The sequence below is a fragment of the Topomyia yanbarensis genome, chromosome 2 (genome assembly GCF_030247195.1).
Source record: "Topomyia yanbarensis strain Yona2022 chromosome 2, ASM3024719v1, whole genome shotgun sequence".
Taxonomy (NCBI): Eukaryota; Metazoa; Arthropoda; class Insecta; order Diptera; family Culicidae; genus Topomyia; species Topomyia yanbarensis.
In genome coordinates, this window is record NC_080671.1 from 32,582,773 (window position 1) to 32,654,861 (window position 72,089).

Below are 72,089 nucleotides of genomic sequence, written 5' to 3' on the forward strand. Positions count from 1 at the left end.
GAGGCCCTGTACGTCTGTGCGATGATTTACGGTGTTGGGTGTATTGGCAATATGACACATCTCTAGCGGTGGTAGAGCCGAAGATCGAAATGTGCGATCAATGATTTTCGTTCTCTCCAGAGCAAAGCTGTGTCCTCGTTTCCGACATTCAATAAGCGAAAAAGCGTGTCAGTTGGCCACTTGATGTGCGAATGATGAAGATGGAACTGCTTAAAGCAGCGTAGATTCTTTGCTCGCGAACATTTATCACATTTTTTATGTATTTTCACGACATTCAATTAGCTAGAGACTACTGGGTAGGGAAAGTTATGAAAATTAGAGCCACAGTACTCAAGTAAGAGCAAGGATGTGAAGTATACAGATCGGAAAACTAGAAGTGGCAGGGTCATTAGAACAGGCTTAATATCTTACGGGCTTAACTTTTGTCTTCTGATAATAAGGGTCGAGCTTAGGCAGCATAACTACGAATCACTCGAGTTCACAGCATGTCTCCTGGCATAGCCAGACTTGTCCATCTTTACCGTGAGAACCGGTCGGGTGGTGTGTAATGTGGGAGGGAGGGGTGTGGAGAAGGGTGGTGTGCAATGGGAGGGGGAGGGCAACATCTCACCGCATATCCCTAGCTACGCCCCTATTAAAATACAGAAAGCCCATACAAGTTAAAAAAAATTGGCCCTCCGCGATGCGGTTGACGATTTTCAGAGTGATTGCATAACCTTTTTGTATGTGAAAGGCAAAAATGTGCCAAAGTCCAAAAAAGTCAATTTTCCATTCCATTTTGCATCGTTTTTTTGACATCAAAAATTCAAATTCAATTTGGAATTTTCCTTTACTCTACTCTTTGAGCAGTTCCGGCTTAAATGGAATCCAGATCCGTCGTAGGTCGCCAATGTGGTCAAATCGACATTGGTTAGTCATTATTGCTCTAGACTGGCAAATTCAAGTGATTTTGAACCCATTTTAAAAAGTTTTGCATCAGTGGTAGCAGTCTATATGAAAATTTGCTACGTGTCAATAGCAGCCGATGGGAAGGTTGTACCACTGGGATATGGCCTTTGGAAGTAAACATTCCAACTTTTATTCAAATATGTTAATTTACACGTTGTAGTTAACGTTAGGTAACAAACCCTATTTTCATTTTTTTTTTTCAGTGCGGCATATAAATGACACCTTTTGTACAATATGTTTATGTAATCAAATGGTAAGGATTTTCTTTAAAACCGCGACACGTACAAACGATCTAAAAAAGTCAATGGACAAACATGGCTTGAAGTCTGGTAGAAAACCCATCTATAACCGCATACCGCATTCAAATCTCTAGAACTTCCGATTCCGCCAATGAAATATTTTCAAACTTGCAGGGGATATACTTGAATACTATATCTTTCGAATACCAAGCACCAAATAAGTTTCGTGTATAAAGAAAAGACTAAACCTGTGGGTGTATGCTGGTAGCCTTATGAAACGTGCCATAAAACTTCAAATCGCAATATCTCTCGAATCTCTGGATGGATCATTTTGAAATTCACTCAGAATATGCTTGGATACTGTATTTTACGAATGCCGTATGCCGAATTGATGGTAATTTTTTCTGCTAATAACGGTTTTAGGTACACCGTGTGATCATATTCATAATAGTCTTGCTTCATTCAAAGGCCAATAAAGTGATAAAATACTTTGGAAGAACGTTTCGGATAAACTATCACATTTTTTTTTTTTTTTCTAAAATTTTATTTTTAAGCTCAATATAATAAACATAGCGGAGCTGACATTACATTTGTTTGAATTCACTGTTAATTTATGTATATATATATATATAGGTTCAGTGATGCTGGGCGTCCATTTACGGCCAATGTAGACATAGTTTCGATACGCCGTGTATTGAGTTGTCAGTCGGTGCCTGTCAAAGAGATCAAATTTTGAGATCAATTTCTTTAAGGAATCTGCATATTTCGGTGATGTATTCAAAGTCTCTAATGGCCAGAATATCTCTGACTGGTATATGAGCAGGTTTTCTGATTTGGTTTAAACGGCCAATTAACTCCTCCCGTTTTTGACTATTTTCATCGCAATCCCATAACACATGGTCGATATCTTCGTACCCTTTCTTGCAACGACATACATTTGTGTTAACAACATTTATCCGAAACAGGTGTGCATTTAATGCGTAATGGTTAGCCATCAATCGAGATACTGTGACGATGAATGATCTATCTAATTCATGGCCTTTAAACCACGACAGTCTAGACACGTTAGGGATTATTGAATAGCACCATCGGCCCAAAGCGCTGCATGACCATTTTATTTGCCAGTCCCGTAACACTAATTGTTTTGGAAGATAAAAATATTCACTATGTTGAATATTCCTGTTATATACTGCCTCACTCTCACGCCCAATATTAGCTAGAATATCCGCTTCATCATTACCTAAAATTCGGCAATGTGAAGGAATCCAAACAAAAGAGATTCTATAGTTTTGATGTGTTAGCTGGCTTACCATCTCTTTAATTTTTAAAATAAATATGGAAGACTGCCTCGAAAAACCTTGTTTCTTTAACGCCTCCAACGAGCTAAGGCTATCGGAAAAAATATAATAATGATCAGGTTCAAAATCTCTAATTATTTCAATTGCATGATAAATTGCAACGAGCTCGGCGACGAATATTGAGCATGGGGTTTTCAATCTAAAACTGGCAGTTCGACTGCAATGAGCAACACCAAACCCTGTTGAATTATGCATTACTGACCCATCGGTATACAGTCTTCTACTGTGATCTATATGCCCGTATTTTCTCTGGAAGATCGTGGGAGCGAAATTCGGTAACATATTTTTTGGTATTCCTCTAATTGCAATCGTCATCGAAGTATCTATATCAGGAGTATAGCCAATGGTTTCTAATGAAAATTCTCTCTCGCTAGTTGGAGGATTTGGAGAAATTTCCTCCGAAATGTATTCTTTGTAAATTGATAAAAACTTCGAGCATGGATTTATTTCGAAAATCTGTTCTAACTTCTCCAGCACCTCTGGATTGTAAGACTCACATCTTATCAAAAATTTATAGGAAAGTTCGGCAAATCTTAATCCTAATGGAGTTACTCCACACATCACCTCTAAAGATACAGTGGGTGTTGACATCATGCAACCTAGAGAAATGCGTAGACATCGATATTGTACACGATCCAGTTTAACGCAGTGGGTTCGAGCGGCGGTTTGAAAATTAAAACAACCGTATTCTAACTGTGGCCGTACCGTAGAAGTGTACAACTGCAGTAAGTCAGTAGGATGAGCCCCCCACCACGACCCAGTGATGCATCGCAAAAAGTTCACTAGCTTCGAACATTTCTTAATTAGGTATTCAATATGTTTTTTCCAAATGCATTTTCTGTCAAACCAAACACCAAGATATAAAAAATTCAACGACTCTTTTATCATCGTCCCATTTAAATAGAATTTAATCGTTGCAGGATTATGTTTTCTCGAAAACATCACAGTTTCGGTTTTTTGCGACGAAAAAGTCAACCCTTTATTGTTACCCCAGGATACTAAGTTGTTCAGAGATAATTGCATATCCTTCTGCATAATATCAGGTTTTTTGCCAACAGCGTATAGTACTGCATCATCGGCATATTGTCTCAAAATGCATTTTCCAACCAGACAACCATCGATATCAGAAGTATATATATTATAAAGCAATGGACTAAGGCAGGAGCCCTGCGCGAGACCCACGTGACATTCTCGAGATGTTTTTGCAATGTTATCGTTAAAAAATATCATATTTCTTAATGAAAGAAGATTATACAAGAATTCACACATTTTTTTTGAAATTCCAAGTTCAAATAAACGGTCGCATAATAGATGTATTACCACAGAGTCATATGCTCCTTTAACATCGAGGAAAATCGCTGATGTTTCCTCTTTTCTAGAGAACCCTAATTGTATATCGGACGATAAAAGAGCCAAGCAATCTTGTGTACCCCGACCTTTCCTGAATCCGTATTGTGAAACGGAGAGAATTTTATTCTCTTCAGTCCACCGTTCCAAACGTACCAGGATCATTTTTTCTAACAGTTTTCTAAGGCGTGATAAGATGCATATAGGGCGATATGACTCGTGGTTTGCGGCGGGTTTTCCAGATTTTAGAAGTGCAACTACCTTTACTTCCCTCCATGATTCAGGACACATATTGTTTTGTACAAACATATTGAAAAGCGATAGCAACATTTGTTTAGCAATCGACGGGAGATTTTTCAAAAGAGCAAATTTTATTCTATCTAGACCGGGAGAGGAGTTGTTACAAGTGAGAAGGGCCATAGACAGTTCGATCATGGAAAATGGGTCTGATAAGGTACATGTTGATTCCGAGTTCTCATAACATGGACTTTGTTTAGAAACATAATCAGGGCATATTCTGCTCGCGAAATCGAAAATCCATTCATCGTTGTACTCTCTATCTTCGTTTACTGTTTTGGTGTTTCTCATCCCTCTAGCCATTTTCCATAAAGTGGTCATTGATGTGTCTTTATTTAGCGCCTGCACTTGTTTTCGCCAGTACCCTAATTTCTTAGAACGAAAAAGATTTTTGGAACGAGATTCAGCAGCCAAGTACTCTTGAAGACAGATGACGGATCCAGTATTCCTGAATTCTTTATATGCATCTGATTTTTGTTGGTAGGCTTCGGAACAATCGGTATCCCACCAAGCTGTAGGCGTTCTACTTTTCACTATATTGTCTTTAGGAGGCTTTTTGGTTTGTGCTTCCAGCGCTGCTTGTATAATTGATTGCGCCAACGCATCGTATTTTTTCAGTGGATCAGGGTCGTTTGAATTTAAAATGTTCTCTACATATTTTTCCACGAGATAAGCATATAACTGCCAATCAATATGTTTGGACAGGTCATATTGTACAAGAATCTCCGGTGGAGGTGGAGATGAATAAGAAACGGTAATCAGAATCGGTAAGTGATCACTTCCATGGGGGTCATTTATAATTGACCATTTACAATTTAGAGCTAGCGACGATGAACAAAGAGACAAATCTATTCTGCTTTCTCTTACCGGTGCGCAAGAGATGCGTGTGACTTCACCCGTGTTTAAAACAGTCAGATCGCAATCGTCGCACAGGTCATATATTACTTTAGCTCGAGCATCATCATACGATTCGCCCCAAACGGTGCCATGTGCATTGAAATCGCCTAATACTAATCTAGGTTGAGGAAGGGTAGAAATAATGGTTTTACAGTTGTCAAAGCTAATGTTTTGATTTGGAGGGATGTAAACTGACAAGAAAGAAACATTAAACTCGTTAATTTTACAAGTACACGCAACCACCTCCGGTCCAGCCGGGGTTACAATATCAATTTTTCGAAAATTGTGTCCTTTTTTGATAGCTATCAAAATTCCTCCATAACCGTCTCGGCGGTCTTTTCGAATCACGTTAAAGCCTGGTAAATAGAAATCCATTTCTTCTGACAACCAAGTTTCGGAAAGCACTAGGACATCAGCATTTTTGTTGTGTAATAGGACACGGAGAGAATCAATCTTAGGTAAAATACTCCGGCAGTTCCATTGGACTATCGTGAATTTCTTTATACTTACTGTTTTATTCTCCATCGATGGATATAAAGGAACGAATGAGGGGCCATTTATCAGCACACAGCTGTACGAGGGATTTAATTAGTGGAAGAACACTTCGAATAAACTCTTTTACAGACTCGGGTACATTAAGAATATTTAAAATGGTTTCTGTAATTGTGCTAATAGATAGCATACCAGAATTTTTGAAATTTGCTGTGGGAAACGCTCTGTTTTCAGGTGTCAGTGAAGGCACTTTTTGATCAGGCTTCGGCCATGTTGATTCTGTATGTGCCATTTGGTTACTCATGCCCTTCTCGCACACAGGGGTTTTTGAAGTGGAGGGAATGGGATTGTCAAGTACACTAGTTCTTGGGTCTTTTCTTTTGACAAGAGGGGATAAGGGATTTTTTCGTTTGTTGCCCGGCTTTTGCAATGGTGGAAATGAGACTGAGAGATCGTCATCCACGAGATTGGATTACAGCTGAAATTGATTTTCGTTTCTGTTCTCTCTCGTGAGGTTTTTGACGGTATCGGCATACGACAAACGAGCTTGTTTCGTAATTAGGTTTTTTACGCGAAGAGATTTTTCTTGGTAAACGTCACATTGTCGGAAATTTTCATGAACCTTACCACAATGAATACAAGCACCAATGTCTTTTATAGAACACTCTGAGTCGATATGGCCTTGCCCACAATTACCGCAGCGCGATTTACTCGAACAGAACTTGTTCGTGTGCCCATATTGCTTACATTGTTGGCAGAACATCACCCGGGGAATAAAAAGTCGTACTGGTATTAGGACCTTCTCGATTTCAACGAAATCTGGTAGAACCTTGCCAGAAAATGTTATCCGAATAGACGCTGATTCCACATATTCCTTCCCATTACCAACAATATTCACTGATTTTAGGCGTCGACATTCTAAAATCCGTAACGCAGCTAGTTCCTTATTTTTGAATATTCCGCGTCCAGATTTAAGCAATTCAGCACAATCTAGACCTAGTTCCGAAATAACCCCATCAATTTCCGCTCGTTTACACGGAATGTACACGTGGTATTCCAGACGAAAGAGCTGGTTGCGAACTATATCGTTTGCATGATTTAAATCGTTCACAATCACCCTGAGTTTGCTAGCTTCGACCTTTTTGATTTCGTGGACTGATGTGTATTTCCGCACCAGATCTTTTGATATCTGGATTACGTTGAGAGGTTTTTTTAATGGACGAAAAAAGATTACGAACGGACCGGTGGCATTCTCAGGGTATTGTTTGATACGCACAATGGGCTGGGTGCCATTTTGAGATTCAACATCGGGAGAGTCATCACGCGTTTCTGAGTTCATTTCGATATCGGGGTTTTCGGTCGTCGATGGGATCTCTGTAGGGGGATCTTCCCCACCTACGTGGGACATTCGCCCAGAATCACTCGGTTTAGAATTTACGACAGAGTTCTCGAAATAAAATATAACAATACACTTATACTTAGCTGGATGTGTGGTTATGTGCTGCTGCTAGATTATCACTATCACAATATACAACCGTACGCTACCAAGGCTGAGAGCACACTGAAACTATCACATTGATAGCACAAATTTTTCAACGGAGAAAATATTTTTACTAATTTTACTACTACTGATGTGGCCTGTAATGTTTCTTCAAGAATATATTCTCAAAGTAGCTTGAAAGTTTGCTTAACGATCATTTGAAGAGTTGAAATTAGAAGAGAAGATGTTAATTTTGATTTCGATTTCTATTGATCTCGCAATTTACGAAAAACAATGTTATCGCTACCCATATGTAAAGTGAACGATTATTCGAGATTCTCAAAACGACGGATCAGCGACTGGTTTATTAGTGACGTTGGATCTGGATCAAGTAAATTAACTTCTCCACTCAGTGGCAGGGCCGGCGAAACACTTTTTTCCCGAGTGGGTAGTAAGATTCGGAGTGATTTCTACTCGTAGTGACGAAAGTTCAGACATGCACACCTAGAAAAAATAATGTAAATTTACGTCTTCTGACCCTGACATATACGAGCATCAAAAATGACTCAGTTTTACGTTTGATTTTAATTTTACATGGCGTTTAATTTCGTAAATCATGTAATTTTACTCCACATACAGCGTTTGTTATGAATGGTAGGAAGTGTAATTTTATGTTATTGGGCATGTAAAGTATATGTTTCATGTAAAATTAAACGGAACACGGTAATGTTCCGTCATTTCGTAAATTACGGTTTGTTGAATTGTGTCATGTTTGCAATTACGTCAACGATAAAATTCAGATTTTTTTGGTGTGTGGTTTATGTTAGTAAAAGTGAAAATTAACGGATAATACCTGGTGGCTATTTGGAAATACACTTTGTTATCGGGCTGTGTAACCGACACTATGCGAAAATGTGTTGGTTGATTACTGATACTACAAATGTTCCACAGCTAAGTACCAATTACTCTACTCTTTTAAATTTCGTTGCATTAATTTTCTGTTTTCGTTTTGAATATTTATCCGATGGCAAAATAATGCGAATAATTCTCCTTTTCGATGTAAATTATATTCACTGAATACAACAGGCCCCTGGAAGGTCTACTTCCTGACCGAATATAACCCATTTAACCCGTTTACGAAGAATTATATTGTCTACGTACCCGCCTGGGAAGTAGAGATTGATGGTTTGTCTCCGACAGGGTCCTAATTGCGAAATATGGCGTTGGTACTTTCCAGAACCCTTTGCTTCGGTCAGTGAAAATGCTGGTTTGCAAGTAAATACGTTCAGCATAAATCAAGGAGTATAAGAACTTATTTTCAATAAGTCTCATGTCAGGACTTTCGCCGGATCTACTCTATTAAATTTTCTTCTTTTGAACGGGGCTCGTCTACCTGTTCGCCTTTTTGTGCCTAAGGGTATGCCGTCATTACGAACAATTGGTCCATACAGTTACCCAATGTGGAAACATAAAAACCACAACTAATTCCTACGCTCCCTTCTCCACTAAAGAACGAGAGTCTGACAATCCCATTGAGGGAACATTGTCTAATATGCCTATAAATTTCCAAAAAAAGAAAAATCATTTGCTCTCCTAAGCTGCCTCATACATGATGGGTGCTAGTACCGAAGTAAGTGGTAGAGATGGTCGGGTTCGGGTTTTTGGACCCGAAACCCGGACCCGACCCGAACCCGACGGGTTACGGGTCGGGTTCGGGTTCTGTAAATTTAAGCTTCTCGGGTTCGGGTCGGGTTCCGGGTTTTCAAATTTGAAATTCTCGGGTTCGGGTCGGGTCCGGGTTTATAAAATTTTGGACTTTCGGGCTCGGGTCGGGTTCGGGTTTTTCAAATTAGAAATTATCGGGGTCGGGTCGGGTTCGGGTTTTGAACAAAACAACCCATCCATTTCATGACACTGTTTGCGTCTATACACAAAACGCAGTCTTTTTTGTAGTAGTGAATTATACTTCGTAATACGAATGGATGACACATATAATCGTACCAAATGTTAGCACCTCTGAATCGCTAGAATTTGTCGTATTTTCTGGTGCTCAAATATTGTATTTTTTCATTCTTGCATAAGACTCCGTCTCTTCAGATTCGCAAACTGCCTGAATTATTTAATTTTTTAAACGAACATTCATGAAAGATCATTCAACAATACGTGTTTCACATCTAAAATCTCTTTGCGTATTATTTTTCATGATAATTAGTAATAAACCAAGTCAACAGGAATTTATCGGAAAATATCGGTTCAACTTTCTATAATGGAATATAAATTTCGACAGGTACTTTAAAACCGATACTTAGGCCGCGGCGACTTTTTCTCTACGTAAACGGTTTTGTGGGGGTACATTCGTACCCCAGAACTAAAATCGCTCTAGTATGTCTAATTTTTATTAAATTTATAATTAAATTGGATAGTTTTATTCTAAAATCATTCTTAAAGTAACCTGTTTGTTTTGACTATTTAAGTATGTAATATTTCATTTTGTATAGAACAAGTCTTTAAAATACGTCAAAACTCCCTTGTTTCTTCATATTGCTATAACTCCGATAGTTTCAAATCAATTTTGACCATTTATACGACGTTGTAAAGCTTATTAAATTTTCTTTTGAATAATTTTTTTCAAAAACCAGTCAAAAAGTATATGTATTCCGATGCTTTTTTGAAAACCAAACGCCAATACAATCGTTAAAAATACAGCAATATGCAGTAACAGAGATGAAACAGGAAGGCGTCGAAGGAATAGGTAGAGCCGGTGCATTGTACGTGTATATAAAGTAAGTATGTTCCAGAGCATGGGCTGCAGAAGATAACAAATCGAATGATGCGTCTTGCATAGTATATACAAATCATATTCACGAATGTGTTTTGACTCTTTCATCCGCAAAAGCAAAAATTACGATACCGATCCAAACGCATTTTCTAGTTACTTTGCTATAGTGCTTTGTTATACCAAATAACAGATACTATTATTTGGCAGAGTTGGAACTTTTAACTTTTTTTTTGCTTTTAAAAAAATATATTTTTTTTTGAATTATGTACACATGACAAAACACTAACGCTAACGGTTTTGTGGGGTACATTTGTACCCCAAACAAACTTTAAGCAAGCACTGTTAAATTGGTCAAATGAAACAAATAGGTTGTACCTACCTTCACGTAAGTTTGATAATCAAATTGGTTTATGATAAAGATTTCTTGCAATTAAAATAAACTGTAACGGAAAAATAAGGATTTGGACTCATAAATTTGGTGGTACTTTGGTGTCATTATGGCGGCTCCAATTTATAAAGGGCACATTATTTTTTTAAAAGCAGATAGTTTAGGCCATATTTATTTTCTAGAGACTTTCTTTATTCCATCAGACCTAAACCTAGCTTCACTTCCGCCAGGTTTCGTTGGTCATGACACTCATATGGTGACGGGATAATAGCACCATTATCAAATCAGTGATATATATGATACAAGCATTTTCTGTCAGATTGTTCCCGGGCTGAGCTGTTGCATGATCCGGATTCCTTCATGAAAATAAATGAATTTCCACGAACTTAACGAAATGATCGCAAAAATTTTGTGTGTTCTGTTGAAGCCATTAACGGATTTTTAAAATTTTGGAGTCGTTCCGAGAGCTCCATTGGAGATGTCGAAGCATCTCTATTGGCGCGCATACCGTATAATCTGAACCATAAAATAACTTAGATACCCAATCATAGATCGTCCTAACGCTAATGATGGGACATCAAGAACACGTCAAAAAATGATTGATACCCTTCGATACAGGTTTGACCGTTCCAACCAGTAACGTGGGTGACGTCATGTAAACTGTCGAATACGAATTGCCAATTGTCATAGCTTAATTTAATACATGTAATAAATTATACGATACTGCCTTGCAGGAATGGTTTCTGATAAAAAATCAGAAATTTTGGTTAATTACGACGGGCAAGGTTGTTGGAAACTGTGACCATTAAGCTTTCTGTTTCCCCATGAGTTGACCGCCGATTTAACTTAATTTCCGGTTAAGATATCAACGATTTATCAAGTTTCTCAGCACGTTACAAATTTGACATTCAATAATAGTAAATATAAATGCGGATTCTACTCGGCAGTGATTTGTTTTTCCATATGCAGATATAACTCAATGCGTATGGTGCTACTTCAGATTCGAGTGATTCTACTATTCTTAGATGAGTCAAGGGTCCAGCTCGGGTGCCTAGAATTAAAAATCTTCGAGACCTTTGGTTGATTCTCCGTATTAGCAAGTTGGATTCGGATCGGGCTTCTCAAATTTTAAATTTTCGGGTTCGGGTTGGGTTCGGGTTTTCAAATTTTAAAATTCTCGGGTCGGGTCGGGTTCGGGTTTTACAAAATTTTCATTCTCGGGTACGGGTCGGGTTCGGGTTTTTAAGTTTTAAAATGTTCGGGCTCGGGTCGGGTTCGGGTTTTTCAAATTTTATAATTTCGGGCTCGGGTCGGGTTCGGGTTTTTAAATTTTCATGCGGTCGGGTTCGGGTCGTGTTCGGGTTCGAAAAAATTGAAACCCGACCATCTCTAGTAAGTGGCTCCTCGACATGGAAATCTTAGAAACTAACAGGAATTTCTTCACGGGACATCAAAAACCCAAATTGTCCGTATATTTCATACCCATGGTTTAATCTAGGATTAACACGAAACGTTTGGTTAACTTCCGTCTTCCGACGTAGATCTTCCACAATTGTACCATTATTCGTCAGGGCCGAGTTAATCCTTGGTACCAGATATTGAAGTTGTCGGTTGTCAAGTCCGAATCAATGGCAGACATTGTGCTCCTATACATAGCACCTCATTTGGTTAGAGACGACTTCAACTCCCACGGTATGCCATAGGGTTGTCTTCACGTTGATGACCGATCTATCTTACTGCATAATATTCGCGACAATTTCAATATGATCATGACTAAGCTTGAATTTATCATTGTATTCGACCTCAATTAGTGATTGGAACAGCTACGCGTCCACTATATCCGAACAATTGAATCAAAACAAGAAACTCCTCCGGTGGAAACATACAAGGCTTGATTATCGACACTGCGATTAAAGGTCAGACGAAACGAGATCCGGCGCAAACAGCAGTGGACGGTTTCTCTTCGCGCTCAGAATTGTGCTTGAAAAGGTCCTATAAGAACTTTTTGAATGTCGGATCGCCCTTTTTTCCGAATATACGTAACGTTAGAAACGCAAATGAAAAACTTAATGAATGCTGGAAACGCGGTTATTGGCACCGGTTTGTCGAAGGATTAACAAGAGAAATAGTGTTTCATCTGGCGGCTAGGTCCTACGTTGTGTATTCTATTGAACCGTTGATCGGAATGCACGGAACCAAGAATCCTTTTTCGGTGACAACAGCATTCCATATAGATCTACACTCAAACAATTGATGTTGCGCGATGAAATGATAATACTTTATTTTAACGTAATGATTGCTCTGGTACACACAAACGTATATGGCATCAAAGATGCTCGCGCTAAACATTGTAGTGCGCATATCACTGTAGCATTCTTTAGATGATGACAGCTATGCATCGCTTCTATGCTAATTATTATGGCAGTAGTGGTGAGGGTGATCATAAAAGAGACTGTGCTTCATACATTCTCCCCACAAATCTGATGGTTATATATTTACCCATCAACAACCATGCCCACATTATTAGAGTTCCAAGGATGCTCGCCATTCGATGAAGTATGGAATGCACTCTTTGCATTTTATGGGGAAACATGGAAGTTTCTTAGTTCTTCATGTGATAAATCATATCAGATTACCTTAGTTTGAATTATTTTGCATTGCTCCATTTCTGATAATAAGAAGGCGGAGTCACTACTAAGTGTTAGAATGGCAATGAGAAAAGGCGTACAGTTAGGCATTAGAAGGTGATATTCATGAAAGATCACATAGCTTCAACGAGTTTTGCAGTATTTCTGATCAGAGGACGCTCGAAATTTCGTGGAACAATGGAAGGTTAGGAATCCCAAAGGCACAAACAAGCCTTGGTTCAAGGAGATGGATAAGACTCGTGACTTCTTTCGGATGATTTTTCGGGTCATGTCCAGTCATTATACGTTGGATGAGCATCTCCGGTGTAGTGGAGTCGTGGAGAGCGGTCTCAGCACTTATGATGACAATTATCGCAACATTAAACATGTTGTCTTGTCGTGCGCCTAGTGCCCTAACGCCAGATCTTCGTTAAACGAATCCCTTCGGCCTCGTTCCAGAACCGAGATGTGCTAGCTATCCTCGATCTCCCTATATGTCTCTCATATTCAGATTTTTTAACGCGATAGATAGCCAAATTTAGTTATTTTTTTCTCATTTAATTGGGGGCCGTTCATAAACCACGTAGACTCATAGGGGGGACGGGGGGGGGTCTGGCAAAAGTCTACGTTTTTCTACGAGGGGGGAGGGGGGGTCTTTGAAAAAGTCTACGTAGACTTTTATTTTTTGTTATTCTCGTATTACTAATTATGAATGGGATTTAAAGAGAGTTGTATTCAAAATATCGGTCTGTTCAGTATTTATGCAGAAATTTCAAAGCTAGTACACTATTGAGATAACTACTGGTTAAGCGACCACTCAACCCAGAACCCACGATTTTTTTGGACAACCTCACACGTTGTTGTTTTTGCGTATATTTTGATATAGTTTTGATCTAGGAATAATACAAAATGACAGTTCTAAAGACGATCGCCCAAAATGCCTCTCGACGGAAGATTTTGACTGTGAAATCATCTGAGACACCCCTAGTTAGCAGACATGCATGGACCATTAACCTTCCGGCAGTCGCGCTAGTGCACTGAGTGCACGCTGCTCTGAAAATCTAGCGAAATCGTCTTAGGACACCAGCAGCTGCTCGTTCAGTGGGCCATAAGCGCGACTTCCGGAGGGTTTAATGCATGAACCATAAAAAGTTAAAAAATGGTCAAAGTTAAGCATTGTAACAACAAAACACCCGATTTTTAACAATTAATGGATTAATTTTTTAATTTTTATTTATTGATTTCGGTGGTTAAAGCAGTAGTGTAGTTAAACTTCTACAACAAAGTGTTTACTCGAGTTAATCAGTTTCTCTTGCAATCATTTACACTGATTTCAAAATCTTTAAACACCCGTTAAATTTTACGTCTTGATCCTATGCAACTCCGTGCAAACCGGCTCTACTATATTTATCTTCGAAAATATTCGGAGTTAAACTTTGATACTTTGCGATAATACTCTAAGGTGATACGGCTATTAATTACATAATAAATATAAATAATTTTGGGAAGATTTCAATAGCTTCGTTCCCTAATTCAAATAAGGCAATTTAGATTATCTTATTATCTTAGAAATATTGAAATTTGTACACGAAAAGTGAAATTTGTGTGCATGTTTGGTTTATTATTTTAGTCTAGATGATAGTACACATTGACAGTATTAATTTGTAATTGTTTCTTATAATTTAACAATTTTGAATTCATCAGTAAGGCTCAAAAAGTGTTTAGCAATTCTGCATTGTTGGTGTAGGTCGCACTTCGGCCACAATTTAAGCTAATTATAGCAATATATCTTTTTACATATATTTGAGTGACCAACCTTGAAAAGAAGTATTCCGCTACACAAACGTTGGAAAGCACCTTGAATCGGTATTAATTGATTTGATCAATCATAGACAAAAAACCAATGTGAAAAACCTTTCTTTAATATTCAAATAGCTTGAAATAAATCTGAACGCTAATTTTTAATTGAACATTATAATGTGCTTCTTGCTAAATTCACATTTCCTGCGAATAAAAAAAATTAAAAGTCTACGTAGACTTTTGACGTGGGGGGGGGGGGATTGGTAAAAGTCTACTAAGGTCTACTAGGGGGGAGGGGGGGGTTAAAAATTCTCAAATTTCGGTCTACGTGGTTTATGAACGGTCCCATTGATATGCTGTCTTCTACAGAGTTCCCAGCGGATCCACGGAGGGAACTCGGCGATCCGGTTCATGATGTCCTGTAGTATTCTTCCGTATGCCAAAAATCTGCAAGTTTAATTTCTTCTTTTCCCTAACATTGATGTCCGGCCTCTCTTCACTTTCCCTGATACGGTCTCTTCTACTCTTATGTTGAAATCAATTCCTCTTGTGTATATCCTTTGTCTTTCTTATAATAAGCCTAATAGAGTTTCTCCTTGTTTCAATTGTTAATCAAATAATAGTTTGTGCTAAAAAATAACAAATTGTGTGCTAAAATATATTCCCCCTAGTATTACTAAAAAGTTTAAAATTTAAACAAATCCTAAATATTATACCATATTTTCAAGAAATTTAAATTGTGAGCCAAAAGACATTTGTATCTCAATAAAAAAATGAAATTATTGTGTATCGAGATTTTCAGACGCTTGTATTTTATGCGCAAGACAAATATGCGGTTAATTTCAGGTTTTAGTTTGTTCCAAACTTTCGAGTGAGTATTTCCCGTCTCGGTTATTTTCGAGTGGGTAGTACTACCCATACTACCCACGCTATCCGCCGGCCCTGCTCAGTGGAACTAAATTTTGAAATAGCCCCATTCGAAAAATTTTCTGATTATTTTTACATATGTGTTAGTAGTTCAATACACCCCATTGAAGTTAGTCGGAATATGATTGACTGGTTTCTGTCAGAAATCCTGTTCAAATCATACAACCGATCCCTACTTGGGATCGGTTGTTTTATTTGAGTCGGAAGTTCGGCGAAAGACATTCGGAATTCCGATTCAAATTCCAGTTGGGTTTAACTGTGAGCTTTTTACTCTTTTTTTACCTTTATTAATTGAGCCGAATTTGGGAACTGTAAAACGAAGTCTTAGGAGCATTGAGATGAAATCTGGAGCACGATTGTCACAACTTTAAAACATTTTTTAGTGAAATTGGTGTCAAAGTTTTAGTTTTTAAGCTTTGTAGGTCGTTTGCCTAAAACTTTCATTAATTGTTGTATGTATTTTGGAATAATCAAACTTTTCCGCAAACGTGCTACTAATGAGATGTATAAGTGAGCGTATACCATATGTAAGGTGATAAGTTTCGGACGCTCGGCAACTTTAAGGCGTTGCGAATATACCCCCTTCAAGCCTGCGTCATCCAGAGGGAGGATTCTATCCGTGACTTCGACAACTTCGTTTCGCAGACCACATTTTATAAATCGAAATACAGTCGATTTTGTGGATTTCAATGCACTGAAATCTTTATACTACGCACCTTGGAGTATGCTATACTAGTATGGGTGCCATACAACGCCGTTCAAAGTAACCGGCTGGAGCGCCTTCAGAGAAGCTTTGTACGCTTTGCTATCAGAAAATTGCCTTGTAACGACCTTATCCGAGTTTTCTTGCGTAGCCTTTTCGCGGTATTTATTTTCCACCTAAAAACTTTAGTGATATCAATTTTGATTAATAGTAAAATTTATCAACGTTTTAGGTTCGTCAAACTCCTAGAGCTTTCGGAACACGCAAAGATCTCTCTGCCGCCACACGCAAATATTTTGAAATGTTTCAAGCTTCATTAGTTATCGTAACTTATTCGTTCTAAGGCATCACCGACTTGCAAAACCGTTTCTATGGCCTTCCGACGGTGAACGCAAAGATTGTTTTATTCACAGCTGATTTCTGCGTGTTGATAGCATAACTCTACATTTTTTCACACAATGCAGTTCAAATAAAACCGTTTAGATTCGCTGAATTATTCATGATTCCTCCTCATCACTGTAAATAATTGATTAAGTCGATTACATTGAAATCAGGTAAATCAGCAGGAGGGTGAAAAATCTGCAAACGTCGGTATAGGCACGTGTTCGTATCACTGTAGGTGTCTGTCATCGATGAAAACTATATTTTCACAGGCTTTCAAAATGACAAAAACTTTTTCCGAACTTACTATTGATCTATTTATTAAAATTCTGAAATACCTGCTCAAAACAGCTAATTCCAGTAGCTAATACTAAGCGATCCGATCAATGACAGCTAATTATGCAGGCATGTAATTTGCTGAGAGTTTTAACCCCCGCTTAGAGGATCGATTAAAAGAGTTTTGTTTTTATACTGTTTGTATAAAACTGTTGCGGCGAAGCGATTACAACCGCATTAATTGAACAGATTTGGTGGACGAATAATCAAGTAAAAGTGTTCTCAACCCAACAACCCGACCCGAGTTCGGAGTCACCGATCCCAGTCACACGACGATGCTGTTCCTGCTAAGCCACTTCCTGGTGGTGCTGAGTTTTCAGTACGGGAAAGCTTATGTTGGTATGCTGTACAATCATTTGCACAAGTGAAAATGTGCCTAAAAAGTGACTTATTTTGATGTCTTCCAGCGCCAGTTCTTAGTGTCTGTTCTCGCAGTAATCCAAATATGGAAAAGTGCATAACGAATGCTGTTTATCGGATTCGCCAGAATGTGGCCAATGGGGATTACGGTGATGGAAGATCGGCTACCAGACTGGACCCGATCTATTTCGATAAGCTGGCTATCGTCAATGGACAAGGATTACGATTGATTCTAACCAATGTGACCATTCAGGGAGCCAGTGGTTTTGAAATTAAGAAAATTCGGTTCGTGGGAACAGCGATGGTGGAGGGACTGAGAAGTGAAATAATTGTAGGTTTTCTTCCTTGTGTGCTTCTAGAGATCATCTGGCGGAAAGGAAGTTTGATATCGTGTCAAAGATACCGGTTATGCAAATTAATGGGAAATATGATCTCGATATGAATGTGCTGTTGATGAAAACAACCGGGAAAGGCCATTTCAATCTTGTACTAAGTGAGTATTGATGATGATAAGTGATGCCTGACATAGTGATGATTAATTATTTAAACTGATAAAAGCACAAACTGCTGTAAACTGGTTTACTGAATAACTAGTGTGGTTTTTACTTGAGACTGAAACTGATGCTATTCTGAACCCTAACTAATCTCAAACCATGCGTTTGACTTCAAGCAAAAAACCACATTAATAACAAGCTTAAATCGAGGAACGTTGTCTAAACCGAAAACATTTGCTTTGACAAGTTTTTGAACAACGAAAACGTGCCTTTAAAATAAACGCATTAGATATCCTCGTGTCAACAATAATGTTTTGTGTCATATCAAAGAATGAGTTGCCTCAGTTATTTTGACCTGTTGAACCTGTAGACATGCATTACTGAGGCTCACGATCGTTCGGACTCTTAAGTACAATTAAACTAAGGATCGCCGTGTAATTTAAACAATTCAAACATGCGCGAAGAGAAAATGATGGTCCTACGTCATCCGCCTGCAAAAAATGCTCGTAAAATATCTTGCTTCTATCAACACATTATTTTGATAACGTAAATTAGTTTCAATTTTCTTCGCATAGCACAGTAGTTTTTTTCGTGCGATCTATTAATTACGAATAAATCTTTGAATTTGGGTCAATGACGTTTTCGGAGCAATTTGTGGACATTACAAGCCCTTGAAAATACATGTTTTCAACAAAATTGTAGGGATAGTTTTTGTCAAAAACTTTACTGAAGATACACAGCCTTTATATTTAATGTTTTCAATACTTGTTGTTTGCGAATGACCCCTTAAAAGTCAATTCATTAATATAACTTTCTAAATATTATCCTGACAAGTTTGGTATATTTCGTATAAAGGTTTGAATTACCAATATAGACAACTTTCTGTAAAACAACATTGGCTGATCTCGTATACTTTCGAACTAATTCGGAATTTTTTGAAAAAATATAGCGTTTCAAATTGTAATTGGCTTTTTGCGTTGAAACTTCTGAGTTTTGTTCGCTGTTTTCAGAATACTTATCAAGAATAGCGAGGACTATCATTTGCTGCTATTATTTTAGTGATTAATCCTTTTATAAGTTTTTCCAGTATTTTTTTTGTAAACGAATTGACGTCTTTGGCAAAATTGTTAAAATTGCTTTCGTGAATATCTTTGCTGAACACACTAAGTGTCACATCTCTTTGTGATGCGACGCACCTTCCTTTTAAACATCTCCGATATATGTGTGCCACAGCCCTGTGAACTGGGCGCACCTTTATATTTCGATCTGTGCGTGACTCAACACAACCCTGAACTGTCATCCTACCAGTCGAGTGTAAGTAGAAGAAAAGTTGCAAGTCAGCAGTCAGTGAAATCATACGGTAGTGGAAGATAAAAAGCTATTTCAGTAAAGCAGTCAGTAAAGGCAAAGTGGAGGATTTCTAAAAGTTAAATTGAGTAGCTTAACACTAAATCCTGCAGTATCGGGTCAGTCAGTACAGTTTATTTATTAAAGCTTAAAACTACATACATACAGAAGGTAAAATTAAAAACTGAAATCATGCAATAGCTTAACCTAAAATCTTATGTTATAGAAACTAAATTTAGTACGAAGATAGTACGGGCCGTTGTGTCTAGTACGGATAGAATAGCAGCAGAAGAAACTAAACGTGAGTACTTGCTCTATTTATGTAAAATCAATATTAATTTGCATTTATCCCCGAAGGGATTTTATAACTTCTGTCATCAAATATATTAGTTACAAAACCGGAAACTATTTCTATCTGTCCGATTGCTAGCGCAACATTTTATAAAATCCGTTTATCGATCGGGGGCTCTAGTCGGTATGTCAAAGAAAGGTGACGGTCAGGGAACTTCCCCAGTAAATAATGCTCTACCGCCGGGGGTGAGCTGCGACATATGTAAGAATCCGGATAACAGTCGGATGGTAGCGTGTGATTCGTGCCAGCAGTGGTTTCATTTCGCCTGTGTTAGTGTGGATTCAAATGTTCAGGATGAGGAGTGGAGTTGCAAGAGATGCCTTGAGGCGGCGATTCAACTTCCAGCCGGCGCATCTACACCTAACACAGACACTGGAGTGATACCAATGCCCGGAACCAGGCTAACGGAATCTAATCTGGAGCAGTACGTGCAGAAACAGTTGGCGGTGATGCAGGCGAGCTTTGAACGTATGTTGAAGGAGAAAGATGATCGGCATCTGAAGGAGCTCAAAGATCAACGGAAAAAGTATGAACAAGTGTTGAAAGATACGGAGCGACGTGTGCTAGAGCGTGTGGAAAAGCAAAACTTAATTAGCTCAAGTGGGGGTGGATTGACGGCGAGTTCAACCGGAAATCAGCCGGTACAGATGGTGTTCAGTGGATCTGGTAGTCAAAACCCGCAATTGTTAGGCAGTAGATTAACAGCGAGTTCTACGGGCTATCAGCCACAGCAGGTGGCCAGCGGAGGATCAACGACAGGGGCGACCGGAAATCAGCCGTTATTGCCATGGCCGTTGGGAACCGGACCGACAGCAAGTTCGACGGAAAATCCACTGCCACAAATTAATGTACACGAGGTGAGCCAGGGCGGTGAGACTCTAGCGCATGAGTTGATGTTGCTGGAGGAGCAGCAGGCATTAGAGAAGAAGCATATGGAGGAGCGAAGCCGCCTTCTACAACGGCATGCGATGTTCGGCGGAGGAGCAGCCGGTGGAATCGGACTGAATCCTCAGGCGACAGCATTCCAACCGATTGGTAGCGGTTTTTTTGGTGTTTCTTCGCTAAGTCAAAGTCAGATTTCAGCGCGTCAAGCTGTCAACAAGGAGCTTCCCATATTTTCCGGGAACCCAGAAGAATGGCCGCTTTTCCTAGCATGCTACGAGAACTCGACCAGGATTTGTGGATATAGCGACGAAGAAAACATGCTTCGACTTCAACGAAGCCTCAAGGGAAAGGCAATGGAAACGGTACGTTGTCGTCTGTTGCATCCTGCCAACTTACCGGGGGTTATAGCGACGCTAAGAACCCTGTTTGGTAGACCGGAAGTCATCGTCCATTCGCTGGTGAATAAGATCAGGGAGATGCCATCGCCGAAAGCTGAAAAACTGTGCACGCTGATCGATTTCGGAGTTGCAGTTCAAAACATCTGCGCGACCATCACAGCTTCAGGTCTGGACGAGTATATGTGCAACGTGGCGCTACTCCAAGAACTGACGGAGAGATTGCCGCCATCTATTAGACTGAATTGGGCGTACCATCGGCAGGGACTGAACAGAGTCACTCTTTCGGAATTCGGAGACTGGCTCGGGAAGTTGGTTGAAGCAGCGAGCATAGTCACGATGCCATCTCTTAACATCTCGAGACCAGAGAGACGTGGAAAGAAAGACGACAACTACATCAACGTGCACTCAGAAAGCAACTCTAGTTGCGAAGCTGTCTCGTTAGATCGCCCAATTACTGCATCAAAGGGCTGTCTCGTATGTTTGGACGAATGCAGCGGTCTGGACACGTGTGGCAAGTTTCTCGCCATGGACTTTGGGTCCCGTTGGACAGTTGTAAAAGAGCAAAGGTTGTGCAGAAAGTGTCTACGGAGGCATTACGGTGCCTGCCATGTGAAAACACCGTGTGGAAGGAACGGTTGTTTGTTCATGCACAGTAAATTGTTGCACGACGACAAGCGGTATAGCAAACGTTTGACGCCTGAACCAGCGCAGCAGCCTAACGAGAGTTCAACACAGAGCTGCAACACGCATTCGAAGAGGGCGGGTAAGGTTTTATTTCGGTACGTGCCTGTAACGATCTACGGTAAGGGAAAGCAAGTGACAACCTATGCTTTCCTCGACGATGGGTCGTCGGCGACTTTGATGGAGCACAGCCTACTGAGAGAATTAGATCTTAAAGGAACGCCATATCCATTGTGCCTGAATTGGACGGGTGGCCACCAGCGGGAAGAAGATGAGTCGGTCTTACTGACCTTGAAGATCTCCGGTGTAAATGACACTCGCGAAGTGTTCGACCTCCCAGAGGTTTACGGTTAGGGATCTTTCCCTTCCGAAACAGTCGGTCTCAGTCTCGCAGTTGGCAACGAAGTACAGCTATCTCAAAGGTTTGCCATTGAAATCCTACGATGATATCTCTCCACGGATCCTTATAGGGATGAACAATTGCCGCCTGGGTCACGCCCTGAGAAGTGTCGAAGGTGGTGAGAACGAACCGGTGGTGTCCAAAACCCGCCTCGGATGGATGATATACGGACCTTGCACCATGGAATCTGGAACGACGAACTCCGGCTATAGCAATTATCACAGTTTCCACATCTGTCCCTGTGTTAGGGAAGAAGAAAGGGATCTGAATGCGGCACTTAAGGAATACTACTCAATTGAGTCGTTGGGAATCTCTGGTTCACAAAAATCACTACATTCAAAAGATGAGGAGCGCGCGATTAAAATTCTGTCAACCGAAACACGACTGGTTGGAAATCGCTACGAGACCGGCCTATTGTGGCGCTATGATCAAGTACAGCTACCCGACAACAAGGGAATGGCTGCAAAGCGCCTAGCTTGTCTACAGAAGCGAATGAGACGGGAACCTGAATTAGCTGCGGCGATGCGATCGAAAATGCTTGAGTACGAGGAGAAGGGTTACATTCGGCGCCTGTCGGCAATGGAGAAGGCGGAGAAACATCCTAACGACTGGTATCTACCAATCTTCCCAGTAACCAACCCGAACAAACCAGGGAAGCTACGAATCGTATTCGACGCGGCCGCCAAGGTCAACGGCGTCTCACTGAACTCGTTCCTCCTAACGGGACCCGATCAATTGGTGTCACTGCTTACAGTTCTGTATAAGTTTCGCGAGTTTCGCGTCGCCGTAGTGGGAGACATTCGGGAAATGTTCTTCCAAGTACAGATGAAGAAGCTAGACCAACGAAGCCAGATGATTCTGTGGAACAACGGTAATCCGGAGGATGAACCCGAAGTGTATGCGGTAGCAGTTATGACGTTCGGTGCGGCATGCTCTCCGAGCTGTGCGCACTATGTCAAGAACCGAAACGCTGAAAGATTCGAAGAGCAGTATCCACGAGCGGTAGAGTGCATAAAGTATGAGCATTATGTCGAAGACATGTTGATGAGTATTGAGACTGAGGAGGAAGCTGTAAAACTAGCCAGCGAGGTACGATTTATCCACTCTCAGGGAGGATTCGAGATACGCAATTGGTTATCAAATTCCCGTTCAGTCATCGATAACCTGCACGAGGTCAGTACCACGGAAAAGAACATGAGCATCTGCGCGGAGATGACGACAGAAAAGGTGCTCGGAATGTGGTGGGACACCACAACAGACACGTTCACATTCAAACTATCACCGAAGCACGATGCGCAGCTACTTTCCGGCGTCAGGATGCCCACAAAACGAGAAGTTTTGAGAACATTGATGGCAATATATGATCCTATGGGACTCATCGGTAATTTCCTCATCTAGCTAAAGATCCTGTTGCAGGAAATCTGGCGTTCCGGGTGTGGCTGGGACGACAAAATCAATGGAAAGCTGGCCGAAAAGTGGCTGACGTGGATTGAAGCACTGCCGAATGTCCACCAAGTTCGGATTCCTCGCTGCTACAGAATTGTAACATCTGCCAAGCCAACGAACGATGTAGAATTGCACATTTTCTGTGATGCCAGCGAGAACGGGATGGCTGCTGTGGCCTACTTCAGGTTCGAAGAGGAAGGAAAGGTGGAATGTGCGATGATTGGATCTAAAACACGTGTAGCCCCTCTGAAGTTTCTCTCTATCCCTCGTCTTGAGCTGCAAGCTGCCGTTATAGGAGCTCGTCTAGCCGAATGTATCGTCAAATCACATCGAATGAAGATCGTGCGCCGCGTTTTCTGGACCGACTCCCGTGATGTTGTATGCTGGTTACAATCTGACCATCGGCGCTATAGCCAATTCGTTGCCTTCCGGATCAGCGAGCTGCTGGATACAACGCAAGTGGATGAGTGGAGATGGCTACCAACTAAAGCGAACGTAGCGGACGAAGGCACGAAGTGGAAAAGGCTGCCGGACTTTCGGCCTAGTAGTCGCTGGTTTCGCGGACAGGATTTTCTTTGGGAATCGAAGAGCAAATGGCCTGGTGATAATCGAGATCAAGGATCAACCATAGAAGAAATTCGTCCCAGTGTCCTACATCATACAGTCACCGAGCCACTAGTGAGTTTCGAGCGCTTCTCCAAATGGAAACGTCTGCTGAGATCGATGGCATATGTCCATCGTTTCATCATGAACCTTCGTAAGCGTACCGAGGGGACCACCACCGAACTGGGGCCACTAACGCAGGAAGAGCTGAAACTGGCCGAAAGCACCATTTACCGGATTCAAAAGCAAGCGTATCCTGACGAAATGCGACTGATCCGTAAGAATGATTCAAATGCTAATCCGTGGGAACGTACATTGCCAAAAACCAGCCCATTGTACAAACTGAGTCCAGCCATCGATAACCACGGTGTCCTACGGATGCGAGGGCGTATAAACGCATGCGAATGGGTCGACGAGGCGACCAAAAACCCAATCCTGCTTCCAAGACGGAATCTCGTTACCAATCTGGTGCTCGCGGATTACCACGCTTCGTACCGTCATCAGAATCATCATACAGTATTGAACCAGGTTAGATTGAAATTCAACATCCCTCGCCTTCGTTCGGAGTTCGACCGTGTTCGCAGAGACTGCCAGCGCTGTAAGATTCGACAATCAAGACCGCAGCCTCCAGCAATGGGAAACCTCCCACCTGCGCGGTTGGCGGCGTTCCAACGACCGTTTTCCTACACAGGAGTCGATTATTTTGGGCCGATGTCGGTGCTAGTTGGCAGACGAACAGAGAAAAGATGGGGAGTCCTGCTCACCTGTATGACAACCCGAGGTGTGCACATCGAAATCGCATATTCACTGACGACAGACTCGTGCATTCTAGCACTGCGCAACTTCATTGCGAGAAGGGGCGCACCGCTGGAAATTATAAGCGACCGAGGAACGAACTTCGTCGGAGCTTCCCGGGAACTACGCGAGAATCTGGAACGGGTCGATGAAAAGAAGCTCATGATCGAATTCGTCAGTCCTAACACGAAATGGACTTTCAATCCACCGGCCGCTCCACATTTTGGTGGCTGCTGGGAGCGCTTAATCCACTCGGTCAAGAAAACCATGAGTGACTTCGACCTGCCGCGGTTACCATCGGATGAGATTTTGCGATCCACACTAATGGAGATTGAGATGATTTTGAACACAAGACCGCTCACTGACATAACCCTTGAAAACGATGACGAGCCCCCCCTAACACCAAATCACTTTCTGTTAGGGTCCTCTGATGGAACCAAGCCCCCGATCGCCTTCAACGACGGACCAATCGTACTGAAGCAATCCTGGAAGATGGCCCAGCTATACGCTGACCATTTCTGGAAGAAGTGGGTGACCGAGTACCTGCCTACATTGACGCGCAGAACTAGATGGTTCCTACCCGTTAAACCCATCCAGGAAGGGGATTTGGTGGCGATCGTGGACTGCAACCTCCCAAGAAACTGTTGGCCACGAGGACGTGTTGTCGAGGCAGTCCAAGCCAAAGACGGACAAGTTCGCCGTGTGACCGTGCAGACAGCGAGTGGACTGTTACAGAGACCAGCGTCCAAGGTTGCGGTGCTAGACGTCGGTGCTATCGGTGGTAAGCCACTTGAAAAGTAGTGGCGTACCGGGGGGAGTGTCACATCTCTTTGTGATGCGACGCACCTTCCTTTTAAACATCTCCGATATATGTGTGCCACAGCCCTGTGAACTGGGCGCACCTTTATATTTCGATCTGTGCGTGACTCAACACAACCCTGAACTGTCATCCTACCAGTCGAGTGTAAGTAGAAGAAAAGTTGCAAGTCAGCAGTCAGTGAAATCATACGGTAGTGGAAGATAAAAAGCTATTTCAGTAAAGCAGTCAGTAAAGGCAAAGTGGAGGATTTCTAAAAGTTAAATTGAGTAGCTTAACACTAAATCCTGCAGTATCGGGTCAGTCAGTACAGTTTATTTATTAAAGCTTAAAACTACATACATACAGAAGGTAAAATTAAAAACTGAAATCATGCAATAGCTTAACCTAAAATCTTATGTTATAGAAACTAAATTTAGTACGAAGATAGTACGGGCCGTTGTGTCTAGTACGGATAGAATAGCAGCAGAAGAAACTAAACGTGAGTACTTGCTCTATTTATGTAAAATCAATATTAATTTGCATTTATCCCCGAAGGGATTTTATAACTTCTGTCATCAAATATATTAGTTACAAAACCGGAAACTATTTCTATCTGTCCGATTGCTAGCGCAACACTAAGTATTTTTTTAAATGCTTTAGAAGCTATAGCTCGTTATATTTGGAGGTCCCTTAAAATATTTTTTTAAATTCCTTTTTAAATTATCATTTCTACGAGGTTCATACGTTCTACCAAGTTATTCCAATCGTTAAAACACACATAATTTTTCTTCTTTGGAGTATTTTCGAAAATATTAAAGATTTTTTGAAAAAACAATGTTTTTTTGCAAATTATCTATAACTCTCCTGGAGATAACGAGAGACAAGTGCAATCTATTGATATTTATAGTAGCATTTCTAATTGCAACCGACTTTTGCCCGCTCTTTATTTTTGAAACTTACGCGCAATTGTATCAAAAATTGCCCAATAACTTAAGTCACAAGATATAGATTAATAATATCTTCTAGACAAGACGAAGAACTTTCTGGAACATGTTGAAGCTGCGATATTTAGGAAGTTATGTTAAAAAAAAAGGTTTTTTGAGGATAATTTACCAACGGTCTATAACTTCGAGTGTACTATAAATAGAGACTTTAGGTCTTCAGTAAAGATATTCGCAAAATCAAGTTCTTTTTTTATTGTGTTCAAATTGTTTACATTTACATTTTTATATCCTATTACTATACCTAGCATACATCAAGCCATTGATCAAAACATTTTTTATAATATAGTCGATTGTTCCATCTATTATCTCTGATTCCTTTCTGGAGGCAAAACAAGCTGCTATTAGGATAAGTTTTGATGATGAATGAAATAACATACATGGTTAGCCAAAGCGCTGCTTTTTCTTTTTGATTTTTGGTATCTATTCGCCAACTTAAAATATTTCCAGGGTCTACTACAATTTTGAAACGGGAACTCAAAGTTTTCCTAAGCCATTAAGAAGCTATGTCCTAGATTTCCCCATAGGTTTTCCCAACATAGTTCCGGAAAATGCTCTACGACTTTGGAGGCTGTATTTCTCTCATTGCTGAAGTAGTTGTACAGTATTTGTACTGATGTTAACATGTTATTTTGCTTCAGTTGCAAAGCAATCTCAAGCCATTCCTTTGTATTTCTACTCAGCGCTTGTTTTTTGGTGAAATACAAAAGGGTAGAGTCTTCGAGATTCTCACTTCCACATCCGCGCAGCGTATTTTTAATGAAAAAAGCCTTATGGGGTTTTCGATTGATTGACACCGGTGTAGTGGAGTGCACTGAAACTGCACCGTTTTTGCACTTTCTAGCAGAACTAGCAGAAAACTGGGTATGTTCCACTGACACTTCTGCTAGAAAGTGCAAAACCGGTGCAATTCACTACACCGGTGTCAATCAATCGAAAACCCCATTAGATTTCGCTTCTGGATCGACGAGCTTTATTCTACCTTGCTCAAAGTCGAGGTACAACTGATTCCGCTCCACTTAATTTTTTTTTATTCATTTCGTTTATTTGATAGGCACAAATGCGTTAGCTTGGCGGTGCCAAATTCTTTTGTTTTTACATTTTGGATATTTTAAAACTAGGAGGTTACAATGTTGAAATATTTTTTTTTTATAAAAGGGAAAAATTTTACAGCTATCTTAAGACTAGAAATAAGATTCTATATACAACTTTAAAAATTTGTTTGGGTCCCCAGATAAAACTTCCAATTATCCTCCTCAGCTTGGCAATGTGCTTATTATCTGGGGGAAAAATTTGGCAAATGTACCACATTTTTGACAGCACGAAAACATTCAGCAGCCATGACCTCTCAATTATGTTCAGGTTACGTATTCTGTGCGTGGATAAGCGATATCGGATGTCATCAACCAGCTTATAGTAATTCCGTTTGATAATGGAGGACCATTTCTCATTGAAAATGACTCACAAAATCTTGATTTCGTCTGCTTTCTTGAATTGCTGCGGATCACTTTTTGCGTTGTTGAGACGAATGAATGCTGATTTATGTAGGTTAAGCTTTATGCAGGATGCTTCTGCATAGGAGTTGATAATTTGAAGGATCAAATCAAACTCAGCGTCATCCCTGATGAGTATTACTTCATCGTCCGCGTACGCCAACACCCGAATGAATTTTCCAGTTAGTAAAACTCCCCGGATGTTCAATGAAATTTTCCGAATCAATCCTTCAACATACAGTACGAAGAGAAGCATAAATCAGCGGACAGCCCTGGCGCACAGAACGGTTAATTTTGATATCCGATGTGAGAAAGCCATTAAAAATAATCCGTGATGAAGCAGTAGAATAGAGATTTTTAATGCAATTTATAAATCTTTCCGGAATTCGAAACTTCTGTAACACCTTCCACAGGAAATCGTGGCTCACCTTATCAAAAGCTTTTTCAAGGTCAATGCTTAGTAAGAAAGTTTTGAAGTGCTTCGATTCAGTAGCTATTGTAATAATCGATCTTAAATTAATTAAATTTGAAGAACATGACTGATTTTTTGTACATGCTACTTGACCTGGTGCCAATAAATGTTCTACTACAGATTGAAGGCAATTCCCCAGAATCTTTGCAAATATTTAGTAATCTGTATTCAACATTGAAATTGGTCGGAAGGCATCTAATGTTTCAGCGTTTTTCACTTTCGGAATTAATATAATTATTCCGGCAGTGAATTCCTTAGGTGACTTTAGAGAACCATCCAAATAGCGATTGAATAGGTGCAGTAGTTCATTCTTTAAGGTCTCAAAGTAGGTAGAGTAAAATTCGTACGAAATCCCATAGGGTCCAGGCGATTTTTTCTTCGTCGCATTTTGTATCACGGTTTTAAGTTCAATCTCTGTGATTGGTCTAACGAGGTCCAGCATTTGCTGATGGTCGAGTGATTTGGAGATATTATTTAATGATGTTGCTACATTTTCCAGATTAGGGTCTTCTTTTTGAAATATGTTCGAAAAATAATCTTGAACAATTTCTTTCAAACGGTTAGAATCTTGAATAATGTGGATACCGTCTTTTAATTGAAAATTACCCGAGGTGTTGCACTTATGCATTTGATTGGACACATGGAAAACGCTCATTTTTCCCTCTCTATTAAGGATATATTCGGATAAATAGTCGAGTAAATATGCCAAGTTTTCAACTGTTCATAGTCCGCAACGTATATGGATGAGATTTCATCGTTCGTTAGGAGACTGTTGTTAAGTTTCCAATATCCTCTTCCCCGCATACACAGATCTGATTTTTCCCCGGGCCCCGTGGTGGTGGAGGAACGCTACGTGGGAAGCTGAGCTGTAAGCAACCGGGCGGGTCATAGGTGGTGGATAATGCTTAATCGCGATAGCAACTAGTTGTGATTCGCGACCCGAACCAGCAGCGGGGGTTGACTGCGGGTGTGGTAGGACGAGGTAGTGGGCCCTATACGTCCTAGGCCTAAATACCACATGCCCTAAAGCAGCCCTGACAAGGCGAGCCAGTGCCGCCTTTAAATAAGCACTTAGCCCAAATCCCTCTCCTCCCGTTATCCTTCCTTCCTTCCTTCCTTCTGCGGCTGTTCGCCCATCTAAATATGGAAGCTGTTCTTCAATGTCAGCTTCTTTCACCGAACAGCCTAGATAAGCCGTGTAGTGTCGGTAGTGGTTGTTTCAACCGGCTAAGAATTACACTACGGACTACCTGTTTCAGTGGTAATAATCTACCAAACAGGGAACCCCAATTCCATAGTGTCATGCGACCCGTGCTATGGGTAAAATTGTTGAGGGGGGTTTAAAACATTCTCAATGGCGAACGGAGCCTGGGAAGAGTCGGGCGAACTCCCCAGTATGCTGCATTACGCAGCGGAACGTTCACTCTACACACCTTTTTTTTCACCGATGATCCACTTAATTTTGGCGAATTTTTGTTGGCTGGGGGTTTGCAGAGACTCTCGGCTGATGGTAGTTCGGTGAAGTTTTGTTGAGTCTCGATTATCAAATTTCGATGTGTACAGATGAACCTGCCCAGAGGCCGTGTGGTATCCGGCCTAGAATTGAGCCACTGGAGTCCTGCTGCCATGTCGTAGGAGGCGACTGAAAGTAGGAGACCCTAAGTCAAGGTGTAGTTCCGTGCCGAGGACTTAATGATTGGAGGGTCTAAAATATGCCAGTCGCGCACGGAGCATTTTGGGTTTTGCCCTTGCTGTGTTATGCGAATCTCTGACACAGTGGACCATTATTTTCTTCGCAAATCGTGGGAATCAAATGATCATGTCCCATTTAAACCTGATATGGCTCGCTAAATGCGTTAACATCCCAACTCGCTTGGTGTCCTCTAGTTGTTGTGCAATTTGTGTTGGAGATGAAATGTACAGTTCTCTAATCAACAATGGTTAGAATAGCACAAGTCAATCTCCAACATAAACGTACAGCAACTATGAATTTATCTCGACTCATGCAGGAAGGTAAAGCTTCCATAGCATTGGTTCAAGAACCGTATTTCCATAAAGGAAACTTCTATTTTGGAAAGTTACTTAACACTGCCTTCATTGCTTACAACAAGACAGGCATGACTAACCCACGTGAAATGCCTCGTGCTTACATTCTTGCAAATAAGGCTATTGACGCGTGTCTCATATCGGAGCTCACAACTCGCGATATCTGTGTTGTCACAGTTACATTGACTGTCGGAAACGTAGACAAAAAATATATATATTGTTCAGCATACCTACCGCATAACGAATCATCTCCTTCTGATGATTTCAAAAGCGTTGTATCATATTGTAGCAGAAATGGGCTTCCGCTCATTATCGGCAGTGATGCGAATGCTCATCACATCATTTGGGGCAGCTCAGACATCAATCTGAGAGGCTCTGAACTGATGGAGTACATAAGTAGTGCAAATCTCCATATTCTGAATGTGGGAAACCGACCAACTTTTGCGAGGTCTGGGAGGGAGGAGGTGTTAGACATAACACTTTGCTCTGATAGAATTTTGCATGAACTGGGAAATTGGCAGGTTCCAAATGAAACTGAACCGTCTCTATCCGATCATAAATATATATTTTTCGAGCATTTTGATGTCACCTTCAATGTGGTGACATATCGTAATCCTAAATCTACAAACTGGGACCTCTTTTTGGAAAACTTGGCGACTAAATTTCATGGATATTTTCCAACAATTAGTCAACTAGACGACTTAGATGACGTCGTGGATACGACAAACTCATTCATATTAGCATCCTACGAAGAAGCTTGTCCACTTGTACTGTTAAATCGACTAAGGGAACCCCTTGGTGGAGGGCTGAGCTTGATAGAATGAAGAAAGTTATGAGAAGAGCTTGGAACCGGCGTCAGCGTGATGACTCCAGGGCTTTCAGGTCAGCTCGTAGTGCATATAAGAAATGTCTTAGATCTGCAGAACGGGCTGGCTGGCAAAGCCTATGCACTAATGTTTCTAGTCTGAACGAGGCTAGCAGATTAAATAAAATTCTCTCCAAATCGAATGATTTTCAGATGAACTCCTTGAAAACCAGAGATGGTGTTTATGTGACATTCGAAAAAGATGTTCTTAATTGTCTCTTCGACACACACTTTCCAGGTTGTATCGATCCGGAGTTGATCAATGTTCACAGATCTCATTCTGGTGATTCGGACTCGTGGGCGTTAGCACGCACATTGGTTTCCACTGAATCGGTCAAGTGGGCAGTTGACAGCTTTGCTCCATACAAATCACCCGGAAAAGATGGAATACTTTCCGTGCTACTGCAAAAGGGATTTGATATTCTTAAACATGTCTTGAAAAAGATTTTGCTTTCCAGTCTTGCTACCGGGTATATCCCGAAAGCATGGCGAGAAATAACTGTTAGATTTATTCCCAAAGGGGGGTGCTCAAGCTATGAAGAAGCCAAGAGTTTTAGGCCTATCAGCTTAAGTTCTTTTCTTCTGAAAGCTTTGGAACGGATAATCGATCATCACATCAGGAACGTTAGTTTAGTTGAATATCCACTGCACAAAATGCAACATGCATATCAGTGTGGGAAATCCACGATCACTCTGCTTCACGATGTTGTTTACAACATTGAGAAAGCCTTCTCGCTCAAGCAATCTAGCTTGGGTGTATTCCTAGATATTGAGGGTGCTTTTGACAATGTGTCCTTCCAGTCTATTCTGGAAGCGACGCGCGGTCATGGGATACCTGCATGTATCTCAGGTTGGATAAACGCAATGCTTAGTAACCGCATACTTTGCTCGTCACTGCGACAGGCTGAGATACGGAAGTTGAGTATTTGCGGTTGTCCTCAGGGCGGCGTTCTGTCACCTTTGTTATGGAACTTAGTAGCTGACGGCTTGTTGAAGAAACTCAATGAGCTTGGATTTCCAACCTACGGGTTTGCTGACGATTACCAAATACTAATTACTGGATTTTGCATCGGAACAATCTTTGACTTGATGCAACAGGCATTAAGAGCTGTCGAACAGTGGTGTCGACAAGTTAAACTATCAGTTAACCCAAGCAAAACTTCAATGGTTCTTTTCACGAAGAAGCGAATAACAACCGGAGTTCGTCCCTTGCAGTTCTTTGATTCTGAGCTGCTGTGTGCAGATCAAGTCAAATACGTTGGAGTCATATTGGATTCCAAACTGAATTGGTCTGCTCACATTGAGTTCAGAGTCAAGAAAGCGTGCATGGCCTTCGGGCAGTGCAGACGAGCTTTTGGAAAGACCTGGGGTCTCAAACCTAAATACATCTATTGGATTTACACGACAATTGTACGTCCAATACTGTCATACGGATGCCTTGTGTGGTGGCAGAGGGAAGAGGTGGTGACAGTCCAGTCAAAGCTAAACCATCTGCAAAGAATGGCGCTCATGGCGTTGACTGGTGCTTTCACCACGACTCCGACTGCTGCTCTTGAGGCACTTCTAAATATCAAACCATTACACATACACTTAAAACAAGAAGCACTATCATGTGCATACAGACTGCAGGTTACTGGGCTTTGGAACAGTAATCATGTTGATCTTGCTACCAGTCATACACGATTGTGGTCACAAATGGTTACATGGGGTGAAGATATTCTTGCTCCCAGCGATATTACACTCACTTGTAGTTTTCCTTACAGGACATTCCATGTTAAGATTCCCTCTCGAGAGGAGTGGTTGTCTGGCTTTATGGAAAGACAACAACAAACGCAAGTGGTTTGTTACACTGACGGTTCTCTGATGGAGGGACGTGCTGGTGCTGGTGTCTACTGTCGTGAAATGAGATTGGAACAATCTCACTCACTAGGTAGATACTGTACTGTATTCCAAGCAGAAATCTTTGCGATTATGTGCGGGGTGCAATCGGCCCTTCAACTGAGTTTGTCCGGCAGAGTTATAAACTTCTGCTCCGATAGTCAGGCTGCAATCAAGGCCCTTAGCTCAGACAAATCCCGGTCCAAGCTAGTGATCGCGTGCCGAACCCAAATCGAAGAACTAAGCATTGTCAACACTATCTACCTTGTCTGGGTGCCCGGACATTGCGGTATTACTGGAAATGAATAGGCTGACGAATTGGCCAGGGCAGGTTCAGCAATTGACTTCGTTGGTCCTGAGCCCGCGCTGCCAATTTCGACAAGTTGGATAAGGGAAAAAATACGGTCCTGGGCTTCGTCCGAGCACCGCAATTATTGGAGAAATCTACAAACGTGTCGCCAAACAAAGGCGTTTCTAGAACAACCATGCCCAGTGGTTTCGAAAAATCTCTTACATTTTTCGAAGCTCCACCGCGGCATGCTGACCAGGGCTTTAACCGGCCACTGCAAACTCAATTATCACATGGCAACTATTCAGCGCGCTAAGTCTTTTTCATGTGATCTTTGTGAATCCGACTACGGAACCTCATATCATCTGATATGCAACTGTCCAGCGGTAGCGCAATTGCGATTTCGAGTCTTCAGCCGTCCTTATATAGACGAAACCATGTTTGGTCGACTGAAACTCAGAGACATACTAAAGTTTCTTATCCAATGTGGTAAAGAGCTTTAGGCTTATTCGCAGGCAAGTTGAACTACTTGTGAGTTTAACTTACCTGTTGTTTATTTTTTGTTTTGTACTGTTATTTTTCCCACCCTTCCAAGTCTACTTCCCCACACCTCCTTGTCCTTTCCTTCCGCTCAGGAAATGATGAAAACACACGGCAAGGCACAAATCCCCGACTATGTACGGGGAACGTGCCATTTGAGCCAATATATTCTGATTCCTGATTCCTGATTCCGCAACGTATATGGATGAGATTTCATCGTTCGTTAGGAGACTGCTGTTAAGTTTCCAATATCCTCTTCCCCGCATACACAGATCTGATTGGTTCACTTCATATTTCATTACCACTGCTGAATGATCTGAGAAAGCAACTGGAATTGTTCGTATATCAACGACCTTTCCAAGAAACTACTCAGTAACATAAAATCGATCTAATCGTGAGGCGCACTCGGCTCTGAGAAATGTGTGCTCAACATTATATCCATTTCGCTCATTTGCTACGTCCTTGAGCTGCATCGAAGTTACCAAATCTTTTAAATCAGGACAAAAGTTCGTCGTTGTACTTCGACTGTCTCGTTTGTTAACAACACAGTTGAAGTCTCGCCCAACTATCGTTTGTGTGCAATTACCCTTCATAACGTGAGGTGTAATGCAATTTCTGAACAATTCATCCCTGTCGCGCTTCTTGTTAGTCCCGGAGTGAGCATAAATATTTACAAGATTGATATCATCGCAAACAATAGATAAAATCCGTCCATTTGGATCGTAAATTAAGTTTCTGAAACTTTGATTTTTCCTGATAAGAATGGCGGTACCTTTGTCTTGATCGCTTATGTTCACAAACGCTCTATGCGTGCTTATAAATGAAAGTCTTCAAATAAAACTTCTTGCAAGAAAACAAAATCTAAATTTTCGTTGATGATAAAATTTTTGGGCAAAGATTTGTTGACGTTTGTCCTAACACTATTCAGATTAATAGTAGCAATTTTCTTCGCGAAAGTCATTTTAGAGAATTCGATAACTTACACATTAAATGGTGACACGCTGTCATTGTTGTTGATAGTGTCGTCACGCTTGTTAACTTGCTGTTGTTTGGGCATTGATGACTCGGCTGACGTTGTCGTAGTGACCGGGTTTCCCTTATGTTTTCGTCTTCGACTCCTGCTGCGGGTACGCTGAGATTGTGCTGCCAGCAATGAATTCCCGTCAAGCTTTCTCGCAACTGCTTCGGACCCTGGTGAACTGGAATCTTCTCGTTTTTTCGGGCGACCTCTCTTACGTTGCTCCTACCATGCTTCTGTGTTTCGTTCTACATCCATGATTCCTTCTACGCTTTGTGTCTCTGATGGTTGAACTTCTGTTGTTATCTGCAAATCTGCTGGCGAACTTGTCAAACCTGTCGCTTGACCTGGCACCGATGGGTCATTGGGGAGCGACGGTGATTTCGAAACGCCTCCGATATTCAATGTAGGTTGGATGCCATCGGGACGCTTGCCGAGAGTGGTCATCTGGCAGACCTCTAATCCCGTGGATTGAGGATTAAGAAATCGTGGGAGTAATGACCGAGCAGCAGCCACATCACTGTAAAGTCGGTCCTGTGCTGGAGTTTTCGGGACCTGTGCTGGACGTTTAGGACAATTCATTTTTACATGATCGGGGCTTCGACATATGAAGCATTTGTTCACAAGACCATCATAATATATTCTGGCTTGGAAGTGTCGAATCCGAATCTGCGAGGGAATTTCCTTAGTTATTTCCATATACAATCCGCGAACTGTTGAGAACACTGGGAATCCGGTGTCTTGATGGTATCGTTCTCGTACTTGCTGTCGAATAATGCCATATTGCGATAAAACCATGTGGATTTCTTTGTCTTCAATCTCTGGAGGGATATTGAATATCCGGACATACTTGAAGGAATTGTCTGCTTCCGATACCGTTACATTGGTCGTTGTTCCATTATTGTAACCAAAAGTTACTACTTGCTGCATCGATTACAGCACAGCCCTCATTACACTTTCGCTCTTCAGTTTAACGAAAATTGCACCTGTATCTCTTTCTTTGTGAGCTGAGTAAACATCCTCCGGTTTGAACTGTAGCTCTCGACAGAAGTTGAACATTTCCGCATCCGTTGGCTCACTAGCACTACGCCCGAAGGTAAACTTTAACGTGTTCACCCGTACTTTTGACTCTGCCATTTCAAAAAACGTGGTCGTTTGATTATAACCTCACTTAGATCACACAATACGATTTAAGGCAACTGGACAACGTTCCATTATTCCGGTTGAGACAAAGCGTGTGGATTAATCTATAAGAGATAATGAAGATCACGTCTAACTGCGAGCACGACTCGTTGTCGAATGTTCTTCAATATCTCAGTAGGCTTCATTCCGTTTTTCATATTTAAAAAAAATGTTGCAAATATTTCACTTCAAGGGGGATTCATTACTATAGCTATATCATCAAAATGAAGGACCTTCAAGGACTGAAACATGGTGTCTCGTTCTAGCATATTAAGCCGTATGATTAGCGTTTGCTCCGCAGTTTACTCTGCGCGATTCCTAGCCAAGTAAACACTCGTAGCATTTGCTCAACTTGATATGAATGAAAGCTTGCTTTGCTCAGCTTGCACTGTAGCAAGTTCGAAATTCGAATATAGTTTTTACTCCATCCGAAATCCTGGTGGCACGGTGATAGTTTCCTGAAACCTCCGTTTGTTATTGTCGTGGCGTTGTTGTCAACAAATTAATAAGCTACATTCATAGGGGAGAGTGGGTACAGTTGACCCCTTTTTGTTTTTTTCTCATAACTTTTCCATGAAATAAAAATTTAAATTGCAAAATTCTCCATTTTATAGTCAATTTGAATTGTAAGAGCTATGAATAATATGTAAATCCGAATACTATGCCCTGTTAGTAATATGAACTATTTTGAAAATCATGTCAAAACGAAGTTTTTATAAGAGCGTGTGGTAACTTGATCCCTTGCCTACTACGACTGAAGAAACAAAGTACACTATGACTAATAGACACGAATGTTCAGCTAATCATCTATCCTGACAAATTAATTAATTAGACTACTTTTTAGATGCACGACAAACCTTAATCACAGTAGAAAGTCAAGACAAGTATTTTCGGTAAATCAGAGCTGTTTAACTGGCTTTTCCAACCTCCAGTACCTTATACCATTATTTGTTGACGGAAAAACATTTTAGATCAATTAATAGTGCCTGGGACTAAAAATGATATTTTTCTATTTCTATACATTTCGAAAGTATTTGATAGAGCTAATGATAGGGATCAAGTGTACCCAGTGTTACAGGGATCAAAGATACCTATTGTATGAGGTGAACAAAATTTATTTTTTTTGCATGTGTTGTGAAACTTTTTATTTGAAACACGCTTTTTTCTAGACAATAGGCCTTAGAAAGTAATCGTACTTGAAAATATTCATATATAATTAGTTTGCCGATCTCATACAACTGTTTAAAAAACTTGTAAAAAGTTCTTCGAGATGGATATTAACACATATTTTCTAAAATATTATATAACTTTTCCAAACCAAATATTATACATTGAATTTGTTTTTAAAACATCATAAACGACCAAATATTTCATTTTCTTTTTATATTGTGGTAATTTTTGATGTATAGATTATGAGATATGGCCAGGGAATTAAATATCCCCAAGGATCAAGTGTCCTCACTCTCCCCTACTGTTCATACATATGGCGCACATGCATACTGAGATATAAATATCTATTAAAAGGTTTAGAATGTTATTCGAATAAATTTCAATTGTTTCGAAACAATCACCGAGCTATAAATTTAGATGAAATAAGAAACGAGTGGACATATCGATGGAGAACCAGCATGTGATAAACCTATCCTAGCGTTGTGGTGTGATAGGAATCTTCGGGGGTATAGAGTACTTTCCAATCTGTAACTGTATTAGTGTGATCGTTAGATTTGTTTTGATCCACCTACTATATTTTATCTGATAGGTAGAGAAAAAAAGCTCAGCCGAATTATTTTTGTAATTGAACCTGAAGGAGTATTTTATGTCTCCGGCTTTAGTTTTACAGGGGCACAAAGCATTTCAACTGAATTATAAATAGGATATGGGATTTAATTTCAATGTTTCAATTGCCAAGAAGAATTGGTAGTAGTGTTGTTTTTTTTTTCAAATTTGATGTAAGTGTACAATTTATTGGTGTCACGATGATCTAATAATTTTGTCTGTCGTTGGATTATGCATTTTACGTATTTGAAAAGGTTCCTTTGTAGGTTTACTTAGAAATATAACATAAATAGTGTTCAAAACATGTCGCACAAAAGTTGGTACCAAATTATTTTGGACACAACTAATTTTTCTTTCTTAACCTTTACAGTACCAAGCTAAAATTTTTCTGAAAATTTTGTTTAAATTTTGCTCTCATTTCGTCAATTTTTGACCGAATTGGATGGAACCGGCTTTAAAAGATCTGGAATTTAGTCCAGTTTCTATATACCGAGTAGTGTTCAAATCCGTGGACCGGTTCCGGAACTAATCCGAATTCTATTGGGGTATATCCGGCATCCCAGTGGGGTGACTGACGAGTTTTGAAGAAACATCCCATAAATTTAAGTAATTGTATTTTGAAATGTGCTACATATGACTATTTCCCATTGATCCTTCACAATAGACATGAATTGGACCAATCTTGGCCACCGGAGAACGTTTCCGGGAGAACCTAAGAAAATGTATATATTTTTCTATCATTCCAGCGATTTGGGTTCATAGCTTTATACGAAATGCGAAGTTCTTCCAATCATACGGTTCTACAGCTCCCTCAAGGCCATTCCGGCACCGGTTCCGTACGGATGGACATTTGACGCCATTTTGAAAACCAAGATGTCGGCTTCCGGTTACCACAAAATAGTGAAAACCACCATCAATATGAGTGTTATTTGAAAGAGAACGGCCAGCAAAAGCCGGAAATTGATAATTGACGCCATTTTGAAAAGCAAAATGGCGATTTCCGGTTACCACAAAACAGTGAAAAGCATCATCAATATGGGTGTCATTCGAAAGGGAGTGGTCAATAGAAGACAGAAATTGATTTTTGACGCCATTTTCAAAACCAAGATGGCGGTTTCCGGTTACCACAACAGTCAAAAGTATTGTCAATATGAGTGTCATTCAAAAGGGGGGGGGGTCAATAGAAGACAGAAATTGATTTTTTCGCCATTTTCTAAGCAAAGATAGCTGCTTCCGGTTTCCACAAGGCAGTGAAAACCACCGTCAATAATGGTGTCATTGTAAAGCGGGTGGTCAGCAAAAGACGAAAATTGGTTGTTTACGCCATTTTGAAAACCAAGATGGTGGCTTCCTGTTCCAAGGAAACAATGAAAACCATTGTCAGTATGGCATTTGAAACGGGGTGATCAGTAGAAGACGGGAATTGATGATTGACGCCATTTTGAAAACCAAGATGGCGGCTTCCGGTTTCCACAAAACAGTGAAGACTGTCATCAAGATGGAAGTCATTTGCGAGTGGATGGTCGGCAGATACGGATATTGATTGACGCCATTTTGGAAAGCAAGATGGTGATACCACAAAATAGTCAAAATCATCATCGGTATGGGTTTTATTTAGAAATGAACGGTCACCCAAGTAGCAATTTTTCACACCAACAATAAGTATGTGCTCTTGTTTGCCCGGCGTACCCTTCTTTTCAGGGCGGCCTAGGTGTTTCTACAGAATTACGGATTTTCGTTTCACAACAAAAAAAGGTATATAAACTAATAGATTTACCGACTTTTATTCCACCAAATCTCCTCTTTGCTGCACTCTGTCGATGAAGTTGATCAGCTGCTTCTGACGATGGCGGGAAGGCGGGCGGTTTCTTCCGACCGGCCGGGAACACAACGGCCGCGTTCTCCTGCTGGTGTCGCTGGCTGCGCCGGCAGCGGTCCTTGACTTTTAACTAGGGAGGTGAGCTTGGCTCCTTTGCTGGAACCTCCCTAGCGATGATGGCGAATTATCGCCGGATCTACTCGCTCCCCGCGAGAGATCCCAGAAGTCACCGCAGTGTACTTCCCAGGGAGCACCTTTGGCCACCCTACTTCGCTCTCCTTGAAGCTTAGCTGTGAAGGAGAGCTAGGCTCGTTCGGCTCTATTTACTATAGAATCCATTCGAAAAATGGTTTTTGAAGAAAATTGCTCAAGGAGCTTAACTTTTCGCGGCAGTGATGCCAACTATGCGATTTTTTTCAGTTAAATATTAAGTTTTTTTTTATCATCACAAATATTTTAATTTTGAAGATTCTAATGCCATCGTGTTCTGTAGATATTTTTACATAAAAAACACTTATAATCTCAATATAATTTGAGCGCATCCTGAGATGCACTGTTTTGAAGGGAAGAACTCGAATTTTCTCATATAAAAATCCATTTTTATTGGCCAAAATTGAGAAAATCTTCAAACAGTCATAAAAATTGACCCTGATCTGCTAAAAAGCAACCAAAAACGTAATTTTTCATAATTTCTCGTCTACTTCACGATAAATTATGTGTGAACTTAGAATACTCAAGTTAGTTTTTTTATTGTTGTGCGCCTGCGATTTTATATGGGAAATGGCGTTTTTTTGCTTCAAAATATCGCTGATTTGCTATTTGGCTGAAAAAATCGGATAGTTGGCAGCACTGCCGCCAATAACTAATATATTTTCTAAACTCCTTGAACAATTTTCTTCAAAACCCATCTTACGGTTTGGTTCTAGAGTAAATAGAACCGGAAATATGTTCAAAAGGAAATCAAGGGTTTTGACAATTTGCCAAAACGGGGGGGGGGGGGGTGCTCCCATTGCCCGAGGGGTGATTGAATAGACACAAAAATTTGGGCTTTTTTATATTGGCCCTAGATGAACAATTCCTCCAAATTTGATTCAAATCCGTGAAGGTCGATTACACGTGCCTTGATCACTGCGCGTGGAATGACCCTTACATAGAATACATGGGAATTGAGAGGGACCATCAAGCCACCTGATTGAAACGATTTGGGCAGGAAGAGTGGAGTATCCAGATTCTTGTTGCTAACATTTCGTGAACATTGCGCAGGATTTTCTCCCCAGGCTACTTTTTATAACAAAGGCTTGCATTGTAATTGGCTTATATGGTCTTGTTATTGGAAGCAACAGCTTCCGTAGTACATGTAAACGAAGTCACTTTCCGACCACGCAATTCCTTTTTGGCCCTTCGTACAGTAGCATGCTGAGTATGGTCAGAGAGTAATGCTTGAACACGTCATGCTTGTCGTGTAAAGATTGCTCAGTGCTATGAAGAGTGTTCCTGTTACAAAGGTGGTAGTACCACCGCCACCACTACATCTACTGACCACCCCTTTCAAATGACACCCATACTTATGGTTTTCACTGTTGTTTGTAGTAACCGGAAGCCACCATATTGGTTTTCGAAAATGGCGTCAAAAATAACTTTATGACTACCCCTTTCTGATACCTATACTGATGGTAGTTTTCGCTGTTTTGCAGTAACAGGAAACCGCAAACTTGGTTTTCAAAACTGCATAAACAATCAATTTCGTACTTCTTCTCACCAATCCCTTTCAAATAACACCTATATTGATGGTAGTTTTCACTGCTTTTTGGAAACCGGCAGCCGCCATCTTGGTTTTCAAAATGGCGTCAATCATCAATTTCCGTCTCCTGCTGACACACTCCTTTCAAATGACACCCATATTGATGACGGTTTTCACTGTTTCTTTGGAACATGAACCCGCCATTTTGGTTTTCGAATTGGCGTCAAAAACCAATTTCCGGCTTTTGCTGATCGCTAGCGCTTTACAATGACGCCATTATTGGTGGTGGTTTGCACTGCACTGTGATAACCGGAAACCGCCATCTTGGTTTTGAAAATGGCGTCAAAAATCAATTTCTGTCTTCTATTGACCACTCCCTTTCGAATGACACCCATATTGATGATGCTTTTCACTGTTTTGTGGTAACCGGAAATCCCCATTTCTTTTCAAAATGGCGTCAATTATCAATTTCCGGCTTTTGCTGACCGTTCTCTTTCAAATAACACCCATATTGATGGTGGTTTTCACTGTTTTGAGGTAACCGGAAGCCGACATCTTGGTTTTCAAAATGGCGTCAAATGTCCATCCGTACGGAACCGGTGCCGGAATGGCCTTGAGGGAGCTGTAGAACCGTATGATTGGAAGAACTTCGCATTTCGTATAAAGCTATGAACCCAAATCGCTGGAATGATAGAAAAATATATACATTTTCTTAGGTTCTCCCGGAACAGTTCTCCGGTGGCCAAGATTGGTCCAATTCATGTCTATTGTGAAGGATCAATGGGAAATAGTCATATGTAGCACATTTCAAAATACAATTACTTAAATTTATGGGATGTTTCTTCAAAACTCGTCCGTCACCCCACTGGGATGCCGGATATACCCCAAGGGAATTCGGATTAATTCCGGAATCGGTCCACGGATTTGAACACTACTCGGTATATAGAAACTGGACTAAATTCCAGATCTTTTAAAGCCGGTTCCATCCAATTCGGTCAAAAATTGACGAAATGAGAGCAAAATTTAAACAAAATTTTCAGAAAAATTTTAGCTTGGTACTGTAAAGGTTAATTGCAGTGTTTTATCAAGTTAGAAAGCCGTGTGGTGCCCGGTGGGCTAAACTCTTTTTGCATTATTTCAGCCGAGAATAGAACCTGCTCCCATGTCGTAAGAGGCGACTAATAACATGCTCGGAGTTCCTAGATCAAGGTATTGGCCCGTACCGAAGACTTAACCTGGACGGACCTTAAGGTTTTGCATCATAGCCTTTACATATAGTGACATATAGTCACCTTTTCTGATTCGCTATTCCCGATTGTGTACCTACGTTTCTTCTGGCGGTTGCACAATAACCGTAAATGGTGAAGCTTTATTCTACAGTAACAGCATATATTATTATACCGCCACGCCAAGGTCTAATTTTGAAAGCTTTGTTTTAAAAACCGTATTTAAAAAAGAAATAAACATTCACGTAGGAAATTTATTGTATTGGCCTATGATGAAGCTGTCGAATTGCACAAAAAGTCTTTTGTGTGGCAAGCGATATGTAGATATGTCAAAATAAGCCATTTTGAAGTAGAATACTTCTAACGTTTTAATATAGGGGCCGCGTTTCAAAAATTCGGCTGGAAGTTTACCCGAGTTTTTCAACGTGAATATCTGTCGTTGTACTGAATGAAAAAATAAGATTTTTGGGCTATCTTGTGGAAAATATGTATAACAATTTTGTGTCTAATTCCGTAGGATGTACAATTACTAGAAATAATGGAAATAATGAACTTTGTGAAAGCAGTAATTATCAACTTCATAATTGGCTCGTATAATTCTACCAAGCAGTGAGCGTTGCTGGGACTGCCCCTTTCTCATACAATGAAATGGAACACACGTATAAAAGCAGAACACATGAAAAAATCGTCAGTTTGCTTTCTGACCTCGTAGTAAGCAAACGTTGTATGCTAGATCCAACTCTTCTGGGCAATATGCATATTCTAATGATGAACAGGCGCGCCAGTTTCATGCATACAATGATCACATACCGAAGAAAAAATGGAACGCTATTTTCTTTGCGCTAGAGATAGGGTGGTTGGGTGCGAGAGACGCCGCTCTGTTGCATTTTAAATCATACGTGGCGTGTTCAAATAAATTCATCACGACCCGCGCTCCAAAGTGCACTACGTTGTATACGCTGGCAAGCTGTAGTGCGGGTGCGATTGACGATTTTATTCACTGGTTAGTGATGGGAATTTCGAAAAATAAAATCGATTTTGCTGCATCGATTTTTTTATACAATAAAAATCGATGCGGTTACATTGTGCGAAGGAGAAGATGTTGGCTTATTGGAAGCTGATATGAGTTTATGATGATGAAATGATACGAATTGCTTTACGTATCATCGTATATGCTGCTATAAACACAGTTTTCTAACGATACGTAGAACCAAATTAATTGTATAACAGGTGCATGTATGACAGGATCTGTACATCCACATTAAGATGGGTTTATTTTATGTTCGGCTTAATGACTCAATGTTCTTTTACTTATTTTAATTGTGAATTTCGCGGCTCAAAGTTAAATGCTTTATTAAAAGTAATACATTCACTGTCGGTTATTATCATACGTGATAATTGTAGAGTTATTGCGAGAATTCCACATTAATTTCAATAATCAGGGTCGATGGGTAATGTGCGAATAGATAGTACTACCCACTCGAAACCTAGCCTAGCAGGTTGAAACTTTAGAGCAAGCCTAACATTTGAAATTTGTTACACATCGTAAGTTATTTATGTGAATGTAATGCAAACATCCAGTACTAATGTACGGGTACCATTATATTTGAATTTCTACTAGAAAAAGCGAAATAGCTAGTTTTAATGCAACCATGTAGAAGAAAGTAAAAATTACAGAATTCAAATTAACAGTCTAAGTGTATTCAACATCACTTCGGTTATGTCCCAGACATTACCCGCTATCCTTTTCAACGAATTAGGCATTTTTGCGAGAGGCAAAATATGCACACGTGTCAGGTTTGCATGACAAGCAACGGACTACTAACTATTCAGATATGCTATAAGCTGACACGGTTCAACCACGTCAGCAGTAGCGCACTCTACAGATCAAGCCGTGGAATATGTTCTCAAGACCTGTACACATGTCTTCGGCAAACTTATTTAGGGAATCAAAATGGAATTTCTGTGGAAAACCAAATACTTTTAAAGTTGATCCCTAGGTAGTGCACGTTATTTTTTCAGCTTGCTATATCTATATATCCCAATTTTTGAGGAGGTCGGTGTCTTAGACAAAGTTCGGTATTTTGTTAATACTGATACAATGTTCATGATTAACTTTTTAACTTTCAAATGTTCTGTTATTTTTCCAATTACCATCATATGTATATTTCTGGAAGCAGTGGTTTAAAACACGAATCACCTCTTTGATGTGATGGTTAATCATTTTCATCGATAGTAATTCTGCCATTATTCCACTGGTTTATATATTCTAATACGTCTAAAAACGTTTCCCTGATTTCTACCACAAACATAGATTTACATGCTATCCTTCTGATACTAAACCACTCTAAAGTATACAACAGAAAGGCCTTAGAAACAAGATCCCAATAACTACGAAAGTTTCGAAACAATACGACATCCATATATGATATGAGAATGTCAGCAACCAACGCGTTCATCGATCTCATTAGACAGTGTGACTGGATTCGAATATTTTTCTTAAAACTTAGCCACTGTATGTCCCTCGAGCTAAACACCGCGCACTGTCACTCATTGCTTCTCGAATTTAATACTAAAAAATTGTTTCCCATTTGATATTTTTTTCACTCTTATCTTACATGAAACAAATCTGCACCGATATCATTTCAAGCGAACGAAATATCAACAACACTAACATCTCACAAATTTCCACTACCTTCCAGACGACACGATCGCCAACATGCTGATGGAGTACCAGGTCGCCCCGGTCGGGGGTAAAAACTTCATCCGCTTCAACCCGATCGATCTGAAGCTCAAGTTCGGCAAGGCCCGGTTCAATTTAACCGGTCTGTTCAGCGGTGACCCGACCCTGGAACAGGTCGGCAATCGGGTGATCAACGAGAATCCAAACCTACTGCTGGACGAGGTCAAACCGGTGTTCGAGGCGAATCTGGGCCGAATCTTCACCGACATCTCCAACAGTGTTGTGCAGGGCGCGGAAGAATCGGAACTGCTTCCGCCATAGCTTAAGCGTCGGTGCTACTGTAACGCGGAGATGGGGATCGATCGCATCGAGTTTGTTTGATACTATACCTGGCGTAGGCACTAGCTATTCTGCTGTGAGTTTATGGTGCTAATAAAATTGAAATTGTGAAGAGATCTTTTTCGGATGGCGCATTGATTTAATTACTGGAATGGGCATCAATTGCTGTAAATTCGGAATTTAGTGCCGGTTTAAGTAGGTACTAAACTGGATATCTAACGTTCGTTTCGTTAGAGGAATGAATTTTTACGAGATCAGCTGATTGACAAGTTTGAGTGATTAGTGATTTTATTAGGTCAAATATACGTGTTTTTTTAGATTTCTGATAAATTCCAGAAGCGTCGCGATAAAAAAATCTAACTTTCATGCATCCCAGGTGGGGGATGAAGTATTATGCATTTTTGTCTTCAGTAAATTTATATAGAATATCAGTACAGTACCAAAGAAGTCGTTAGCTATTGCAATTTATATCTGGTATTCACAAAACTACTCCTATAGATGCGGTTCAAGATTGTTTTCATGTATTTCTTCTTTCCTTCCATAACTCCATCCTTGCATGAGCGGGCATACCATATTCGATTACAATTAATTCTAATTGATTATAACCAGTGTTGCCACAAGTACAGATTCATCGGGAAAGGTACATGTATTTTTATTTTTTAAGAACTTATTTTATATAGACCATCTTAGAGTCCAGATTTTTTGGATAAATTACAAACATTTAGTTGTTTTCCTTTTCCAATAGAAATTAAGGTAATTTATTCAAATTGCAAATTCCATTACTAATCTACTTTTGTTAGGTAGAATACTTCTGACCTCTGAATATAAGGATTCGGTTTCAAAATGATCGGTCGGAAAAATTCTCGAATTTTTTAACGTGGTAGTATAGTATTGAACGAAATCAATAAACAAGCAGAAAACACTCGGAATCCTACCAACATACCAATAGATAAAAGCACCTTCAACACCTCAGACAGTCAATAGCGCATTAATGTCGAAGCAGTGTACGTTTCAAATTTCTATCTCAGAATATTTTAAACAGTTGTACAGAATTGGGACAAAAATTAAATGAACATACGTTCAAATACGACAGAGATTAACAAAAGACAGAGCTTTAGTAACTCGATGCAGTATTGTCACATCACTATGGATTGTGACGCACCTCTTATTACACCTCATTGCACAGTGGTCCAGAGTGCTAAAATTAAATGACTTAGCCTTACAACATGTTTGGCAAAGTTGTTGTACTTTGCAAGGCCCTTCTTTTTGTTTAAACCGATGCTAGAGTGGTTCTAAATTTAACAATATTTAAAATAGAACTTTTTAACGGTTTGAGATAGAGCTTTACTGTCTTCGATGAAGTTGTAGAGCAACACATTTTAGACAAATTTGCTGAAGACATGCAAGCTCTAGCCTTTATATTTTTCATTGCACGAGAAATTCGAATGTAAGCTTTAGGGTGTTCTTTAAAAAACGGTTTTATTTCTATAGCTTTTGAAGTTTTTATTTTACGCTAAAGTACACTTTGGACAACTTGAAGATTATTTTAGGGCGCATAATTTGCTTTAAAACGCTAACTAGTTTTTTCGTTTTTAAAGTTATAAAAACTTTTATATAAAAAATATAACTTTTTCAAATAGAATTATCTTCGATTCGGGCACTGAACATTAAATACTGTTGCTTTCATATGAAATAGCATGCTTTGTAGTATAGATCACCAAAAAAATGGCAAATACGATATTTTTTTTTATATCTTGCAATATTTTCTCAAAAATAGTGTATTTTTAGTAAAAAGTATATATAAATTTCTAGGGAATGAAGCTAAAAGCTCAATATATTAAGACAAATAGTTCTCCTTCAAAATATCTGAAAGTATTTCTAAAGTGATTTTAATGAAAAATCAAAACTGCAAAAGTTATTCAAAGAAAACCATTTTTTAAGAACACCCTAAATATTTTTGGTAAATTTCTTGTAAAATGAAAAGTACACGACATAGAGTTTCAGTGTCTTCGACAAAGTATTTTAAAATTTTATTTTCTTCAATTTTTTGGAAGACAGCGAAACTCTATCTCGAACGATTAAAAAGTTAATTTTCTGATTTTAAAAAAATTAGAGCCACCCTACCCACTATTTAAAATAATAGAAAAGTATTGTAAAGTGCAATATTTTATCATGAAAACGAAACTACATTTTTATATTGTTCACCGTGAAAGTAATTTAAACATATTACAAAGAGTCAATTCAGGAAAAACCAAATTTTTAATATAACTTTTTCAGTTTTCAATTTTTTCAACCCATCCTTCAGATGGTTTTCAAAGTTTTTGAAGACGAGCATTTTCTTCTAATACATCAAAACTCTAGCTTTTATTGTTCAGAAAATATAAGCACCTAATATTTCAGAAATAAATTTTTTTTAAATCAATTTTATGAAATTTTAAAAAATATTGCATTCGTCATTTTTTGCTCAATTATGACTCAAATCATGACCTTATTTTTAGTTCAAAAAGAATTATCTTTTATTTGCACCAAATGAGTGATATTGTCATTCCAAACAACCTCATTTTTGGCGAAAATGTGCTCATAACTTTTCAACGGAAATAACGAGATATATGGTGTCTTGAGACAAATTATTCGCCTTAAAACTATCTTAAAGTTGTCTGAAGACTACTTCAGTTTTTAATGAATACACCAAAAGTTATTGGAATAAAACTGTATTTCGAAGAAACACCCTAAGCTCCGACTTGAAATTTGCTGTAAAATAAAATTTGCTGTGTTTTCGACTGTTTATGTTTTATTTCTTTAGGTTAGGAATCGGCGTTTCAGTCTGTTGTTTAATAAAGAACTCCTGTATGTTCTCTTCTTCCGACGTTTCGGTCCTTATTGGACCTTTCTCAAGAAATCGAAATTTTGGTGTTCTCTTGTCGGTTAGTTCTTGCTAAACGCATAGCTGTCAGGTTCTGCCTAAGTTTCTGGTTTCGGCTTATGAAACCCCTCGTCGTGCGAAAACTGTTTAAATCAATCATATAATTTTGGACCACGATTGGCGTCACTGCACAACTTTATCAAGATGTCCGTTTACTCAGATTGTGTGTATGTTATGTCGTGTTGTTATTCGGTGTAGTTCGACCAACTTCCAATTGTATTTCTATGAAACTTAGCACACAAGCGATAAAGTTTGCAATATTTTCGCTATTTTTTAATTTGTATTTTTTTGTAGTTGAAATGTACGTGTTGTGCATCCACTTTTATTTTAAGAACAACGCCATATATTATGAATAAATCTGAATGAGACTGACAGGACCGCAGGGTAATCTTTTGGCACCTTTGCTGGAGTCTCAGTTGTGCGCTTCTTCGATGTTTACATTGGCTTTCTTTTTCAGTTCGATTTTCGAACAAAAATTTAGTATGTCTTATTTTAACATTTATCCACACTTATTATATAAAGCAGATCAGGATTTCAGAGCCCTAGGCGGCGGCGAATCTGGCCATCCGCACGCTACTAAAATTTCATAGATTAAAATCTGCTAAAGAGTACCCTGTCGGACACATAACGGTTAAGTGTGAGGAGCGTGTGAATTAGTACGTAACGCTACACGGAAAAAATACGTTCAAAAATTCATGAAACAAAGATAACGATTTCGTGAACTGAACGATTTACGAAAACCATGATCCTGAAATTATGAATAATAAACCTAGTATTCATAAAACTATTGGTGTTTCCAAAAAACTAGTTCGTCCCGAATGTAGACATGGTTGAGTTATTGTGGTTGTTCCCTGGACACGCTTAGTTTTTTTTGTGATTCTGGTTCATAATTTGGGGATACAGAGCCGACAGTTAAACGATGTTCTTGGTTCCAGGAGCTTTTCCGAGATTTTCGAAATGTCTCATGATTTTAACGTCATGAGTTTGCTGTCGGATTTATCTGTCAGAATAGCGTGTTTTATGTTCATGATTTCAGGATCTTAGTTGCAATTTTCGTAAATTCTATTCACGTCATCGTGGTATTTTAGTCATGAGTTGAGTAATTCACGTTCATGATTTGAAAATTTTAGTCACGATTTTTGATATTTAAATTAAGTGTAATTGATGATATTAGGATCTTATTCCCAATTTTCGTAGTTTCTGTTCACGTTTTTGTGATAGTCATGAGTAGAGTGATTTATGTTCATGGTTTCAGGATCATAGGCACGATTTTCGTAATTTACATTCTTGAATTTACTTTCGAATTTCATACGTGGAGTGATGTGACTCATGTTCACGATATCAATAGTGTTATTATGATATTCGTAATTTCATTTCGCCTTTTCGCCATATGTTATTTTTGGTTATTATCGGATTTTTTACTTGGAGCAACGTGACAATATTAACATAAAAGTGTGACTAATTTGTGGTATGTTGTTTTTTTTAACTATATCACGAACATGATTTGTAACTCTGCAATGTTTTTGGTACTCAACGCAGCTTTCGTTTTCTGTCGAGACACCTTATCAAATGAACATTGATGTTCGAGGTTCAAATAGTTTACTTATTTCTACTACTAGTACCTATTACTGGTCGCAAGCAGCCTATCTGTCATTTCATGAAATAGTGCATGGAACATAAACGATTCCACGAATAATACTCCAAATTTTGTGAAATAGTTCACGTGAAAATTTCCTGACCGCGTTACGTGAAATTTAAAATGATTAGGGATATCTTCTAAATATCACAAGCAGTCAAGACAAATCGCAAATCATGTACTAGGAATCATGAATCAGTCATAACTATTATACTAGGAATCATGAACCAATTCACGAATACATGAATAGTATTTGAGATTATAGTCAACTATTTCACAAGAATGGATATTTTATTGTGACTGATGTATTAGGAATCATGGATTATTCACGAGAGGTGAATGGATACGTGAATAAAATTTCGAGTTTCGTGAATTAGCTCACAAGGAAATATTCAGAATGTTTTGATTTTGTGAACTAATGTTGCCAAATCTTTGAATAAAACCATCAGTCTCCCTTTGGTTTTATGATTACTGTTCATAAAGTTGTGAACTAGATCACGCACAGAAAATCGATTTGGTAATAGCATAGCGGAAACCGTGACTGAGTTCGCAAAACAAAAACAAACTTTTCCACTAATAAAAGCGTTATGCGGGCGTTACTGAACGGAAATTGAACATAATTATAAAGCACATGATTTTTGTGCATGGTCTTGTTTTCGTAACGTAAAAACGTGATTGTTCCGGAATTCATAACACTTTTTTCCCTATTTTGGGAACAATTTTTTCCGTGTACTTGGTCAAGTTTGAATGCGTTTTATTCTGTTGATTCCAAAACGATAAAAAAGACAACGGAAATTATTCCGTTCTTTTAATATTACACGGTGCTACAAAAAGTACTTTTAAAGTGGTCTGTTAAAGGTTGTAGATCTCGTCAAATACAACACAAAGCCTCGTTTGATCAATTTAATATACCCTCAAAATCTTGATTTATAGCAAAAAAGGCATTTTTCAGGATTTTCACCACGAGAAATTTTTCTGCGCGGTCATTTTTCAACAGATTTTAAATTCACTAAGTGTTTTGGAATGAACAAGAAATGACGTTTGCAACGGTGTGTTATGTTATGTTCTTTTGTTAAAAGTACTGTGCGGTTTTGGGGCAACAATATGAAAGTATCCATTATGTTGCAATTTTTTCATTAGAAATATGAAAATTGTTCTACATTTCTATTAGGAAGCGTCTTTGTTAATATAAAAATTTAGGGAGAACATTTAATTTCGCATCCAACGACCTATTTATGATCAAAATCGATTGAAAAATGGCAGAATTATTAATTTTTTTCCAAGTTGGAGACTTGCTAGCATGAACTTTTAAGGGGACAGTCTGATATAAAATTTTCAAAAAATAGATTTTTTTTGCTCGATTAAGATTCAAAATATTGTGTATTAACTTTAAGTTTGAAGTTGGAAAAAAAATAACTAAAGAGTTCATGCGAGCAAGTTTCTAATTTGGAAAAAATAATAACTCCGCCATTTTTCAACCGATTTTAATAATAAAATAATTCATTGAATGCGAAATTGATTACTCTCTCTAAAATTACATAAAAACAAAGAACTACCTGGACGTTGTTCGCGGTAATGGCAATATTTGCTTACTTGCAACTGCTCGGATGGAGCGGTAGTAGCAATGTATCCTGAATATCGGATGAATAATAGTATTGGTCCAATGCTATCATAATGTGTTTAATAGTAGTATTAAACTGTGACCCTACATTTCCGAAAGATTGAGAAATAATTCAACACCTCAATGTGGCTCTGTTGCAAATGTGGCACCACTGGTATTATTAATCTTTAAGTGACTCCGATGTACAAGAGGCTCTTCCTTGCACATTAACGGCAATTAGGCGATGATCTTAAATAATAATAATGGTACTACCTTATATAAATAACGAGAATATACCCTTGCAGGGGTCCTTTCAATCTACTATAAATATGCTAGAAAAATTGCATTCGATTACCATTCGCCAGAAGACTTCCTTGTAAAAATGAAGCTTCCCGCGGTAGTTCTCGTCGCGATCCTTAATTTCGCCATTGGATTGGCCGAGCTTGGTGAGTAGCGCTTATTGTTTGCATCGGAATGAACGTACCAGAATTAAAACTGGTTTCTTTTCAAAGGTTCAAGCTTGCCCAAGGTTTGTTCCAGAAGTGACCCCGAGTTGGGGAAGTGCATCACTGAAGTAATTCACGGTCTTCGATCGAATTTGGCCTCAGCGAACATTGGTGATGGGTCGAAAGTGCCGACCTTGGACCCGTACCAGATCAAGTGGATGCACATCGAAAACAATTCCGGATTCAATCTCAAGCTGACGAATGCGACGATCGACGGCATCAGTGGTTACAAGGTTCGCAATCTGCGGTAGGTTTAAAACAATGTCGATTTGAAGGCAAATTTAATATGGCAATATTTTTTTATATTCACAGCGAAAACCTATCGCAAAACAGATTCGATTTTCTTTTGGATATACCAGCAGTGCTGGGCAAAGGAAAGTATGATTTGAAAATGAACATCTTGTTCGTTCCGGTGAATGGCAAGGGGAATTTCAACATGACACTCGGTGAGGAACCTTAGAAATATCAATTTCTATCAAACTTATTAACTTATTTTGTAATTGTAGCTAACATTGTTGCTGATATGAAGTCAAAATACTTCCTGGAGGAGAAGGATGGCAAAATGCTTGTTAAATTTAGTCCACTCGAAACCAAACTGCGGTTCGATAAGGGACACTTTTATCTGGAAAATCTGGGCCAGTTCGCAAACAATGCCATCAATGCCAATCCGTCGCTGCTGTTGGATCATATCAAACCGGGCATTGAGGCACATTTGATGAACTCGCTGACGAAAATGGCCAACGCCGTTGTCGACGGGGCGGAGGAGCATGAAATTCTTTTGCCGTGAAGAACGAGTAATTTTCCCCATGCAAGCTTCGAAGAATGAATCGTATATTTGAATTTCTGAATAAATGATATTTAAAGCAAATGTTTTATTGAGGGTATTTCAAAAGTCCACATCGTTAATATATCAGGAGCTTTTATTTTGATAGCTGTCTATAGCTTGAATTCGTAAAGCAATGTTCTATATCGGCTGCTATTGATTTTGTCGGTTGGGGGCCGGGTGGGGGGTTCTTTTTTGGCTTGGACAATCAAACAAAATATCGTTCCTGAGGCACTTTATGATACAACTGAAACTGTATTTTAGCCGTTTTTACGTGGTGCTTAATTCGATTCACAATCATTTGAGCTACATTCAGTGGCAATTGCTTTGTCTTTGACAGTTGTTGCCGTGGAATTATTATCCATTCTTGAATTTTACGATTCCGATGTGAGATTCTAATGACCAGTAATCGTTATATAGATATTATACACTTAATCAGGCCTTTTTGTTTATTGAATGTCCTTATTTCGTAAACTAAGTAACTCCGCAAATAAAAAGAAACTAAAAATCCATTGTTTCACATTTATTGGGATATAGTCCATAAGGAAAACTGTATTTGGATACGAGAAGATACCGAAAAAAATGTCGGAATTTAAACCCCCGAATACGATTTACCGCTCCACGGACGGGATTCGAACGATCCTTAACAACCCTGGTGCTACCACCCTATCCCGCAGTACGACTCCTTTTACAGAATCATTACAGCGCACGAGTAGTGCGGGTATTGAAGCCTCTGAGATAATCAACTCAAGTACCTGCCCCTTAGTAGTAATCTTTTTGCTGACATTCCCGGTCATCCTTGCACCAACTCAACCTTCGATCAATTTCTACCTGTTTCACATATTGCGAACCAATATTATCAATTCTAAATGTCTACCGCTAGGTCGTTCGTCTCGGTGACTTGAAAGAACTTGATCGAGGAGGTGGTGATTGGGAGCTTCCATTGTTATGCTTATGAGTTTTATAAAAATTCAGCTTATTTTAATCATCCATCAACAGAAAATCATAAAGCGATAAAAAATCTTGGCACCTGCAGGTGCGTAAGAATTTGGACCTCAATAATTTTCGTTTCCTGAACGAACGATGTCTTGTTCCAAAATTGCGACATTCTTGTAATATATTCCAAATACATTCCAAAATAAACACGAACAACACAAAATTTCTGTTTTTTTTTAAATAAGTATGTCGAAAGACCCAACTACAAACCGTTTTGAAATTTGCATAGTTTTTCATTTCATCCACTTTTGAATTTTGTTCAATTCTTTAAATTTTTAGTCTGTTTTCTACGTTTTTCCACATTTTCGAAATACTTACCATTTTTACTTTTCTTACCTATTTTTAATTGCTATCGAATTTCTATTTTATTCTTTTGTTTACTTTTTTGTTTTTGCGGAAATTTCTTCCTTTTCACAGTTTTAAATTTACTTTCTTAATATATTATCCCAATATTTAGTACTTTTCGTAAAGGTAAATCTTATATCCTTTGATTTGTCTTTATTCCATTTATTTTATTAGGAGGTGGACGTAGCGTAGTTGATAAATCGCACCTGGGTTCGAGTCCCGACCCTCGCACATAGGGTTAGAAATTTTTCATAAGAGATTTTTCTAACCCGAAGAGGCGAATGACCTTAAGGTTAAAACCTCTATAATCGAAATAAAAAAAATATTATTGCTTTATATTTTAATATTCTGAATTTTTTTACTTGCCTGTTTGTTCTATCTATTCCAATTATATCTATTTATATTTTTTTGTTTCATTATATTTTTAATTTTTGCAGGCATACAAATATTCTTATTTTTTAGAATTAATCTCCTTTTGTGTCCCATAATTGCCCTCTGTCGCAATTTTTTTGTTTGATAATTTATTTTTGATCTTAACATTGAAAATGTCTTGGGGCTAGGTGTCATTCTAAAATCTAAAATATCTCCTATATAACGAAACTATGTAAGGTTTGCACGCTTATAACTCTGCTATGATTAGATGGATTTTATTTTGTATATACCAGCCGAATCAGAAACGCCTAATCTGAATATTGGTAATAGCTTGAGATCTGTGAAATAAAATTATCTATTTAAAATCGATAAAATTAAAACGTTCACGAAAAATGAGAAATTTTCCATCAACGAGGCAACTATTTCAGACAGAGCCGTCAAAAGAAATTACCTGAGTGACTAATCTTAATATAAGAGGTTATAAATAGAGGTGCCGTGTGCCTGTTTGAGTCCGTTTTTGAATATATGCCAAACGAGTAACATCATGGCTATAGCTTCTATACGCTACAATTGCGGTAAACGATTTTCGGCAGCATCGCATACAGTTAAATCGTGTACAATTATTTCGGGTACCAGCAGAGTGTCTCAGAATGATTTGCAAAGTTGGTGGATGGGGTGCTTTGGATTGAATTCAATACTGCAGGGTGCAACGTGTGCGTGTGCTGCTTGAAAGTTTGCGTTTGAAAAAAAAAATTATTTTCACACTTGTGTGTGCGTTCCGTCAATTCATGTTTTCGGCAGTTTGTAGGTACGTAGGCTAATAAGCTCATTGTCGTATTTCATATTTCGGATTTATGTGATACGTTTTTATCACAAAAGCCTTTGACAATCTGTTTCTGTAGTTATTTCTAAAGCACGAGCGGACTCAACTGAATTTGCGCCTACAGAAAGGCAGAGGTACAGGAATCAGGAAGCAGAAGTGACTGGTTCAAATGGCACGTTTCCCAAGTTGATCGGAGATTTGTGCCTTGCCATGCTTTTTCTTTTCATCATTTTCCTGGTGGGTAGTATTGGGAAAGTGGTAAGGTTAGGGTTAAGGATAATAACGACACATAGAACATAGACAATACGGAAGTATTCTTCACTCCCAAGGGAATAAAGACACTTCTCGATGAACGGATAACAAAACGTCAACACCACGAATTTGTCACTCAAATTCTGCTTAAGCCGATTTAGGTTTATAAACCTTCACCGTTTTTGGAAGCCAAAGTTAAGTTTGTAACCCAACGACACAGAGAATATAAACAATATGGTAGTATGTTTCATTCCCAAGGGTATAAAAGACACCTCGATTTTCGAAAGTATCAACACCCCCGACGGGATATTGAGCTAACAGAACGACAACGCCTCCGAAGAAATATTGTCATTCAAATTCGGCTTAAACCGATGTAGGTTTATAAACTATCGTCGTGACATTTGAAAGCCTTAGTTCGGTTTATAACCTTTTTTTCGTTATAAATTCCAAAGAATGGTCGTCGATACTGCAAAAATGCGACTTGGTTCTCACAACTTCCCAGCAAACTGCCCACGAACTAGGATTATGAAACTCTAGCCTCATAAAAACATCAGTACTCTTCAAACATTCCTTGGAATTCCACGGAATGTAAAGGAATACCGTATTCTAGTGAAGGCTCTATGGTTCGAAAATAAAACGGAAGTCCGCTGCCTTCTCGCTTATCTCCTCCAATTTCTGTTTCAGCCAGGTACAGCTTTGTTCGTTATCCGAAGAGAACCAAACAATACCATACTTAGCCAAATTCACTGAAACTGGGGATAAATGAGTTAGGAGGGATTAACCCGTGAAGATCTTTTACCAGATCATCCTTCAGCGCAATCGAAAAGTGATCTTTCTCCAACCTTGCTTGTAATCGATAAGTATTTTTGGACTCGAAGACTCTATACAATGAGCCGAAGCATTGTTGAAAAGAGCACCTCTGCGGTTTTGCGTCTTTTCTTTGATTTTGATCAATTTGTTTCCTATTTTTAAAGATTTAGAAGGAGCACGTTTCTCGCAACTACCAGTATTCACACCTGATGTTGTGGGAAGTGACTCAATTTTTGATTCCCCGAAAATCCAAAAAGGATCTACACTAGAGTGACAAGAAAAAAAATTATCCTTATCGGCCCATCCCTGAGTGGATTCCTAATCCCACTAGGAGTACTTGCACCAAATTTGCAGCAAATCGGACAAGTCTAGCTACCGGACCAACGTTCCTGAAGTTTTTATGAGATTTTTCGACAATTTACATGGAGAAAACCCACTAACTCGCATTTTCACCGGTGGCACTGTATGCATCGTATTATCACTGCAAGTGAAAATAAGAAAGATAATTCAATTGTCTACAACTTTTTCAAAGACTGCTAGTCGATCCGGCTTCGATAAAAGAAGTTATTAAACTTTAAACGAAGTGATATGTGAGTCAGTTTTGCATGGGGCCTAACAGCACATGGTTGTATATCAGCACTCGATTCGCATGAACTAATAATTTTTGTGCAACAATCGTTAGGCTAAGCTCAATAGTATGTTCGGAAGAATTATAGTAAATTAATTCGAGTTATGTTTTGGTTAGAAAATTTTAGTTCCACCTGTTACCGCATAGAGGGCGTGAACACTAACTTTTTAATGGAAAGAGATAGATATTAGATGTCTTCCACAAAGTTGTAGAACTGGCATTTTTCAATAATTCTTCTGAACATCTCGATATTCTATCTCTCTTCTATGAAAAGTTAGTGTTGGCGCCCTCTATGCGGTCACAGGTGGAACTAATTTTTTTTTAACAAAAACGTTACTCTTATTATGCACTATAATTCTTCTGAACATACTATTGAGCTAACCCTAACGAATATTTCACTATAGTTCGTGTGAATCAAGTACTGGTACACAACCATCCACTGCCAGGCCCCTTGCAAAACTAACTCAGACATCACTTCGTTAAAAGTTTAATAACAACTTTTAACAAAGCCGGATTGACAAGCAGTCTTCGACAAAGTTGTAGACAATTAAATTATATTTCTCATTTTCACTTACAGTGATAATACGATGCATACAGCGCCACATAGAGGAGAAAATGCGAGCTAGTGGGTTTTCTCCACGTAAATTGTGGAAAAATCCCATACAAACTTCAAGAACGTTGGTCCGTTAGCTAGACTTGTCCGATTTGCTTCAAATTTGGTGCAAGTACTTTTGGTGGGAGTATGAATCGACTCAGAGGTGGGCCGATTGAGTTTTCAAAAATTCATTATTTTTCTGGGCAGTCTGATCTACACGCATCAACGGTTACATCACAGTGGGAAAAGTCCACACAATTAAATCCAATTTTTTCTACCACTAATTCAAAATTGAATTATCACACAGTAGAACCGCAAGAGGTTGCTGAATCTGGGCGTTCAAATGATCAAAGACGATGTACTTATGATCATATAACGACGATTCGAGCTCCTTGAGTACGAGCCAGTTTGTCAATTCATGCGTAATACAGTCAGAACAGAAAGTTAATCTAACACCTCTTCGCTGCCAGATCGTGCAAATATTGGGTGATTTACTACATGAAGGGGGTCCTCTTAAATAATTGTGGCAAAAAGTACCTAATGTAAAATGACTTAGACATGTGCGCTATTCTGCAAAATGTTTGTTATGGTTTCATCCATAAAATAAAAATTTCCGAGTGTAAGTTGTCAAAAATGGCGTCATTGTTGACACCTTACACTCGACCTAAAGTTTACCTAGGTTCATTAGTACATTATTGAATATTTAATTGGAAAATAAATTTTCATATTACGTGAAAGAACTGAATACTTTCTTTGGCGAGTGTGGGCTTCCTCATCACAGTCCTCAATATGGAGCTACTCGTTTGTCGTTTTGAATATATTTTTTTTGGGCAGACCAGCCTATTTTTGATGGACGGATTAGCTATGTAATGCCAATCAGCTAATGAGATAATTGATTAATTAAAGTAATAAGATAGTTTGAAAGTATAGAAAAAAGTTTGGTGTTGTACTTGGTTTTAGAAAATTTTTTTACTGTTAAATCACGTGCAATAAATTATGTTTAATTTGGAGGGTGTATAGGAAATTGTAAGATATGGGAGCAGAAGAGTAAGCTAGAACGTGATCAAAATTCATTCGTGAATTATATTGCACGCTTTTGATGTCACCGTAGTTGTGTCCGGTACCCTTTAAAATTTGTTTTCCGTTTTTTTGTTCGTTTTGTTTGTTTTTATTTTGTTTTATTTAATTATCCAATTATCATTTGATTTTTTTTAAATATTGCTTATTTTTATTTCTTCATTTTCAAATTTAACCGCACTATTTTTTGTCATTTCTTTGTTATTGTCTTTATATTTCTTCAATTATTTTGTTTCCTTCAAGTTTTGTTACTATTTTTCCAATTTTCTTCTTTTAATTTTTCCGAACAAAACTATTTTGAATTTTTCACTTTTATCTGTTTTCCATTTGTCACATCTAAATTTCTCCATGTTTTCATTTCAGATTACTTCAGAAATATCTCTGACCCTATGTGCAGAGTTGAAAGCTAACCCAGGTAAGCTGCGTACAAGAAAATCTATTTACAAGCTACGTTATGCGTGCTCCTAAACGTTTACATTATTTTCAAGTTTGAAGTTATTAAAGTTTTTGTTTGTATCCATTGGTTTCAAATCAATCTTTGTTTACTTTTTATGTTTTTCTCTTAATTTTTTTAAATTCGTTTTATTTTTCCAACTTTTGCGTTTATTTTTTTTCCTTTTTTTCGTTCAGTATTATTCTGTTTCTTCTATTGTTGCATTTATTTTTTCTAGTTTCATGTTTTATATTAATTTATTTAACTTTTTGTGATTATTCTCTATTATTCATTTTCCATTGATCAAGTTTTTATCACTTGCTCTCTTTGTTATATTTTAGTTCGTTCGTTTTGAGTTTTTCAATTATTCATTGTTTTAATGTTTCTAATTCCTCCTTGTTTTAAACTTAGGTAAGATTTTCTATTTTTGATATAGCTACGTTACATTTTTCGCTTTAAGGGGAGGTTCGCATTGAAACTACCACAAAGTAAGCAAAATTTGGTTTTTTTGTGGAACATAGAAAGAAACAGTTTTGGGATACAAAAAGCTTATACTTTTCAAATTTTATTTTCACAGAAATCTACACTTCTGTCAATGATTTTTGACCGAATAGGGCATCGAATTTGTTTTGCCGCTATAAGCCAAAAACTACCCATTGAAATATTTTAAAGAAAAAGTACTTACTGACTGATGCGTTGTTCCTAGTTTAGTAACAAACATTGCTCTATACACTGTATTTTGAAGATGTTGCAATACGTTTTGTGTTAGGTGAGCGTGAGAACTAGTTTGGTCTGCTGACTTCAACCTGTAGTTTGTAGTTTTGTAGGCGTCTGGATACATTCATTTACATCGCGATGTCAATGTGAAATTATGATTAGTTTGTTACTAAATCGAAAATAAACCTTAGAATTGAATGTTTGCGTTAAATTTGCATTGTTCAGCTATGATTTCCCAAGCAACATGATAGCTTGTTGACAGTCTCGCTACCGTAAACGCTTCAGAATCTTGTATCGCTGCTAAGACGAACACTTCTACTCCCCTTTGCGAGCCGGCTGTGGCGGCTTTTACGTGTAAAAATGAAATTAGGTGTTAATAGAATATTATTTATTACTGAAACTGAGCAGAAGTGATTGATGCTTGGAATGTTTACGAAGGGCACATTACAAGCTTGATTTTGGCTAAAATGAAAATATCATATGCTAGTATATTGCCCATATTCGCAAGTCAGTCCCAGGTTCTATGGGATTCCCCATCTACATGGGACTGACTTACGATTACAGGCAGTATAGTCTACCATTTAAATTTTTTTGAGCACTTGATAAATATACATAAGCTAGTATATGAAGGCCCTTCTTTTAATTAGTCAGATGAATTATCCGGAAGTATTGAGCCACGACAGCAATTCGATGAAACTAGTCCCCCAAAACAATTTGTTGTATTAGTGCGGCTCACCTCAATATGAATTAAATCGAAGTTTTGAAGCAATAGCGCAAGAAGTTCATACTTTCGTTTCATTTGGACCAATATGATAAATATCTAATGAGTGAACTGTCAACTATATCGGATCGGAAAAACGGCAGAGTGCTTAATAAAGCAAAAATTGTAGGCTATGACTTGGGCAAGTAGCTTTTAAGGTTGAAGCCCCAAACAATACTCAAACTATGACTATACTATTCTGGATGTCTTATGTTAATTATACAATTTGGAATAGAGCATTGTAGAGTACTCGTTAACCTCACATTTTTGTCAGTTTGAAGAGATTGTTTACAATGACTTTTAAAATATTTCTATAGTATTCTGTATTCAAACGCCGTTTAAAGTTTTTTTAAATTATAAGCTTGCCTTTTTGTCGTGCTTATTTTAATATCGTCAGCATGCAATATTCTATATGTATCGACAATATTATTGTATAATAGAAGTAGATAATTGAATTTTGCAAGTTGATACCGAGTTACTTTGTATACAATTTTGTTTTTGCTTGCATCGCTTTTCAGAATAACTAAACATTGCTTGTCTAGCTAACTGTACGTACTATAGAATAGCCATAACTTCGATCCACAAATTTATTTCAAATTAGAGAATATTCGGTAAACTTTGATAACCAGGATTAATGCGGAGTAATAGATACGAAGTGTCATACTTCTAGTAACAGACATTCGAAAATGAGCCACACTACTATTACTATGGTTGAATGATCTGAGAAGCCCTTTCGATATGTTTAATGTCGAGCGATTGTCTAGGCGAACAGACACAAAAAAAAAATTACAAATTTGAGTCACTCGGTCATGAAAAACAAGTTATATGATTTAATCGTTAAGGTACAAATAGAACTCTCCGTCGCCGACACATCGTCAGGCTTAATTTGAATAGTTTAGAGAGACTAGAATAACTAGAATAACAAAGAGACGGCAAGTTACGTTTGGAATTCTATTTCAACTATAACCTTTTACAGATGAGATGAAATTCCAAACGGAACATGGCGTCTCTTTGTTATTCTAGTTTCTTTAGTTTCAAAATTATTGTGACAACATCGCGTCACGCAGTACAAAAAGCAATCCATGGTTTGGCAGACTTTTTAAATCAGGCTTTGGCGCTACGTCAGTAACGGGGCAATCTGTTTGACCCTTTAGAAACGAAGCTGACCCATTACAGTGTGAAGCTCCGCACTGGCTGTCTGGTAGGCTTCTTTGTAAAATAAACAAAGCAACCGGTTCGTGCTTTTACCGATAAATAAGCAGAACTGTAGGGCAGGGGTGCGATTAGAATGTGATTGATAATGGAACGACACGGAAAGGCGAAGCTTGATGGAATTGAATTGAATAATTCGTAAGTTTGAAATTACAGATACTGTGAGTTTTGGATTCATACGTGTACTTTGATACTTCCAATTATTTTTTGGAACATTTGACGAATAGAAAAATGTACCAAAAAAAGTTATGTTGAAAAAATCCTACTTATTTTGTCACAAAATACAAAAATGCATTGCTGTAACGTAATTTTCACATACAGGCCAGTTGATGCCCGTTGTGACTAGGATTTTTTTCTTATAGTACTTTTCACTGTCTATCTCATAGAATCAAAATGTCTTCTACATATCTCCACATCTCTTAGTAATTGACGTTCAAAATGGCGGTATTTTCAAGCTACGTTTTTCAATAACTCTTAAGTTTTCAAATAAAAAATGTTGACGCCTTCGATAAATATCTGTAGTTTCTCGATTCCAACAACTTCTTAGAACATTTAAAGAATTGTAAAATTCTCAGAAAAAAGTTATAATGAAAATATGATTTTTTGGGTGGCTTCCACGAACAACGCGCTTTATCTCAACACCATTACAAAAAGGTATTCCTAACACACCAAATCACTAAAATCAACTCCTAGAGCACAAATAATTAAACGCACGTTTTGGTACCGTTTTTGTACCATATTTTTTGTACTTCACAACCAGTATTATACATTTCGCTTGACAAGATCTCGACTCACCTCTTTGTTGCGTCTAGAGAAATTCCTAAAATATGCCTATTTTTCGTGTTCTACAGTGGTGTAGCCCCTTAAAGCCTCAACCATTCGCAACACGGCTCAATGCGCTAGCTAAACGAAGCCGTGGATCTATCATATATTTACAATGTGTAAAATTTAGAGCAAAAAAAAATTAAGAGGGTGTCCGCCAGACCACGCACACGCAACCTAAAATTTTGCGTGAAGATCTTCTTTCATCTGGGAACAATAAGGCCTTCTTCGCGTACTGTATCTTGGTGGCCATTCAAATCACTCTCGATGCCGTTATCGTCATCGTTAATGCTGTGGTGGTGTTCGTGTTCAGATGTTCTTCCTTGTTTCAACTTATGGATCACAAGCCGTCTTTGGTATTAGCTTCCTGCTGGCTGTTTATTTGGGGGTACCGGACGCAGGTTTTGACTAATATGTTTGTCTTGGATACGGCCACCGCTGGTGTTGGATTGATTACGTTTTGATGTCTCTGCTGTTTCACCATACATTGCGCTTGTGTGTATATAACCAATCATCTAAAGCAGCTAAAATGTTGCTACAGATAGCAATATTAAGTTCCTCATGATAAAATTACCTAAAGGGAGGGTTTCATTCAACTGACCAAAAAGTAAGCAAAACTTGGATTTTTGTGGGCCAGTTCTAGGATTCAAAAAGCTTATATTTTCGTCTTCATTTACAATTTTTTTAACACGAAAAAAACAAAATTACGCTCGTGGTGACGTTCTGTATACGGCAAGGTGCGCGTGGAAATTCGAAACACAAAATAATGCTCTAAAGTAAACTAAATTTATTAAAGGAAAGACCTAAGAACGGGTAAAAAACTTCAAATTTAACGTAATGGTACGATCTCAAACTTTCAGATCGATTTTTAGCCATTTTTTCCACAATAAGACTTCATTAAAAATAGTGAATACAAAGGATTTGCAGATTTTATAGGCCGTTCCTCTAATGAAAAAGGTTTTCTTTCGAGAGGTCAAAAAATAAAGTCTTTAAATTGAACTGTTCAAAAGAGATTGCACGCAGTTTTGAAAAATCATGTTTCGGGACAAATGCGATCAAAGTTTTGAGAACACTTTCGATGAATTATTGGTGGTAGAATGTCAATATTACATAAAATTATGGTTTTGGACATCGCTGATTACGAATCTGAAGTCTGTTTTTCAAAATTAAAAAAGGCTGATCCAGTATGGCAGACTCCCACTAAAAAAAGTGGTATTTCATTCAAAATCGAGAAAAAAGATTATTTGAATTATGAACAAGAATTTGAGTTATATGGAAAAAATCAAAAAAATAAACATGACTGTTCCAATATAACAGACTAAATTGCACCTTTAAAATTTTGACCAACATTTTGCGTTTTTCACCGCTTTCTGATGTTTGTAGGATAACTCACGGTTAGTCTGCAATGTCTCAAAAGATCAAGCCGTGAAATACTTTCTCGAGACTTGTACACAAGGTTTCTACCTGAGGAGTGCGTCTCAAGCCGAAAGCGTCCCATGGCGGCCATGACGCCACATCAACAATGAGCTATAGAAACTTTTTTGATGCGCGAATAGAAATCTTGTTTAACACGATATAGTAGACACTTATACCTTTAGAAAAATGCATAGAAAAAAGGCGAATTTTTAAAATTTTTGAATGAGAATCTCCCCATGAACATTTTGTCCGATGCATACAGTAGTACTCAATTTTTGCTAATAGGAAGACACCATATGCTCTTATGACTAGATTTGCAAACCGTTTAACTTTAATTGAATGAGAAACAAGGTGCTAAAGTGATTTTGTACTTTTCAAGTGACCTATTATAGGTTGTGCATCTCGCCAAATGCAACATAAGACAATGTTTTAAAAACGTTGTATACCCTCAAAATCTTCATTTATGAAAAAAAAAAAGTATTTTTCGGGACTTTCGGCATTAAACAAATTTCTACGCGGTCATTTTTCAATTGTTTTTAATTTTTTTTAGTGTTATGGAAAGATGAAGAAATAACCTTTCCAACGGTATGTTATGTTGTCTTTTTGTTAAAAATACCTTTGCGGTTTTGGATCAACAATATGAAAACAACCATAATCTTGCGATTTTTCCATACAAATTATGAAAACTAGGGTTGACACTCCCTGATTCATTTCAGCCCCTCTATTCATCTCATTAGTGATTACTCAACTTTAAACCAAAAATACAACAATACGACTTTACAAAATCAACCTTATCCAAAGCGAAAAAAAAAATCTTTGGAGTGTAAATAATATTAGAACATTTATCACTTTCTCCAAATAGGCGCAATCCATAACTCTCCGAGCTCTCGATCGAAGCAGTTCGTTTTCTGGTGCTGTGCATAAAGTGAACAAGAATAAATTGTCAGTGAAGGTCAACCATTGTTCGAGGCAGTCTTTGTTCGCCGGTGCCCAGGCTGGTGAAGTGAATACCAGAATAGCCGGAATCGCCGCTATATAAGCTAAGTATTTTTTTTCCTTTCATTTCCCTTTCCCCGATCGATCTCTACTTCTGCCCTTTCCCCTGAATATAAGTTTCATCTCTCGATTACACCACGTGTTATCCTCGTGCCTAAATGGCCGAGGGCGAAGTAACATTGGATGGGAATGATATTCCCATGGATATACCGGATAAACCCGAAATTACTCCCTCCCCTGATTCCCCCAGTCCTCCCCGTATTAAAACATACCCAGCCAGTTCGACTGGACCCTGGGTGGTGTATTTCCGGCCCAACACGAAATCGCCCAATATTCTAGAAATCTCACGGGAGCTGACTGCCAACTACCCGTCCGTGGCTCAGATAACACGTGTTCGAGCTAATAAGATACGCGTTATAGTAAATGACCTCGACCAGGCAAACCAGATTGCTCGCAGCGAGCGTTTTACGAAGCAATTCAAAGTGTATGTGCCTTGTAGAGTTGTGGAGATCGATGGGGTCGTCGCCGAACCGGGTCTAAAGTGCGAAGACCTGTTGAAGTACGGGGTTGGCTGCTTTAAGGACCCTTCACTTCAAAAGGTGAAAATTCTGGAATGCAAGCAATTGTATTCCGCAAAAACTGAAGATGATAAGACAACTTATTCTCCGTCAGACTCGATTCGGGTGACTTTCTCCGGATCTGCTCTTCCCAACTATGTCCTCCTGGATAAGGTTCGCCTACCAGTTCGCCTGTTTGTACCGCGGGTCATGAGCTGCAGCAATTGCAAGCAGTTGGGCCACACAGCCACATATTGTGGAAATAAGAAACGATGCGGCAAATGCGAAGGAGAGCATGAGGATGGCTCTTGCGACAAAGAAACTGAAAAGTGTATTTGCTGCGGGGGCCCTTCACATGCTCTTAAATCATGCCCTGCGTACAAACAGCGCGGGGATAAAATTAAGCGCTCCCTTAAGGAACGCTCAAGGCGTTCTTATGCAGAAATGCTAAAGAATGCTTCGCCATCTGTCCTGTCCGAAAATCCCTATGCTGGTTTGGCTAACGTTGAGCAAGAATCTGACGACCCACGAGAGGGAACATCTTTGGTTAATCCAGGGGAATCCAGGAAGAGGAGAAATCCAGCCTCCCCTACATTGCCCCGTAAGGGTGCCAAGGTGTCGTCCACTCAGAGCGCGCCATCTACAACCAATAAATCCAACGGAAGTGATGCACAAAAGCCGAAGCAATTTGCTCCAGGACTTGGAAATATTAATTCTAACAAGGAGTACCCACCACTTCCAGGGACACCAAAAACCCCAAGTGTCCCCTTTTTTCAAACAGATACTCAGTCCAGTAGCGGACTAATGAAATTTTCTGACATAGTGGACTTAATTTTCACAGCTTTCAATGTTACTGATCCTCTTAAAAGCCTTCTGATACGTTTTCTCCCTATAGTGCAAACATTTTTGAAGCAATTGACTACTAAATGGCCCCTCCTTGCAGCGATCGTATCCTTCGATGGCTAAGTCATCGAACGAGGTCACCGATTCGATCACTGTTCTACAGTGGAACAGCAGAAGTATCCTCCCGAAAATCGATTCCTTTAAATTTTTACTAAATAGTTTAAAATGTGATGCTTTCGCATTATGTGAAACTTGGTTAACTTCCGATATAAATCTCAACTTCCACGACTTTAATATAATTCGTCTGGATCGAGAAAACCCCTATGGAGGAGTACTTTTGGGGATCAAAAAGTGCTATTCTTTCAACCGAATTAACCTCCCTTCGACACCAGGCATTGAAATTGTCGCTTGTCAAGTTTTAATCAAAGGTAAAGACCTTTGCATTGCTTCCATCTACATTCCTCCTAGAGCCTCGGTAGGGCACCGAACGCTTTGTAATATCACGGAATCCTTACAAGCACCGCGGCTAGTTCTGGGAGACTAACTCGCACGGTACGGTATGGGGCTGTCTTCATGATGATAATAGATCAACATTAATCCAAGATCTTTGCGACAATTTCAACATGACCATCTTAAATACGGGAGAAATGACGCGGATTCCTACACCACCAGCACGCGCAAGCGCGTTGGATTTATCGCTTTGCTCGACATCGCTACAGTTAGATTGCATGTGGAAGGTGATCCCTGATCCCCACGGTAGCGATCATTTGCCTATCGTGATTTCAATTGCTAACGGTTCAAGACCATCGGAAACAATCAATGCCTCGTACGACCTCACATGGAACATTGATTGGAAGAGTTACGCGACCGCGATATCCGTTAAAATCGAATCCACTCAAGAACTTCCTCCGGAGGAAGAGTACAGGTTTTTGGCTGGCTTGATTCTCGACAGTGCGAATCAAGCTCAGACTAAACCAGTACCCAGCGCGAATACCCATGGACGGTCTCCCACCCTGTGGTGGGATAAAGAGTGCTCAGAGCTGTACTCGGAAAAGTCCACTGCATATAAGGCCTTCCGGGAAGACGGGTTACCCGCTAGCTATCAACAGTACGCGTCGTTAGAAAGGCGAATGAAGAGTCTAATGAAAGCCAAAAAACGTAGTTATTGGCGCCGGTTCGTCGACGGGTTAACGAGAGAAACAGCGATGAGCACTCTTTGGGGTACGGCTCGACGTATGCGTAACCGTAATAGTACCAACGAGAACGTGGAATATTCAAACCGTTGGATATTCGCTTTCCCCAAGAAGATCTGTCCGGACTCTGTCCCGGTACAGAAAACGTACCGCGCCGCGTCTTCTCACGATACCGCGAACGAAACACCGTTTTCGATGGTGGAGTTCTCACTTGCTCTCTTATCGTGCAACAATAACGCCCCAGGGTTAGACAGAATCAAATTCAACTTGCTGAAGAATCTGCCTGACACTGCAAAAAGGCGCCTGTTGAATTTATTTAACAAGTTTCTTGAGGGTAACATTGTCCCTTATGAATGGAGGCAAGTGAAGGTCATCGCCATCCAAAAACCAGGAAAACCAGCCTCCGACCACAACTCGTATCGGCCGATTGCAATGCTGTCCTGTATTCGGAAGTTATTCGAGAAAATGATCTTGTTTCGCCTCGACAATTGGGTTGAAGCAAATGGCTTACTGTCAGATACACAATTTGGCTTCCGCAAAGGCAAAGGGACGAACGATTGCCTTGCGTTGCTTTCTACAGAAATCCAAATGGCCTATGCTAACAAAGAGCAGATGGCATCAGTCTTCTTGGATATTAAGGGGGCTTTTGACTCAGTTTCTATCAACATTCTGTCAGAGAAGCTGCACCAGCATGGTCTTTCGCCAATTGTAAATAACTTTTTGCTAAACCTGTTGTCTGAAAAGCACATGCACTTTTCGCATGGCGATTTAACAACATCGCGATTTAGCTACATGGGTCTTCCCCAGGGCTCATGTCTAAGTCCCCTGCTCTACAATTTCTACGTGAATGACATTGACGATTGTCTTGCCAATTCATGCACGCTAAGGCAACTTGCAGACGACGGGGTGGTCTCTGTTACAGGGCCCAAAGCTGCCGACTTGCAAGGACCATTACAAAATACCTTGGACAATTTGTCTGCTTGGGCTCTTCAGCTGGGTATTGAGTTCTCCACGGAGAAAACTGAGTTGGTTGTTTTTTCTAGGAAGCGTGAGCCGGCGCAACTCCAGCTTTTGTTAATGGGTGCAACGATCAACCAGGTTTTCACATTTAAATATCTCGGGGTCTGGTTCGACTCTAAAGGTACCTGGGGATGTCACATTAGGTATCTGAAACAGAAATGCCAACAAAGGATCAATTTTCTCCGAACAATAACTGGAACATGGTGGGGTGCCCACCCAGGAGACCTGATCAGGTTATACCAAACAACGATATTGTCGGTGATGGAGTACGGGTGTTTCAGTTTCCGCTCCGCTGCGAACATACACTTCATCAAACTGGAGAGAATCCAGTATCGTTGCTTGCGCATTGCCTTGGGTTGCATGCACTCGACCCATACGATGAGTCTCGAAGTGCTGGCGGGCGTTCTTCCGCTAAAAAATCGATTTTGGGAACTCTCATATCGATTGCTCATCCGATGCGACATTCTGAACCCGTTGGTGATTGAAAACTTCGAGAGGCTCGTCGAGCTTAATTCTCAAACCCGATTTATGTCCTTGTACTTCGACTACATGGCACAGAGCATTAATCCTTCTACGTATACTCCCAACCGTGTTCGTTTCCTAGATACTTCTGATTCTACTGTATTCTTCGACACATCCATGAAGGAAGAGATTCGTGGAATCCCGGACCATATACGCCCTCAAGTGATCCCCAATATATTTTATAATAAATTCCGAGAAGTCAACTGCGACAAAATGTTTTACACTGACGGATCAAATCACGATGGGTCCACTGGCTTCGGTATCTTCAACAATACTATCACCGCTTCATTCAAGCTCAATGATCCCGCTTCAGTTTACGTCGCAGAGTTAGCTGCAATTCAGTACACCCTTGGGATCATCGACACTCTGCCCACAGATCACTACTTCATCATTTCGGACAGCCTCAGCTCCATCGAGGCTCTTCGTGCGATGAAGCCCAAAAAGCAATTCCCATATTTCCTGGGGAAGATACGGGAGTCCTTGTGTACGTTATCTGAAAAATCTTATCAGATTACCTTTGTTTGGGTCCCCTCTCATTGTTCTATCCCGGGCAATGAAAAGGCCGACTCATTAGCAAAGGTGGGCGCATTAAATGGTGACATATACGAAAGACCAATCTGCTTCAACGAATTTTTTAGTATTTGTCGTCAGAGGACACTCAACAGTTGGCAAACCTCGTGGAGCAATGGTGAACTTGGACGATGGCTACATTCCATTATCCCAAAGGTATCAACGAAGCCTTGGTTCAGGGGGATGGATGTGGGTCGGGATTTTATTCGTGTAATGTCCCGACTTATGTCCAACCACTACACCTTAGATGCACATTTGCGGCGTATTGGGCTTGCGGAAAGTAGTCTGTGCGCTTGTGACGAGGGCTATCATGACATCGAGCACGTTGTCTGGGTATGCGCCGGGTATTTGGCCGCCAGGTCTCAGTTAAAAGATTCCCTTCGGGCCCGAGGTAGACCACCCAATGTCCCAGTCCGAGATATGCTGGCAAATCGTGATTTCCCCTATATGTCCCTTATTTATACTTTCATAAAAACGATAAATATCCCAATTTAGCCCCTCTCTTTTTATTTCTCGTTTTTAGAAGTTTCCTCTTGCCGTGTGGAACCGATAAGCTTCAGACTGCCACTATGTAACCGCCGTCGCCCTTATCACTACGGAATCTAAAGCGAGAGTGACTCGAGGTCCGAAGGATTCCCTTTGAAGGATTCCCCGCGGGTCCGAAGAATACCATCCGCCAATCCGACCTACTAGACTGAGGCGCAAATTTGTTTCGCTGATCTCCCGTTTGCCCGAAAGTTGCAAGTTTTGCTCTTCTCTACCGCTCACCATCTACGCCTTCTCTCCCCTGTCCTTGATACAACTATTTCTACACCGATTTTGGAAATGACCAAGCATAAGTATCCGATAAAAAATCAAATTTGTATTCCGTATTCCTAGTTTTAAGATAGTTGTAATTTCTACTCTTTGTTAAAACTATTGTCCCCCATCTTGTAAATAGATTTGTATCCCTAGTTTTAAAACATCTGTGAAATTTTTCATAAATATTTGTTCCCCCTTTTGTGTACCAAACTATATTGTTAGTTTTAAGATAACTGTAAATATTTCCTAAAAAACTATTACTATTGAATTCCTTGTTTTAAAATTTTTCATAAAAAGAAAAATCTTTTGCCCCCTCTCTTATATATAGAATTTTTTTTCTAGTCTTAAGATAGCTGTAATTGTTTCATCAAACCAAACAAATGCAGAGAAACCTGGCAGTGCAGAAGGCAAATACATTAATATGGTCCAAGGTATGCAGGGGTCCCAATTAGGTTAGTTACCCTAAATCATACGTAAATTATATTTTGCAAGCATTGCAAATATGTCTTCATCGTTGTTAGCATGTTGAAAGTTCCGGTTTTTCGACAGAGATATATGCGAATTGGAATGATTCAATACCCCATACAGTGCGAAATCGCATACACCATTCGCATATCCCCTGTATTTAAATGCCTGCTTTGAAACGCAAATATCCGCTAAAATTCAGCTTTCGAGAAAGTTCACAATATCTGGATCTCATGAGGGATGTCAGTTCATTTGGCTTACATTGGAGTACACCTGCGTCATGATGATTTAATGATAAACGTCGTTGGATAAACCCTCGACAATTAGGCATAAAAGCAAGCTGTCAAATTTCACGTTAAGGGGAAATTTCATGGAAACCGTTTGTTGGCCAAGCGAAGCTTAGTTAACTTTCAATTATATTTACTGTATATATGCAAACAATTATATTT

At 39.3% G+C, this 72,089-nt stretch overlaps 2 protein-coding genes across 2 annotated transcripts; both read left to right on the plus strand.

The window, feature by feature from the left end:
* The first annotated feature begins 17,174 nt into the window (after positions 1-17,174).
* LOC131682126 (uncharacterized) lies at positions 17,175-46,043 on the plus strand. Its single transcript, XM_058963361.1, has 4 exons — positions 17,175-17,338; positions 17,407-17,644; positions 17,719-17,852; positions 45,608-46,043. The coding sequence occupies exons 1-4, from the start codon at positions 17,275-17,277 to the stop codon at positions 45,907-45,909; spliced, it is 738 nt and encodes a 245-aa protein (XP_058819344.1). The 5' UTR covers positions 17,175-17,274; the 3' UTR covers positions 45,910-46,043.
* Positions 46,044-52,455: 6,412 nt separating this feature from the next.
* On the plus strand, positions 52,456-53,410 carry LOC131685278 (protein takeout-like). Its single transcript, XM_058968883.1, has 4 exons — positions 52,456-52,532; positions 52,599-52,839; positions 52,905-53,038; positions 53,099-53,410. The coding sequence occupies exons 1-4, from the start codon at positions 52,469-52,471 to the stop codon at positions 53,377-53,379; spliced, it is 720 nt and encodes a 239-aa protein (XP_058824866.1). The 5' UTR covers positions 52,456-52,468; the 3' UTR covers positions 53,380-53,410.
* The last annotated feature ends 18,679 nt before the right edge of the window (positions 53,411-72,089 follow it).

What these genes read in the sequence shown, in the direction of transcription:
- LOC131682126 (XM_058963361.1), top strand. Translation starts at nt 17,275, where the DNA reads ATGCTGTTCCTGCTAAGCCACTTCCTGGTGGTGCTGAGTTTTCAGTAC. An exon ending in GTACGGGAAAGCTTATGTTG is followed by an intron (nt 17,339 to 17,406) that starts GTATGCTGTACA and finishes GATGTCTTCCAG; the next exon opens with CGCCAGTTCTTAGTGTCTGT. An exon ending in TTTGAAATTAAGAAAATTCG is followed by an intron (nt 17,645 to 17,718) that starts GTTCGTGGGAAC and finishes GTGTGCTTCTAG; the next exon opens with AGATCATCTGGCGGAAAGGA.
- LOC131685278 (XM_058968883.1), top strand. Translation starts at nt 52,469, where the DNA reads ATGAAGCTTCCCGCGGTAGTTCTCGTCGCGATCCTTAATTTCGCCATT. An exon ending in TACAAGGTTCGCAATCTGCG is followed by an intron (nt 52,840 to 52,904) that starts GTAGGTTTAAAA and finishes TTATATTCACAG; the next exon opens with CGAAAACCTATCGCAAAACA. An exon ending in GAATTTCAACATGACACTCG is followed by an intron (nt 53,039 to 53,098) that starts GTGAGGAACCTT and finishes TTGTAATTGTAG; the next exon opens with CTAACATTGTTGCTGATATG.